This window comes from Schistocerca serialis, chromosome 4 (assembly GCF_023864345.2).
Source record: "Schistocerca serialis cubense isolate TAMUIC-IGC-003099 chromosome 4, iqSchSeri2.2, whole genome shotgun sequence".
Lineage (NCBI taxonomy): Eukaryota > Metazoa > Arthropoda > Insecta > Orthoptera > Acrididae > Schistocerca > Schistocerca serialis.
The window spans coordinates 25,116,472-25,188,560 of record NC_064641.1 but is presented as its reverse complement, the minus strand read 5'-3'; the positions used below and the strand labels follow the sequence as shown (position 1 = coordinate 25,188,560).

Here is a 72,089-nt window from a genome sequence, read left to right as displayed (position 1 = left end):
GCTGTGTAGTGCTAGCATGGGAACAAGGAGGGGGCTGGATGGGTGAGGACAGTGACTAATGAAGGTTGAGGCCAGGATAGTTATGGGAACGTCACATTTATTGAAGGTAAAGTTCCCACCTGTGCAGCTCAGAAAAGCTGGTGTTGGTGGGAAGGATCCATATGGCACAGCACATGAAGCAGTCATTGAGATGAGGGGTATCATGTTTGGCAGCATGTTCAGCAACAGGATGGTCCACTTGTTTCTTGGACACAGTTTATCTGTGGCCATTCATGCGGACAGACAGCTTTTGGTTATCATGCCCACATAGAATGCAGCACAATGGTTGCAGCCTAGCTTGTAAATCACATGACCGGTTTCACAGGTAGCCCTGCCTTTGATGGGATAGGTGATGCTAGTGACCGGACTGGGGTAGGCGGTGGTAGGAGGATGTATGGGACAGGTCTTGCATCTAGGTCTATTACAGGGGTACGAGTCATGAGGTAAGAGATTGGGAGCAGTGGTTGTATAAGAATGGATGAGTATATTGTGTAGGTTCAGTGGACAAAGGAATACCACTGTAAGAGGGGTGGGAAGAATAGTGGGCAGGACAAACTGTGGCCAAGAAACAAGTGGACCATCCTGTTGCTGAACATGCTACCAAACATAATACCCTTCACTTCAATGACTGCTTCACATGCTGTGCCTTATGGATCCTTCCCACCAACACCAGCTTTTCTGAATTGTGCAGGTGGGAACTTTCCCTGCAGTACATCCTACATTCCTGTAACCCTCCTGGCCTCAACCTTCATTAGTCACTGTCCTCAACCATCCAGCCCCTTCCCTGTTCCCATTCTAGCACTACACAGCCGTCATTTCACCACCACACCCAGTCTTTTTATTTCTGTCCTTTTATGCTACTCCCCCACCCCTTCCTCCCCACCTCTCCCCTGCCCACCATCTAAACTGCAGCACCTCACTGTCCGCCACACCCACCATACTATCCCTCCCCCTCCCTGCCCCAGCCTGCTCCTTACCCCCACCCAGTCATCACTCCCATCATGCACTGTTGCTGCTGCTCGCAATGTGGTTTCAGTTGCCTGAGACTGCAGTCGTGTGTGTGTGTGTGTGAGTTGCATTTTGTGTGTGTGTGTGTGTGGGGAGGGGGGGGGGGGGGGGTACAACTTTCCTTCTCTAATATTGTTACAATTATTCCTGGATTTTCCATTGTTTAATTTCATCATTATGGATAACATTCATAAAAGTCTTCATAATAATCCACCAACACAACATTGAATCAACACTTCATAGTACAATCATAACAAAGCAATTGTAAAGGCAAAAAACCCACCTCTAGTGTTCTTTTAAATGATGACTGTCATCCAAACTGTTTACAGGAAGTAGGAAAAGAAATGACTTCAAACTGTGTTCTGGCACGCTTTTTGCTACTATTTATAACATACGCTCACTAAACAAAAAATCACTCACCCCTGGAGAAATCGTTACAAGCATCATTTAATACCACGAGCTTCCACCCCTGGACTTAATAACTTCCTGGATTCAGTAAGGAAGTGGATCCACAGGTTTGTTCAGGAATATCACATCCAGGTTAAGCCACTCACTGGGGATTTGATAATCCAATTCTACCAAATTACAGGAATGCTGATGTTGGTGTTTCACCCACTGTTCCAACATGTCCCACTGATTTTCTATGGGATTCAAGTCAGGTAATTTTGCAGGTCAATCTTGATGTAATATGGTGGGGGAATGTTCAGAAAACCAGTCACATATTCTTCCAGTTCAATGAACTTTGCTGTTGTCGTCTTTATGTGCCTGTGTTGCAGTTGCTGTCACATACATACTGGTATATTACACATGGTAGATGAATGATTCAAAACTGGTACAATACAATAATATAATAGAGATAATAAACAATACAAACCAAAATACAATAGTGATAAAAAACAATACAGATACAATGACAAAGGAAATAACCTGAATTACTCCTCAAATTATTTATCTCTGCTAAAGAATTCATCTAAAGTGCAGAAACATTTTTCCAGCAGGAATTGCTTAAGCTTTGTTTTTCTTTCTTTTTTAACAGCATTTTCTTTTCTTTTAGACACTTTATATTACTCAGGAGTGCGTTAAAGATTTTTGTGCTTGTGTACTTTACACCTTTTTGTACCAGAGACAGATTTTTCTGTTCACAGTGCATATCATCTTTCTGTCTTGTGTTATAATGATGGTTGTTTCATATTCAGAGGAATTGAAAAGTGTAAAAGCCATGAGTGAGAGGAGATATTGTGAGGTAGTGGTTAATATACCTAACTGTTTAAAAAGATTGCAACATGAGCTTCTTGGAGGAACGCTACATATAATTTGGACTACTTTTTCTGGCTTGCAATTTTTTTTTTTTTTGGAAAGTGGTGAGTTGCCCCAGAAGATTATTCCATAGCACATCACTGAATGAAAGTAGCCAAAATATGCAGACTTTGACATGTTGTTTTGGAGATTATTTGGATGGCAAATGTTGCTGACCTACGCTTTTTTAGTGTTTGCTGTTTGTGGAATTCCCAGTCGAGCCGGTTATCTATGTGAACGCCTAGGAACTTTGTGCACTGAACTGGCTCTCATGTGCATTGTTAATCTCTTCTGGGCTTACGTAACTGGATTGGAACTGCATGCAATTTGTTTTACTGAGGTTTATTGCTAGAGAATTTGCTGTGAACCAGTTCAGAGCATTTGCAAGTGCTTGGTTGGCATTTAACTCTACGTCAGTGGAGGTTTTGCTGCCTGTCACTATACTTGTGCAATATGTGATATTGCTAGGACTGTTTGAGGACAGGGGTAGGTCATTAACATATATAAAAAGAAAAACAGGAGGGGACCAAGGACTGACTCTTGTGGAACTTCATGATGTACCCGTCCCCAGTCAGACTCTACCTCTCCTACCTGTAGATTGTTAACACCTAATATTATTTTTTGTTGTCTGTCTTCTAGATATGATCTGAACCAGTTACCCATTTGTCCACAGATTCCATATTGGGCTGCTTTTCCTAAAAGTATTCTGTGATGGACGCAGTCGAAAGCCTTAGTCAGATCACAGAATATTAGACCATTCCTTAAATACTATACATATTTTCTGAACTTTTACACTCATAATTTTAGTAAGTAGAAGTATTACAAAATATATTATCAATAGGTATACTTTACAGATACTGTATTAATTCATGCATCAGTTTTCTTTTTCTTTTATGGATATTCTGTTACTCTATAGAAGCAGTGATAATCAACAAATTATCTGAGGTGACACATTAATTTATCAAATTACGTGCTTGCATAAAAAAGGCAGTAGAGTTATATTAGCTGATTTAGGTATCAGCAAATTTGTGACTGCACACTTTCAACATTTTTTAAATAATCTAACACAGAAAATTATACTAACCAGTCTTCATTGATACTATGTTTATCTCCTGTTTCATTACTAGCTGGGACTGATGACCTTCGCTGTTTAGTCCCCCTTAAACATCCCAATAACCACCACCATTACTAGCTGATGAACAAAATGCAAATATCTCTAACAGACAATATTAGAAAATCTCAGTCAGATATTCCTAAAGCAGTTACTACAGTAGTAATGAACTCACATGTGGTCATCACTGCAGGATTGGATTAAATGAGACTTGTCTAAAAATGCTAAATTTTGCTATACTGTTCACTAGTATCCATTGTAGTCAGAAGCATTCTTTTCTGCTTGAAAACAGCATCCATGTCGTTTGTCAAATCATGAATACACACTCCTGCAGCGTTCCCGTACTGAACCAACACTGCAATGTAATATGCCATTGTGGTCCATTTTGGCCATGTTGGCAAGATGACAGCCATACCTTGCTGTGATTACATTCTGCTCATTCATTGCTGTGTATTACTTTCTTCTATCCACTGGCTCCACATACACATCACATACCAGCATGCCCTTCATGAGCCACAGTGTCATGGTAGGAGAAATCCAGTTTTTGGGAACCGATCATTCTACCCCACTTTAACACATTCACATGCTGACATTAATGGGAGTTATGGGTTTTCACTTTGTGTGATGGCTCTCCATTGACTGAACTTGATATAATACTGACCTCCAAGATTACAAAATAAGGCGTTGCAGGCCCTATGTTATGCCACTTGCCCACGATATTAATCACTAATTGGCGAGACACTGTTTCACACATCCTCTGAGCTTGTCTTCAAAAGGGGTCATTCTTTATGAGTGTTGCAACATTCACCAACATCACTGTAGCAGTAATACTCACATAATTGAAAAAAATCTAGACTATCTATTTCAAGGTGGATACAATACTTAGTTCTTGTTATGAAATTATATAAAGCAATCTTTTATTTTATTTTATTTATTTATTTTTTGAGAGGAAAAAGAAAAGCTGGGAGCACTGGTTTGGGAACAAGCTTGTTCCATATGTCAGGAAATTACTTTCTTTTTGTAGATAAAATTAAGACTTTAGAAGAAAAAATTATATCATGAACAATAAAATGTGTAATTTTATAAAACTGTTACTGGGAGCTTTCACAATCCATTTTTAGTTTTCAATAAAAGCTGTAGTTTTTGTGTTGAACCTTCTTAGTTAGTTTCATGCCTCTCTTGGAAAAGTTGACAAACTTTTTCATTTTTGTTTGTTTCTGATTTTGTCTTAATTATTTCCATAAATGACTTCCTACTGATTAGTTGAAGAGTCTAGTCTATGGGTTACTGCTTTGCAGTTTGTGCTGTCTGCGAGATTTCCACAGATAGTTGCTATAAAATAAAATTATGTTAGATGTTTGTTTTACTTCCTTGCACAGAATGTAGAAGTTTATCAGCACCCAGTGAATTATGAGGAAAGCTTGCTTCCTGCACTATTTTACTGTGTCAAAATTCTCCATGTGCCAGGCTCTGTTTCACTGAATAAGATGTCTTGAGTCACGTTTATTTTTTTTTTTATTTTTTTTTTGTGTGTTGTCACAAGAAAGATAGGACTGCTGTAAAGCACATCTGTGAAGAGAAAACAACTCTCTCCCAAGAATGCCCAAATAAATGTCTATGCCAGAGTCACTTTGTTAGACTTCTCACATGAAAAACTTGCAGATACAGTCTATGTTCAGTTCTAAAAAATATATCTTATCCTATATAATATTACTTGGCTTTTGTAGCACTGACTGCGGTAAAGATATACAACAAATTAAGTCAAGACATTAACTTTTTGGAAGGGTCTCAAACAAACAAACATATATAAAATATTTTGTGTTACCTTTATGATATGTATAGTTTGTGTTATTTGATTGAAAACCTCTTTCTTAATACTCTTCTGATGATGGGAAACTGCTGCATACACATCTACTTCCATTTCTTTTATTTGCATTTATTTTTGCACACGGTAATCACATGATGACTTTTGCAAATATCAGATTATGTCCAACATTAATACTGTAATGTGTGAGGCTGTTCTGTAGCGTAGGATGGTGGGTTGTGATGAATCTACAGCAGCTGGTTGTCAGTAGTAGCCCTTATGTATTTCCCAGTATGTTTACTGGAGGTTCATACCCACATCTCACAGAGCTGGGCCATGGGCATCCTGCTTTCAGACATTGGTGCAAGTGTGCACAGCAGTGTGGGAACCTTCAACATCTGCATACTCAGGCTGTCTGTGGTGCTGTCTCTGCTGTGGTGTGAGGTGCACAGATGGCTCCACCATAGGTGACCCTGGCTGGCTGGCAGATGGCCTGGAGTGAAGAAGCAGCAGCATCTGGCATGATATCCAGACATGCATCTGGGTGGCAGCATCCGGCACTGGTGGATACACAATGGCTCATTGGCTTGGGGGCTGGCGCATCACTGCAGCAGCTGGAACCCTGCTCAAGGTGGCGGCTCAGAACAGAAGAGAAGAGCCCTCAGTCTCACAAGTCAAGTGATTCTGTGGCGTGATTTGACAGATGCTTTGATTGTGTTACTAGTGGGGACAGGGTGGATAGTGGGGGGAACAGGGTGGGTGTGAAGACAGTAATGAAAATTATGAACAGGATATCACAGTTTTGTATTTGAAGGAAGAAAAATATGTGCAAGGTGCCCACAGGCCACAATACAAGCTGCCTTTTCATCTGTAGCCATGCAGCTGATGTGACGACAACTGACCAGTTGACACCGGAAAATAAAAAATCATCATCAACATAGCTGGCCCTGCCAATCAAATCACACTGTGGGATTGCCTGGCTTGTGAGGTTGAGAGCTCTCATAACTGTGACCAAAAAATCTCCCCCCCCCCCCCCCCTTTTCATGTTCCAAGCCACTGCCTAGAGTAGACAATAAATAGCTTAGGTTCATTACCATGGCATTTTCCATTCTCCTCTGAGATGGGTCTGGGGTTATTGTGCTTATCTTCTCTCCTCCCTCTGGCAGTCCTTTAGATTTAGATTAGATTAGATTAGTACTTGTTCCATAGATCATGAATACGACATTTCGTAATGATGTGGAACGTGTCAGGTTAATAAAAGGTGTCTATACAAGATATTACATTACACAAAATATTACATGACACTTAATAATTTTTTTTTGTTTATTTGTCGGGGTTGGGGAAATTACCCACTTATTATATCCAAAAACTCATCTAATGAGTAGAAGGAGTTGCCATTAAGAAATTCTTTTAATTTCCTTTTAAATGCTATTAGGTAAGTGACCAAAGACTTCCATGGCAGCATAATTTACCCCCTTCTGAGCCAAAGTTAGATTTAAACTTGAGTAGTGAAGATCATCCTTTCTTCTAGTGTTGTAGCCATTACACTGCTATTACTTTTGAATTCGTTCGGATTGTTAATAACAAACTTCATAAGTGAATATATATATTGTGAGGCTACAGTGAAGATCTCTAGCTCTTTAAATAAGTGTCTGCAGGATGATCTTGGATGAGCTCCAGCAATTATTCTGATTACACGCTTTTGTGCAATGAACACTCTTTTACTCAATGATGAGTTACCCCAGAATATGATGCCATAGGAAAGCAGAGAATGAAAATAGGCATGCTAAGCTAATTTACTCAGATGTATATTGCCAAAATTTGCAATGACCCTAACAGCATAAGTAGCTGAACTCAAACGTTTCAGCAGATCCTCAGTGTGTTTTTCCAGTTCAACCCCTCATCACCTTATAGTCCCCCCCCCCCCCCCCCCCCAATGATCAAATAAACTGATACAATTTCTCGCTTAGTGTCTGGACTGCAGTCTACCATTATTAGAGTGCACAGGGCAAAATTCATTTTGCTATACTGATGATTTGATTCTGTAGAAATGAAAATCATCATCAGGAAAAAAGTGAGTGAAAAAGAGAAAAACTTGAATGATTAATTCCTGAAAGCAAATTGAATGCACACAATACTACTACATACGAGGGCAGTTCAATAAGTAATGCAACACATTTTTTTTCTCGGTAAATTTTGGTTGAAAAAACCGGAAATTTCTTGTGGAATATTTTCAAACATTCCCGCTTCGTCTCGTATAGTTTCATTGACTTCCGACAGGTGGCAGCGCTGTACGCAGCTGCTAAAATGGCGTCTGTAACGGATGTGCGTTGCAAACAACGGGCAGTGATCGAGTTTCTTTTGGCGGAAAACCAGGGCATCTCAGATATTCATAGGCGCTTGCAGAATTTCTACGGTGATCTGGCAGCGGACAAAAGCACGGTGAGTCGTTGGGCAAAGTGTGTGTCATCATCGCCGCAAGGTCAAGCAAGACTGTCTGATCTCCCGCGTGCGGGCCGGCCGTGCACAGCTGTGACTCCTGCAATGGCGGAGCGTGCGAACACACTCGTTCGAGATGATCGACGGATCACCATCAAACAACTCAGTGCTCAACTTGACATCTCTGTTGGTAGTGCTGTCACTATTGTTCACCAGTTGGGATATTCAAAGGTTTGTTCCCGCTGGGTCTCTCGTTGTCTAACCGAACACCATAAAGAGCAAAGGAGAACCATCTGTGCGGAATTGCTTGCTCGTCATGTGGCTGAGGGTGACAATTTCTTGTCAAAGATTGTTACAGGCGATGAAACATGGGTTCATCACTACGAACCTGAAACAAAACGGCAATCAATGGAGTGGCGCCACACCCACTCCCCTACCAAGAAAAAGTTTAAAGCCATACCCTCAGCCGGTAAAGTCATGGTTACAGTCTTCTGGGACGCTGAAGGGGTTATTCTGTTCGATGTCCTTCCCCATGGTCAAACGATCAACTCTGAAGTGTATTGTGCTACTCTTCAGAAATAGAAGAAACGACTTCAGCGTGTTCGTAGGCACAAAAATCTGAACGAACTTCTCCTTCTTCATGACAACGCAAGACCTCACACAAGTCTTCGTACCCACGAGGAGCTCACAAAACTTCAGTGGATTGTTCTTCCTCATGCACCCTACAGCCCCGATCTCGCACCGTCGGATTTCCATATGTTTGGCCCAATGAAGGACGCAATCCGTGGGAGGCACTACGCGGATGATGAAGAAGTTATTGATGCAGTACGACGTTGGCTCCGACATCGACCAGTGGAATGGTACCGTGCAGGCATACAGGCCCTCATTTCAAGGTGGCGTAAGGCCGTAGCATTGAATGGAGATTACGTTGAAAAATAGTGTTGTGTAGCTAAAAGATTGGGGAATAACCTGGTGTATTTCAATGCTGAATAAAACAACCCCTGTTTCAGAAAAAAAATGTGTTGCATTACTTATTGAACTGCCCTCGTACAATGTGTTTCAAGTGTAATTTTGTAAACAGGTTGTCAATTTGCAGCAAGTAATGCACCAGACTTTAAGTTTCATAAATACAGTCAATAGCAGTTTCCCATGAAAACATGTATTTTGATTATCCATACTTATCAGTTACCTATGCAGTGTCTGATCTGCCTTAACCTGTACAATATGGAGCTTACTGTATATTCTATCGACATCTGTAACTATACTCTGTAAACTGCTGTGAAGTGCAGTACAAGAGGGTACCTGCAATTGTATCATGTGTTAGGGTTTCTTCCTATTCCATTTCCATATGGGGTGCACGAAGGATGACTGCTTAATGTCTGTGTGTGCCCTTTAATTACATTAATCATTTATTCACAGTCCCAATGAGAGCACAGATGGTTTTTCGTGCTTTTATTCTTAGATTCCTCAAAATTGGCTTTCTAAGTAGGGTAATGATTTATTTTGTTGATAATGTGTGTTGCATTTTTTTTTTTCAAGCATTTTCGGATGGCAGAGGTTTAATCAACGTTAAAGTGTTATCGGTGTAAAGGTAGATATTATGAACAGTAGAAAATTCATAAACAAAGTGGTTAAAACTTGGTGTGGACTGCTAACTTGAGAGTCCTGACATCTTGTCTGCCTCCCATAATGCTGGAGCATGCTTTGAATGATAGATAAACTTGGCATCAGTAATGAAAGGGACTGCACAAACATTAATTATTACATACAAACATATGAATTAAATCTTGCTGCTCCTTTCTAGATGGTGAATGTGCACTCCATTTGCGTTTTATAAAGTGTGACTCCTAAAATCAATCAATACGGTTAGGTGGTGGTACAAGCCATATCTGTTGAACTGGCTGGTAGCTTCACAACATATGAAGGACTTATTTCAATAGTGGACTTGTACAACTATTGCAATAAGACCTTCATATCTGGTCACAACTTACAGAATGATTTTTCCTAACAAAAAATCCACAAGGGTTATGCCACAAATACTTTACTAGCCACATTGTTGCTTCCTATGTGTAATACGCACCTAACTTAGAGAAAGCAGCTAAACAGTTTTGAACTGATAGAGTAAGTCAAAAAATTAACTTCTAGGATTGTTTCAGAAACCTCTTGATGCAATAATTTACCAACAGCGGTATGTATTGTAGAAATTTATTTTATGAATTTCTTAAGTGCTACCGGTTTCGGCGTAACATTGATGCCATCTTCAGGCCCCACATCATAGTCGTAAAATCGCTATACACGAAAGGAGCCATATAACTTGATCTGTGGATCAAATCGTTATGCAACAGCTCTTGGTGGCCAGGCAACACAGACTGAGACAACTATGACGTGTGGGGCCTGAAGATGGCATCAATGTAATGCCGTAACTGGTAGCACTTAAGAAATTCATAAAATAAATTTCTACAATACATATTGCTGTTGGTAAATTATTACATCAAGAAATACATGCCAGCCGTTGTCCCACGGTCCATAATGGATCAACGAAGATGTTTCAGAAAAAGTGACCCCTTTGATTTAATCTCCCTGCTCAGTTCTGGACAACATCAAAAACCTTTTCAAACAGAAGACTGCAAATCAGTAGGTGTGCTTCTACCACACAAGCAAAGCTAACATTTCCCACTTGAGTTAGTTATGGCATCTGAACCCAGACAATAGGCACCATTTGTTTCTGACATCCATGATTTGCTAACAGATGAGCTTATACCACATATAAGTCAACACTAGCAGCAAACATACTGAGTGCATGTTGAAGGCTCTTTCTTAACTGACAACTGTTTCCCTGGAGATCCCCACTATGTGTGTACGTGGATCTATCATAAAGATGTGACTCGTCCTAGTTGACTTTTTGGCAGCAGACAGAGCCTTCTATTTATTCTACATGTGCAAGAAAGCCATCAGTTTTTTCCCCATTAAATACAATCAGTTAAGTAAGTATAAGATTAATATATTTAAAACTAGCTAGTTTTAAGTGAAAAGTACAACTGCTACATCGTAGCAGCAGAGGCAGACAAATTGAAAGCCTTGTTTATTTACTTGGCACTCTGTATTGATGTTAACTGTGGTGAGCAATTATAGCTAATTTTATATATTTATTTATGGAGTGGATGCTTCTTTTGGTGGCTGCTACATTTTGAAACCATGATCCTGCCCCGCCTTTCTCTAATGTCAATGTTACATTGAACTCTAAACTTCCATTATTCCTTCCCTTTACCCTCATGAACTATTATTCAGTTAAAAAAGGTAATAGAAATGTATAAAATCACCCAGAAGTAATTTGCTATAATAACCCTGTGAAGGAAAATCTAACTAAACCAAGTTGTCTACGAAAGTATATTGGAAGCCACACAAACTTCGGTAAATAGGAATATGTTAAAGTAATACAGAAAAAAGGAATTTACCATGGTTCATTTCAACCACAAAAGTATATAAATAAATAGGTTATCTGCTCTGCACAAAAACAGAAGCTGTACAGAATCTGCTTGAATTCAACAAGGGGTGGTTAATGGCTGCAGTTCTTTCGAACTGAGTGACAGTAGAAACTACGGCTGCATGTATATAGATTATTAAGTTTCTTGTAACTCAACCTTACCACTAATAAAACATTTCATAAGCTGATGTAAAAATAGCGCAAAATGTTAAAAAAAATCAGCCTACAGCTATCTGGGTAAAAAGGCTAGAAAATTAAGCACAGTAAATGCAAGTAATAAACGCTAGCCCGAACGAAACTAATGTATTGTTCTTTTCAACTACACAAGTATGTGAGAAACAAACAATTAATTTCTCTGACAAAAACAAGTTCTGTACTGCATATTGTTAATATTGTCAAAAGGAAGAAGTTGGTTTAAAGATCACTCATGATAAAGTGATGAATAATAGAACAAAATTATCAGCTTGGACTTTTTGTGGTGGTGGTGGTGGGGAGAGGGAGTAGACAGCTGTGACATTGTCAGTGTAACTATGCTAGTATTTGCCTTTAGTAATTTAGGAGCACCATGGAAAACCTAAATCTGGATGTGTCGTATCCCTACAAATGCAATTTCATTAGCTTAACAAATTTATGGGCACTATGCTCTGATATAATGTGTATTTCTGTGCCTCACATTCCATCCTCTCCTGCAGGAGACAACCTCTGAGGCTACTGAGGCACAGTTGGTTAATTTTCACAAATAAACTTGTTTAGCTACATGAAACTCCTGAACTGTGTATTAGTAACTGCACAATTGGCACCTCAGCATGTGTTATGGAGTTTTTATGGATGAAAATTAGAACCTTAAAACAGTGTTTGAAGAAATTTCCCATGTCCTTTGCAAATTCACAGACCAGGCTTTCCATTAAGACTTATTGTTAGCTCTATTGATTGCCTAACCTACTGAAATTTTTATTTATTTATTTAACCTGACCTGATAAGGGCAATCGGGCCATTTCTTGTATTGGACCAGGGTTCCACACATACAGTATATATGACAGTGTAGTTGTTGAAGAAAATAACAGTTTTATTATGACAGCTAGTGTTAAAATGATTTGAGTGTCTCAGTGGCAGTGTGAGTAAATTATACTAACTATGAACTAGCAAAGCTAATACACGAATTACTTGTACTACTGCAACTGGAGCCACTAATAGTGACGATAGTGATAGTAGTAGTAGTAGTAGTAGTAGTAGTAGTAGTAGTAATAATAATAATAATAATAACTGTGACATTAATAACAATGACAGAGGCAAATAAAAGAAGAATATAAAAGTCTAGAAAATAGGTCTTTTCTGATATAAAGCGAGTTCTGGGAAAAGGAAATTTAAGGAGACTACATCAGCTAAGACTACTGAGAAATGAAGATCAGGTTGGAAAGAGGGATATACAAGGATAACGAGTGTGTATAGGGACAATGGTAATCTTACTGTTGCTTTAGCAGATATGTCATTATCTGTCTTCTGAAGCTGGAGATGTTATTTAGTTCTCCAATGTAACATGATAGGTTGTTCAAGAGTTGAGTTCCTGCTACTGAGAAGGATTTTGAGAAGATAACTGAATGATGGAAGGAGACAAAGGATTTTGCTCTGATGTGAATAGCTGTTCCTGTTGTGTTGTTCAGACAAGTGTGATAAGGTCAAGGAGAGATCTGACAGGCAGTATTCACTGAAAAGACAGTAGAGAAGACAGAGGGTATGGAAATCTCTCACTTCTCCGGATGCAGCCAGAATAGCTGTACATATGATTGTGAAATGTGATCAAAGAGTTGAAGATCATATATATATATATATATATATATATATATAATGAACTCAGGCATTCACACACATTTCCAGGTGCCGTGAGCTTTCCTGAGAATGATCTTGTACAATAACATTGCTGTAATCGACAACTGGAATTGTAAATGTGTGAAGAAGGGTTTTTTTTCCATTTCAAGAGTGAAGAGCTTTTTATATTTTTGTAGAGAATGGACAGACGCTGGTGCCTTCCTGCACATTACAGTTACATGTTTAGTCCACTTTAGATTTTCACCTATTATTGCTACTAGACTCTTTGTTGAAGGAGAGAAGTTGATATTTGTCCCACTTACCGTTAAAGTTGGTAGGGATTCCTGATATTTCAGGCTAATAAGCCTAGAATGACCAACCAGTATGATTTGCATTTTGGATGGGTTGAGCTTTAACCCCATATTCTGTACCCATTTCGATAGTACACACAGGACAGCATAGAGATTCTCGATAGCTGTCTTATGGTTTAATAGTTTTGCACTTAGATGTAACCAGAGGTCATCAGCTTACATTTGATACGTACTAACAATTAGACAAAACTGATGATAAATCATTTTCATACAATGAAAAAAGAGTATAGGACCTAATACCAAACTCTGGGGAACACTGCACTCCTGCCCTTTATCTACTCCCCAAAGCCAATGCCACAGATCCCTGTACTGTTCGCCCCATTGCAGCTGAGTACAACAATCCCAGTGAACGAACCTCTGCCTTTGTTGATCAATAACTCCAAACCATTGTCCATAATCTCACAGCCTACATTCATGACATACAGTTCCTGTCCTGTTACTATCAGACTCTTTGTTGGTCACTGTGGATACAACATTCCTTTACACCAACATCCCCCACGACATCTTTACCAACATCGTCCTGATCCAAACCCACACCTCTTTCCTAATCCTCCTGGCTAACTATATCTTCATCCACAATTATTTCGCTTTCCAATGCCAAATCTATAAACAAATCCATAGCACTGCCCTGGGTACTGATATGGCACCATCCTATGGCAACTTATTTATGAGTCATCTGGAGAAATCCTTCCTATCCAGTCAACACCTAAAACCGGTTGTCTACTTCAGGTTCACTGATGATCTGAGCTATAGCAACATCAATGTCTGTTCCTTCCTCCATAACCTAAACACTTATTCCAAACATCTCCTTCACCTGGTCTTCTCAACTCAATGTGCCACCTTCCCAGATATTAATCTCCACCTCTCAGATGACTATAAATCCATCCATTCACATCAACCGATATTCAGTAATAAATCTGGCAGCAATCGCGGGCACGTATGTTTGGGTGTCTCTGTGTGAATATGTGAACTCTTACTAGAAAAAGATCAAGATCTCAAAACCCAGACATATATATTTTCTAATGTGTGTTTCTGTGCACTATGCACCAATCCTTATTGTTCTAAAAATACAGAAAGTATTTGCTTGATTACAAGGAAGACACAGAAGTCCCTGGGGTCAGAGTTGCTGAAAGTCATTATTTTTACTGTTATCCAACATGAACAATATACAATATCACATGTTTAATGTTTTCTTACAACTGCATTAATACAAAGATTTTATTTTATATTTAATAACAAATAATTATTTAATCTAATTGAGGAAAGTATATGAGGAACATCACAATGGATAAAATCACATTTTACGGACAGAAGATGAGCAGTAAATATCTATTCTTTGGCACAGCTAGCTTCTTTGGCCATGTGAATTCCTTGAAACACTAGGAAATTAAAAGGAAGGGAACAGAACTGTCACTTGTGTTGGTGCTCAACCACCATATATATATATATATATATATAACTTCAAAAACCCTTCAAGCATGCTTCATTTGTTGCTAATGATTTCATGTATAAGATGGACTTTGTACAAAAATGAAAAAGGGAGATGTTCAGAAAACCTTTATTTGTAAAGAAAAAACTTTCTGCCAAATAAAAGATTAAACACACCAAAGCTCTCTACAGACAAGCATTTAAGAACTGCATACAAATAAATAAATAAATAAAATTAAATCATTTTACCTTAAAAAAAAATCATCATACAACATGTTTAATACTGATGATCAGATACATACACGTGTCACATTGGTGTAAGCTAATCATATGGAAGTAGTTACATTTTCCAGTATGATGTACTGACACAAATGTAAAGGTACTGTCATATCTACCACAGTGTATCGTACAAAAAAACAAGAGTGCAAAATATATTAAACCATAAATGCTACGAAAACCTCCAGCAATAGGCACAGTAATGGTAACTAACACTCAAACAAAGACATATGGAGCATCTGTCAAAGGGTATTTATACAATTTTATTTTGAGCATTAATCCTCATTTTACTTATGAATACTGTGTTTGCATTCTTATCTCAACTTCATTAATTACCAAAGATTATGTACGTCTGAACAAAACATACATAACAGAATTTATCCTTTAGAAACTGGATTTTCAGTTACTTAAATCCATACTGTAACTACAGTTTTCAATTTCATACAAATGTGTATGCTTTATTCACTTTCTTGCCTATTTTCCTATATACTAATCCATTATTCCTCTATCCCTGCAGAACACAATGTTACAAGGTCTGAACGATTTTTTTTTAAACTCTCAGTTCATATTACTGCAAACACAGAAATAACATTGTATCATTCTTTTTTCTGGCTTTGGATAGCAGGTTTCATAAAGTGGAGAGAGACTGATATGCTCATGTAAGAAGATTTTATCCAACACTTATTCAGTTACATCCAACAATACAATTGACACCGGTATCCACATTGGAATATAGACTAAAACAAAAGTAAGAAGAAAAAAGTGAAAGCAACAGCCTGTGATCTGGAAGATTAATGATCAAAAATAAAGAACAATTAGGAAAGGAATTCCTCAATACAGAAGTCACATGCATACATTAGTGGCATTTAACAGTGAAGATTTGTGTTCCATACCTGAGGCACAAAATGTGATCACAAAGGAAAGGAGAAAGTGGGTGAAAAAATGGATCATGACAACGGAACAGGGTAGCGACAGAAAAAAAAACTCTGTGGAATTAGCAGAAATAGAAGAATGTAAAAATGGTTCTTAAAGAAATGCATGAGGTAGAAAAATGAGAGGACCACAAAGAAATACGAGGTACATATTTTGACAAACTGCTGAATCGAGATGAAGTATTGGAGGAAGTTCTAGAGGAGATAAGAGGATCAACCAGAAAAAGCTCTAATGTGAACAGAAATTGAGAAGGCACTGATAATCATGAAAAGTGGAAATGCATTGGCTTTAGATGAAATAAGTGTGGAAATGATTTGAGCAGCAGAAGAAGTGGAGACAAACTGGCTGTATACAGCTACGAGAACATTTGAAGACTGGAAGAAGGGATTAACTATATCTGCCTTCATGAATGAAAGCTAAAAGGAATTAAAAAACTATAGGAGAATTACTCTTATGTGCCATTGTATAAAAATTTTTGAGAAGGTTGTGAAGAGACATTGGCAAACAGTGGATAGGGAAGAAAAGTAAGGTTTGAGGCCAGGCCATGATTTCAGACCACAAATGTCCACATATTTGAAGTGTGACAACTGCTGGAACACCACTATGCTTACAGGAGAGATCCCCCGACAGCTTTACTGAATTTGGAGAAAACATACAACAATGTATCCAGAAGTAAAGTTTGGGAGGCACTTGGGAGCAAAGGAATAGAGAAGAAGAGTGAAGTGAGGATAAAAAAATTGTCCCTGGGAAGTGTAACTTGTGCAAGAGTGGAAGGAGAAAAAACAGAGCAGTAGAAGCAAAGAAATAATCTCATAGTTGTGATGGATTACATAATCACAAGGGTGGCAAAAGAGATAGGAATCAGAATTACAGTAATATTGTTTGTTGGCAGTTTGATGATGTGAGGAAACAATTGGGAAGAAATACAGAAGCAATTAGAGGTTTGAAAAAGTTACACAATAGTGCAGCCTAAATTTAATGCAAAGCAGCACGAGATGGTGGTCACTACAAGGGGAAAGGATAGACCCATAACATGAGACTGGGTTGGGGAACAGTTGAAAATGATGGAACATGTCAAGTACCTAGGGAATGTAAGAGAGGAAATGGAATAAATGACAACAAGATTTGTCAATGTGCAAAGAAAGCTGATAATTTTATAAGAATTGTGGCAAAAATGATATGAAACAAACTAGTGTTCCCCGCCCCCTCTCCAGAAACTAAGAAGATGATATACCAAATAAATTATACACCAATTACATTTTATGCTACAGAAATAGACCATGAAGGTAAAGGAAAAAAACTGTGGTGCAAACAAGTGAAACAACTTTTTTTAGAAGTAACAGCTTTAACGAAAATGCAAAAGATGATAAATGAAGGAAGATAATACCTAAGGAGCCTCTGCAAGATAAAAATGAAAAAATGTCAAAATTATATGGGCATGTGAAGAGTGTAGATGAGAGGAGTTTCTAAAAAGATGAACATGTTGAAAATGGAAGGTAAAAGGCCAAGGTGTGAGTGGCTAAAATTAGTGGAAGGAAGTATTTTGAGAAGACGACTTGGCCAGACTAATGACAGGAGTATGGAAAGGCTTGAGAAAATGGAGAGGCTTATGTTCAAAGAAAACTATGCCCGTGGTGAAAAAAAAAAAAAAAAATGATGATGGTTATTTATACAATTTAGAATCGGACAGCTGAGTACTGAAATGTGTAAAATTTTCCTTGTGGTAATCACAAGCTAAGCTAAATACGAGAGAAAAAAAAAATAATTTCAAGGTTAAAATTTGGAGTTGTATTAATGAACTAGCTGTCAGAATCTCACCGATGATGCAATCTTCTTATTTCTCAATGAAGAAAGCCTGACAGCTATTAATTAAAACATTGTAGAATTTAATATGATTTAAGAAGATTTCTACATGTCAATTCATACAGCAATTCCTCATTGGTGCAATCAATAAATTAAATTTCCATGGCAACTAAATTCATTTGTAATTTACTATTCTATATACCACAGTTTACCAACACCCTTACAATGTTTCCTGTCCTATATATCATAAGACTAATGTAACAGTCCATTCAAGTTTGTACTGCATATCACACCATTTGTCTGCCTGTTAATACAGTGCACCAATGCAATGTAAATTTACAAGCAATGAAATAGAAAATAAGATTAATGTACGAGTCAGTGGTGAAACAGTTGCAACAAATCCTCAATAAGAGAAATTATTTTTTAATTACATTGCAGAACTTTATACACTTCACTTCAATATTTTTATAATACACATCAAGCAAGATTTACGCTTCCACACTAAATCAATGTTACTGAGAATTTGTGATTTCAAAGAACCTGGATAATGAAGGGTAGTATACAGTACACACAGAGCTTCCCCAGGCTCATAGTCAGAAAAATTACAATTTAACTTTGGAATGTACAGGGATTTCTTGACAACAGGAAACAGCATTTCTCTGGTCCAATAGATACAACCATTAACTGATGGTTGGGTGATGTATCACTGCTTCTGAGATTTATACCAATACTTCAATGGCCAATACCTACATTAAATTTTAATTTACAGTTTTCTTATAGTGCTAAAAAAGGTATGGAATTAATTGGTCTGTATTAAGCTGAATTAAATTTATTAGACTGTGTAACACTCCAAGATGTATGGAGACAAATATTAACAGTTTAACTGAATACAGAAAAACTGGTAACTTTAGATGACAACACCTAAACATACACAATCACGTAATAAACAGAAACATAGTGCTTAACTGGAATACATGCTGCCAGTACAAAACTGTAGCTCATTCCCAGAATTTGTATTTCAGTAAGCACAACAACCAAAACCTAATTAGAAGCAATTCAATAGCAAGGTTCAAACTTGACTCTCAGTTACTAGGCAAATATACTGCCATGAGTGTTTACCTATCTTATGTCATAAGCTTTTACTTTAAACGGAAGAGTAAAGTAGAACTCTCTTGGATATTAACCAGAACTATCAAACAATGGAAAATCCAGGAAGGAATAATAACAATATTATGAAAAGGACATATTGCTACTCACCACATAGGGGAGGCACTGAATTGCAGAAACTCATAAGGAAAAGATTGCTAAAATTTAGCTTTTAAAGAAAGAAAAGTTCTCCTTCAAAAGCAGAAACACACACACACACACACACACACACACACACACACACACACACACACAGAGTCTATGGCCGTTTGGGCCAGCCTGCAGTCAGGCCCAGAGTGCTCGTGGACAGGACCCACCACGGTGCATGTGTGTTCTGCTTCTGAAGGACTTTTTTATCCATACACTAAACTTTTAGCAATCTTTTCCTTGTGTCTGTTTGTGATTCAGCATAAAATATCACACAGATCAACTTCTTTACTTTTGACCAAATGCAACAAACTTATTAAAGTTGAAACTATTGCTCTGCTGTGACTAAATACACTGACTATGCACTAATACATGTTGGTAAGAGATGCTGTGCCCTGATTCACAAGAACGACACTTGTGGTATGTGACAAATGATGCATATGTTGTCTAATGTTGTCTAATGTTTCTTTCAATAGCCACAACTGACTGCTTCTGAGTATCACTTCATAATGGGCTCCAAGGCGAAAACTGGCTAGACAATGTTTACAATAAAATTTTAATTTTTGACAAAACCTTGCAGTTCTGGTGGTAGCAAACATGAAAAAGGGAACAAAACATATCTTAAGACAGTTGCAACAAACTGGTTTAAGCTTAATGCTGTAGTATATATATATATAAAAAAATCCCTTGTCATTCACAATGTTTCACTCAGAGGTAACAATGTTTTGTTTCAGCTTATACAAGTTTGAGTATTTATCATAAAACATACAACTTGTGTACAAAACTGTTCAACGTACATTTTGTCTTCTTACTGTTATGATAGTTCCTCATGAAATTCTGAATAGTAACACAAAATTATCATGTGGGTTTGCTCAGCCTGTTACGAATTTCTTTAGCAATCAAATCTCTTGGTATCTCTGATTCTTGCCTAGTCTTCACATCTCTCAGTTTTACAACACCTCGCTGAAGTTCACTTTCACCAAGGATTGCTGCTAAAGGTATCCCAGAGTCTTCACAGTATTGAAGCTGTTGTAATAACTTTGGATTTCGTTTGTAGGACTGCTCAGCCTGAAATAATATACAATTCTCTACAATATTTATTTAAAAATCATCAAAGCATGCTTTGTCCATCACCATTAAAGTTAAATTTACGTAGTGACAGTTGTTATATTACGATTATTGTCGCGGAACCAGAAAATGGCTTAGGAGAGTGTTTCATTTAAAGTTTCAGCATATTTTCAGAGATCTCCACAAGAATGCAAAAACAGACAGAAATTTAGTAATGGTAATGTCAAAACTGAAAATGGCCAATCCCCTTAGGCAAATAATGAGAATTTTATTGAGAAAGTACTCCCAGAATCAGTATAAACATTTAATCACATGTAATAATCAATTCAGATATGACTTCATATCATACCAACTTCAGAAATGTAATTCAAAGAAGCCGAATCTTATAGAAGAGATTACTGTTAAATATCTGTATGTTTGTATAAGAAAGAAATGATGACCGTACTGCCATAGCCAACAGAGGCAAGAGTGATGGATAAGCCATAATCAGAATCATTTCAGTTTTCTGGTGCTGTGTGCCACTGTGGTTACTTTGCTTTGCCTTTTAAAGGAATATTTACAAGTAAATCTATGCCATAAGAATGGCATTAATATGGCATCGTCCCATATAAACTTGTTTATAAACCACCTACAATAATTCTGTGTGTCCACACACTTCATGTAGTCTTCTTGGTCATTGTTCTTGGCTTGCATCTGCAAGCAATTCGTAGTACACCAAACTGTTGCTGTTTCATGGTGTGTAACATTATCTTTTGTGGATGCATGCAGGTCTTTGTGTGGGGAGTTTCTGCTTTCTTTGGGCTCAACCATTCCTTTCTTTTCCTTATGTCCACATAAAGACACCATTTCTCATCACCAGTAATGATATTGGATACAAATGGTTGAGGTTGTTCACGAGCCAACTGATAACGAGCAAGCAGAGATGCACATATGGCCACCAGCTGATTTTTTTTATTTTGGCTTACAGTATCCAGTACTCACAAAACCGATTTTTGAACCTTCTCCATTGTGTGCAAATGCTCTTCATTAAATCCCACAGGTCTTCTTGAACATGGAGTCACAAAGTCAAAACAATCCTCCTGTGCTCTGTCCAATAACATTATCCCCACACATGATGCAAATGTTTCTGGCTGCTTCCACTGCTGTCATCCCTCTACTGAACTCAAACAGAAGAATAGGTTGAAAATGTTCTGATTTTTTTTAACTTGGCACTCCATTTTCTAGTATCCACACATCCACTATCTATCTCCAGATGACAAAATGTAAACTCCCAATAGGAACAGTGAACTACAAATAAAAAAATGCCAATCGATAAATAAACCCATGGCAACCAGACTACCAACACAGAAAACAAAAATTCTATGAACTTATGCGGCAATATAACAATGATATTCCTAAGAAATACATATCTTGTTGATTGAACAATGTACTCCTCTGGGGACAAAGCCTTGTTGAAGTACTGACCGTGCAGATGGAGAGTCTTACACGTTCGCGTGAAGCTGAGAGCTATGACAGCTGTACCAGAGCTACTGCCAGGTTCGCTCATGCTGGACAGGCCTCAGAAAATGACACACATGAAGTGTGTCACACAATGCCCCATCTCTCTCACATCCATTTTCATAAACCTTACCCAATTCACCAGGTACCCAACCCATATGAGCTGAGGGGTGTCAGGGTACTGGATGAGAAGATGTGTCATGAATGGATGAATGGAGTTTCAGGGACACCAGGCAACCCCTCTGGGTAATTAGTCTTGCACAGCATGGCTCTGTTGTGTCTCCCTAATACATAACTAGTCATCATCAAACTGAATCAGATAACACAGAATAAAACAAAAACTGAAGTGCTTGATGAAACATAAAATACCCAAGCATATGTACTGCAACCAATGGAAGCAGTTTCTGCTACCTGATCAGATGACACCATCTCAGAATGAAGATCAGGGTAATCAAATGAATGAATGAATGAATGAATGAATAAAATGAGGCAAGAAATACGGAAACACACCTACAGAACTGCAGTCTCAGTTTTTACGAGGGTGTTGTGAAAAGGAAAGTTGATACCATATAGCGGAGATGCTGAATCACATATAGGTATAACAGAAAGACTGTCACAAACAAAGCTTTCAGTCACTAAGACCTTTGTCAATGATAGACGTGTACACACACACACACACACTGCAGTCTCGGGCAACTGAAACCACACTGCGAGCAGCAGCACCAGCACTAAGGGAGGCACCAACTTGGACACGGAAAGTAAGAAGCGACTGGAAGTTTTGGAGAAAAATCAGGAGCAGGCCCCAGAGACCCCACTCATACCATGTGCAAGGAAATGATGTTGCCACGTTGTGTCGTATGCTTTATGCAAGTCAAAAAAGACGGCAACCAGGTGTTGGCTCCTGGAAAAGGCTGTTCGGATGGCAGACTCGAGGGACACAAGGTTATCAGTGATAGAGAGACCCTGACAGCAGCTGCCCTGACATGGAGCCAGTAGGCCACGTGACTCCAGGACCCAACCCAACCACCGACACACCATACGTTCCAGCAACTTACAGAAAGCATTGGCGAGTCTGATGGGCCGATAGCTATCCACAGCAAGCAGATTTTTACTGGGTTTTAGCACCGGACTGATGGTGCTCTCCCACCACAGTGATGGAAAGATGCTTTCGCACCAGATCCGGTTGACGGTGACAAGGAGATATCACTTGTAGTCAGATGAGAGATGTTTAATCATCTGACTGTTGATCCGATCTGGCCCAGGAGCTGTGTCGAGCAATGTGCAAGGGCACTGAGGAGCTCCCACTCTGTAAAAGGGGTGTTATAGGGTTCACTGTGGTGTGTAGTGAATGAGAGGACTTTCCTCTCCATCCGCCGTTTGAGGGTGCAAAAGGCTGGGGGAGGGGGGGGGGGGGGCAGTTCTCCAAGGCAGAGGCTCGAGCACAGTGCTCAGCAAAGTGCTCTTCAATTTGTGTTTGCGTCAGTAGATAACACACCACTGATGTTAATGCCAGGGCACCTTTTGGGGTCTGGTAGCCAAAAAGACGTCTGATCTTGGAAAGGTGACATGGGGGCACCAAATGATTGACACATACCTCTCCCAACACTCCTGTTTCCATCATTTCATAAGGGGCGAACACGGGTACAGCGCTGCTTAAAAGCTATTAAATGCCCTACGGAAGGGTGTCGCTTATGTCGCTGTAGAGCTCGCTGAAGTTCTTTAATGGGCTCAGCGACTTCCGGCTACCACCAACTGACTGTCTTTCACCGAGGGCACCCTAGAGAACGAGGGATTGCATTTTATGCCGAAGACTGTGGCTGTTATTAGGGAGAGGGGACTGAAGTGGGAAGGACACATCATGCGTTGTGAAGCCCATATGGGGTTGGGTTGGGTTGTTTGGGGAAAGGAGACCAGACAGTGAGGTCATCGGTCTCATCGGATTAGGGAAGGATGGGGAAGGAAGTCGGCCGTGCCCTTTCAAAGGAACCATCCCGGCATTTGCCTGGAGCGATTTAGGGAAATCACAGAAAACCTAAATCGGGATGGCCGGACGCGGGATTGAACCGTCGTCCTCCCGAATGCGAGTCCTGTGTCTAACCACTGCGCCACCTCGCTCGGTATGCTGAAGAAATTCTTGTTGTATTGACTTGTGCTATCACAGCATTGATGGCACCACATGGGGGAGATTCAACGGCGACAGCAGATGTGAAGGCTACCCAGTCTGCGTTGTTTAAAGCCCATTTGCACAGGCATCCGTGTGCCTGATGCTGGGGCAGTGACAGGAAGATGTGGAAGTGGTCACTGCCACACAGGTTGTCATGTGCTCTCAAGTGGATAGATGGATCAAGTCCTGGGCTGCAAATTGATAAATCAATGGCCGAGTAACTACCATGAACCACACTGAAATGTGTAGTGGCCCCAGTATTTAAGAGGCAGAGGTCGAATTGTGACAGGAAAGTTTCAACATCTCTGCCTCGCCCAGTAAGCATGGTACCACCCCACAAGCAGTTACAGGTGTTAAAATCTCCCAGAAGTAGGAAAGATTTAGGGAGTTGATCAATCAGTGCAGCTAATACATTCAGAGGTACTGCACCATCTGGAGGAAGATATACATTGCAGACAGTTATTTCCTGTGTCGTTCTTATTTTGACAGCCACAGCTTCAAGAGGGGTTTGAAGGGGCACATGTTCACTACAGACCGAGTTCAGGACATAACTCAAACTCCACCTGACACACTATTATATTCACTATGGTTCTTGTAATATCCCCTGTAGATGCGAAGGGCAGGGGTCCACATTGCCGAGAACCAGGTTCCCTGGAGGGCAATGCAGAAAGCAGGTATAAAGCTTAACAGTTGCCGTAGCTCGGCCAAGTGGTGGAAAACACTGCTGCAATTCTGCTGGAGGATGACATGATCGTGAGACTGGGACGGTGTGAAACACTCAATGAGGTAGTCTATGCCTCAGGGTCACCTGCTGCCACCGACTTATTTCCTGAACAGGCTACATCCATTGTGTCTGAGGGTCTGGTGAGATCTAGGTCTTCAGCAGACACCAGAATCTTCACCTCATCCTCAGATGCAGAGGTTGTAGGCAGCAGTAGTGTTGGTGCCACTGCAATTCCCTTGGTCTTGGGAGTCTTCTTTCTGGATTGCTCTCACTGATCCTTTGATTTCTCTGGCTGAGTGGGCTTCACTGATTCAGTCTCCAGGACTGAAGAAGATCGTGAAGCCTTATGATATGCTGCTTTTGGGCACTTCAGACACTAGCGGGTGTCATCTTTCCCACTAGCAGAAACCTGGGAAGGGAATGACCCAAGGCACCCCTTCCTAGTGAAAGGAGCTGAAGAAGACTTACGCTTCTCCAGCTGAGAAGTGGGGACTGGTGTCCCTGATGGTTGGGAGGACAGTGCTCCCGAGGTAGATGGTGCGGGAGCAACAGGGAGGGAAGTGCCCCCTACCATCAAGGGGGCAGGTGTAGTCTTCCAGCTCTGAGAGCCGAGAGGAACTCGCAGAACTGATGTGGCTACAACTGTTCTCATGGTGGTGGCATAAGAGGTGGTCATAGCCACAGGATGTAGGCGCTCAAATTTCCTCTTGGCCTCAGTGTAGGTCACTCGTCCAGGGTCTTGTATTCCATAACTTTCCTTTCTTGCTGTAAAATCCCGCAGGCTGGTGAGAAAGGGGAATGATGCTCTCCACAGTTGACACAGATATGAGGCAGGGCACATGGAATATTAGGATGGGACAGATGTCCACAATCTCGACATGTGATGCAGGAAGTACAGCGGGGAGACATACAGCCAAAATTCCAGCACTTAAAGCACTGCATTCGGGGAGGGATATATGGCTTGAATGGTAGACCATCACCTTGAGCTTCTCGGGACATGTGCCACCCTCGAAAGCCAAGATGAAGGCACCGATGGCAACCTGATTATCGGTCGGACCCTGATAGCCACACCAGATGAAATGAACTCCTTGTTGCTCTAAGCACGTGCACAGCTCGTTGTCAGATTGTAAAAGAAGGTCCCTGTGGAATGTAATACGCTGGACCATATTTAAGCTCTTGTGATGGTAACAGAAACATCCCCAACTTGTCACAAGTGAGTAATGCCCATGACTGGGCAGAGGATGCCATTTTTATCAAGACTGACCCTGACCGCATTTTGGACAAGCCCTCCACCTCCCCAAACCTGTCCTCTAAATGCTCTCTAAAAAACTGAGGCTTCATCAAGACAAAGGAGTCCCCATCAGCTCTCACACATACAAGGTACTGGGGTGAATAAGGTTCAATGCCATCCTTAACCTGGTGTTCCTCCCATGGTGTGGACAGGGATCGGAACAATTTAGGATCGTACTTCCTTGCATTGTACTGAGACTTGGAAAGCTTAGACACTGCTGGCGTTTGAACACCAGCAAGTGATGACGTGGCACACTTCATCGTGCGTCACCTGCCCTGATGCCACCCACTCTGACCAGGAGCCCGCCCCATGGGCACCACCTAGCAGCAGCAAAGGCTACCTGGCAGAATGGCCATTGCCACGAATCCTGATGCCCCAGGGGGATGGGCATCTACCCCTTGGCATATGTGGGGAGCTAACGGCACAGGCATCAGCATAGTGATCCCTGTGTAGTCAGGGGGCTACAACCACCGCAACGGACTGGCTACCGTGCTGGATATGAGGTGCAAAGAATTCCATGGTCTTCATCGGCGCAGAAAACGACACTGCATAGTGGGTGGAGGAAAACGCACCCAGGAAGGTGTTCTCACTCAAGGTACAGAGGATGAGTGGGACTGCAATGCCACAATGATAAAGTGGGTCGAAGATCTCAATGCACAATGGACTTTATGCACCATGTAAGGTGCCCTTCCCCAATTGCCCCATCTTTGGGAAAATTTTTGAAAATTGGAAATCAAGCCCCACAGGGGACCATCACATAAAGGCCAAAAAGTGAGAGACTCATCTTACTTACATCTTAATGACAGGCAGGAATACCTTGGGCCTATTCTAACCCTCAGGCCCACAGGGGGGCAACAGGGAAGGGGATGGATGGGTGAGGACATTGACTAACAAAGATTGAAGCCAGGAGGGCTACGGGAACATAAGATGTATCACAGAGAGAGTTCCCACCTGTGCAATTCAGAAAAGCTGGTGTTGGTGGGAAGGATGCATATGGCACAGGCTGTGAAGCAGTCACTGAAATGAAGGATGTCATGTTTGGCAGCGTGTTCAGCAGGGTGGTCCACTTGTTTCTTGGCCACAGTTTGTTGGTGGCCATTCATGAGGACAGACAGCTTGTTGGCTGTCATGCCCATATAGAATGCTGCACAGTGGTTGCAGCTTAGCTTGTAGATCACATGGCTGGTTTCACAGGTAGCTCTTCCTTTGATGGGATAGGTGATGTTCATCCCTGGACTGGAGTAGGTGGTGGTGGAAGGATGTATGGAACAGGTCTTGCATCTAGGTCTATTACAGGGGTATGAGTCATGAGGTAAGGGTGGGAGCAGGGGTTGTGTAAGGATGGACGAGTATATTGTATAGGTTTGGTGGACGGCAGAATACCACTGTGGGAGGATTGGGAAGAATAGTGGGCAGGATATTTCTCATTTCAGGGCACAACAACAGGTAGTCGAAACCCTGGGAGAGAATATAATTCAGTTGTTCCCGTCCTGGGTCTTACTGAATTACTGAAGCAGACGAAAAAACTTGTGATTGAAATTTCATGAGAAGATCCCGTCGCAATGAAACACATCCCTGTTTTAATGATTGCCACTCCATTTCACGTACCACGTCTGTGGCACTATCTCCCCTATTTCATGATAGTACATAACGGGCTGCCCTTCTCTGAACTTTTTCGATGTCATCCATCAGTCACCTGTGATGTGGATCCTACACCGCACAGCAATATTTCAGAATAGGGCGGACAAGTGTGGTGTAAGCAGTCTCTTTAGTAGACCTGTTGCACCTTCTAAATGTTCTGCCAATGGATTGCTGCCTTTGGTTTGCTCTACCCACAACATTATCTATGAGATCATTCCAATTTAGGTTATTTGTAATTGTAATCCCTAAATATTTAGTTGAATTTACAGCCTTCAGATTTTTGTGACCTATCACTTATTCGAAATTTAATGGATTTCTTTTAGTACTCATGTGAATAACTTCACACTTTTCTTTATTCATAGTCAATTGCCATTTTTTGCACCATACAGATATCTTAGCAAATCATTTTGCAATTCATTTAGGTAATCTGATGACTTTGCAAGAAGGTAAATGACAGCATCACCTGCAAACAATCTAACAGGACTACTCAGATTGTCTCCTACGTCATTAATATAGATCAGGAACAATGGAGGGAATATCCTGCAAGGCATTCTGTGAGGAGGTGAAAAATACAGCTACATGCGCCAGACTTCATTAAATCGTCACTAGAATATCAAACAATCCAGCAGGCACACTCAGGAAGAAGGATGGTGAGTATACAAGAACAGCATGTGAGATGCTGGATGTGCTCCTCAAGACTCACTTCCCTCAACGCCAGTTGGCAGACACCACAGACCAAGATTCAGCTGCAGTGAGGTACTGGTTTACGGGTAGCTAATGGGAAAGCTGGAAATCTGCCAGAGAATGTGCTGACTTCAAGAAAACTAGGGACATTTCAGCTGTTCAGCAACAAGCAGGGGTCATTCCTAATTCTTGGAGGAAATTTTCATTCTGAAGTCAGGGAGAATCGATCATACCAAGACTACGGATATGAGACCAAACAGTTTGTTCTCCTGTCTCTAAAAAAACACTATAAAAACCAATTGCTGTGCTTATTATGAAAAAGAGGTTAAGTGAGGTCCTCTACATGAAAACCAAGACATACACCAACCAGCAAACCTTGTCTAACATCACTTAATCACCTTCTTGGCAAGGTGGAAAAAGCTCTACACTCTCTCTGGCTATTTAGGGGCTTTTAGCAACAGAACCTTTGAATCTAGATTAGAACTGTAGAAGAGCATGGCATTATGACCAACATATATAGGTTGATTAAGAATGGAAGATAGAAGCCACCATGTTGAATGAGAAAACTGTAAATCCGTAAGAAGGTGTTCTGCACTTACTACTGTGGAACCTACTGGTGAATGAACTTGTTGAAGAATTAAATCCTAGAGATTACTTTTGCCTAGGGCATGCGGATAATTTACTTGTAGTAAAAATTTGCAAATTTGCTAGTACTAATAGAACAATGGCATAACACACACTGAGCATTGTGCAAATCTGGTGCAAAATTGGGACCTAAGGGTCGGTCCCAAGAAAAAGTACCATCCACAAGGAAGCATTTCCAGGACACATACTTCTGCAACAAACCTCTACCAGTAAAGGGGTTAATGAAATATGCATAACTACCATGGGCACTGATTGTGAAAGTATCATGGACACCTCACATTATGTGATCAAAAGTATATGGACATCCCCAAACATACGTTTCTCATATTAGGTGCATTGTGCTGCCACCTACTGCCAGGTACTCCATATCAGCGACCTCAGTAGCCATTGGACATCATGAGAGAGCAGAATGGGGCACTCTGTGGAACTTACAGACTTCGAACGTGATCAGGTGACTGAGTGTCACTTGTGTCATACGTCTGTACGCAAGATTTCCACACTCCTAAACATCCCTAGGTCCACTGTTTCCAATGCGACAGTGAAGTGGAAATGTGAAGGGATACATACAGCACAAAAGCGTACAGGCTGACCTCGTCTGTTGACTGGCAAGAGACTGCCAACAGTTGAAGAGGATTGTAATGTGTAATAGGCAGACCATCGCACAGGAATCTCAAACTGCATCAGGATCCACTGCAAATACTATGACAGTTAAGTGGGAATTGCGAAACCGAAGATTTCATGGTCGAGCAGCTGCTCATAAGCCACACATCATGCCGGTAAATGCCAAACGACACCTCGCTTGGGGTAAGGAGCATAAACATTGGATGATTGAACAGTGGAAAAACGTCGTGTGGAAAGGCGAATCACGGTACACAATGTGTTGATCCGATGGCAGGGTGTGTGTATGGCGAATGTCCGGTTAACATCATCTGCCAGCGTGTGTAGCGCCATCAGTAAAATTCAGAGGCGGTGGTGTTATGATGTGGTCGTGTTTTTCATGGAGAGGGCTAGCACCCCTTGTTTTGCATGGCACTATCACAGCACAGGCCTACATTGATGTTTTAACCACCTTCTTGCTTCCCACTGTTTAAGAGCAATTCGAGGATGGTGACTGCATCTTTCAACACGATCAGGCACCTGTTCATAATGCACAATCTGTGGTGAAGTAGTTACACGACAATAACATCCCTGTAATGGACTGGCCTTCACAGAGTACTGATCTGAATCCTATAGAACACCTTTGGGATGTTTTGTAATGCCGACTTAGTGCCAGGCCTTACCTACTGACATCGATACCTCTCCTTAGTGCAGCACTCCGTGAAGAATGGGCTCCCATTCCCTAAGAAACCTTCCAGCACCAGATTGAATGTATGACCATGAGAGTGGAAGCTGTCATCAAGGCTAAGGGTGGGCCAACACCATATTGAATTCCAGCATTACCATCGGAGGGTGCCACAAACTTTTAAGTCATTTTCGGTCTGGTGTCCGGATACTTTTGATCTCATGGTGTAAAAATATTTTCCAAAGCGAATGGTACACTTATGAATACTACAAGATCATTTGGAAAAAAGTGGGGTCTAAACCCCACGAGTATGTACTGGATATACGACACTGTGGTAAGAGCCATGATAATTTACAGGACTACAGTGTGGTGGAACCAAGAAGAATAGAAGGTGGTTGCTTAAGAGCTTGGCAAGTTGCAGAGACTGGCCTGCTTAATCATAACAGGCAGAATTAGCAGTACATCCACCGCTGGGATAGAAACCAAGCCGGACCTGCCCCAATTACACTTGTGGATTAAAACAGATGCAGTGCCATGGGCACGCAGGCTGAAAACTGGAAACAACTGGGTACCTTTAGGACATGCTAAACCCCACAGCAATGTAGGGAATGTGCTAAATTAACTTCCACCTGCTTCTTTAAGCCTTTCCATGTAACAACTGGAGTAGGGAGCAGTGGAACAATGAAGCACAACAACATGCAGGACGCAGTCTGGTTTACTGGCAGGTCGAAAACAGATGAAAATGCTGGGGCCAGAGTATACAGGTACAGCCAGGACTAGAGAACACATCGTCTCTAGGGAAGCTGGCCACTGTATTGCAGTTGGAAATATCTGCTGTCAGACTACTTGTGGAGAAGAATCTGCATACGTGCTACAAGGATCGTGACACGCCCATTCATTCAGACAGCCGTGCGTGTCTGAAATCTCTAGCAGCCCCTACAAGCAGTACAAAGATCGTTGTCGAATGCCATGAAGTCCTTGTGAGGCTAGGAGAAAGCAACATGGTAAATCGGCTGTGGGTCCCTGGTCACTCAGGAATTAGTGGTAATGAACAAGCTGACAGGCTGCCCAGGACATTTGCAACGACTCCATTTATTGTATCAGAGCCTGTCCTCATCATCACTAAGGGGATGGTTATATCAAGACTACAAAACTGGACTAGAAGGCAGCATGTAGAATACTGGACTATGATTCAAAAACAAAAACATGGCAAGCAAATGATGCCAAAGCCATGTTTTAAGAGAAGTTATGCAAACCTGGGCTTGAAGAGGAGACAGACTAAACTCATGGCTACAGAGAAAGAAACCCCCAAGTGTAGGCTGTGTGGTAAGGGTGATGCAACCTCACCACACCTAATCTCCCAATGGGAAGTGTTGGAGGTCGAAACATGCAGAGCATTTGGCTCATCAAGTTCTGAAAAAATTGGGTGTGACGAAGAATTAGTAAAGGGCCTCATCAAACCCTATTTTGGTGCAAGCAATACTGGTCTAGGACCAATGTTGTTTTTACCTCTCTGTTCATATCAAATAAAACTACACTCACTTCACCAATACTAGAAACAGAAATGTGAAAACTTCAGGAGTAAAGAAGACCATTCACTGAAAAGCAAAAGCACTGAATCATCGACAGGTGCATGCATGCATTAATTCAAAATCTGGGAAAAGTATGATCAATTGTTCTAGATAATTCATCTTGCCATTCAGTTGTTATTCACAAGGCACCCACCTTGACAAAGTGAAAGGGGAAAATTATTGGTTTGGTTAAGCTTTGAAACATTAATGTAAGTGATAACTTTAGAAACATGGAGCTTATGGAACTAATATCTCTCCATAAACCGTAGTTCCAAAAATACAAAGTCTATGAACTGGAAAAAACGTATAGGACTACAATTGCTACCTTACCACTGCCATTTCAATCTGGTAGAGTTAACACGGTTCAAATTAATGGTTACATTCCCAGTAATAGTAATAATAATAATAATAATAATAATAATAAATTTACACATTTGACTGGAGTACCATTATCACAACAGAAACTTGAGTATACAGAGGCATGTTTGAAATGGACAGTTTACAATGCTAAGTGCCAACATAACAAAATTATATTTTCTTAAGTTTTGAGATTTTGATAACAAGGAATTATCAGTATCTAAGTCCAAATTAAGTTCATATCAGGTATTCAGCAAATATCACTGTTTACAATACAATAGCAATACTGAAGTACTGTTCTGTATTACTTTGGTATTTCCCTCAATACCAGTTGCCCCATTTAAGATACATTTTGTCATTGTGTTAAACATGCATAAATCTTATTTTTTGCTCTATAATTTAACCCTAGATAAAAAAAAAAATCTTGTCACAAAGCAGCAGCAGGACACACACACAACTACACAGGATGAGAGGAAAGACTCATGCGGTAAGTCTCCCCGACACGCGATTCTGGCTGACATTCCCGAAATCTACCCCTTTTCCTAGACCTCTCCAGGCCTTTTCCTTCACCTCTCTTCCTTTCCTTTCAAACCTCCCGCCTAATGGAGCCACTGGGTTCAAAAGCTTGCCTAATTACAACCTCATTTTATGTGCATGTTTGCCACCACTTGGTGAGTAGTTTTTTTATCTATCTAATTACATTATCTTCTGCTCTGTTAGAAATAAGAACATGGATCAGGAAACTTAATAACAGGCTAATTACAGACCTACAGGCAAGTGTTTAGTACTTGACACACAAGCGGATCATTGAGCATAATATTTAACTAACAGTATCTCCTGTTAGGAAACTCTGACAGATTCAGTTTGCAGCAGATGGAAATGTGAAGTATTCTTAAGATTTCTTTCACTTAATGTGTTCACCCAACTTCAATAATGAAAAAGTTACCCTACATGTCAAAAATTTGGCAACATCATCAGAAAGTGCATTTTTGTAACGTGTACATATCATCTTAATAACTTGTTGCCACAAATAAATTTAAATGGAAACAAAGTGAAGGTCCTCCACAAGACATTGATGTCAGTTCCATACTTACACAGTGTCAGTAGCTGTGAGTTTGAGTCAGTTGAATGAAATGTAAAATTGCGCGTAAGTCCCTACTAGATGTGGCAACTCTGCTCTACACCTCCATCTGCTCCTGCTGAACTGTCAATCCTAAAGCAATTCTGAACAGACTATAGCTTCCACAGTAATTTGGGAGGGATTAACAAGACGGATGCAGCGGCGACTGCTTGGTGTGGGGACAGAGGATTATCAGAGATTGAGGTCAGGATGATTACAGGAGTGGAAGATGTATTGTTAAGGACAACTCCCAGAGGAGTAGTTCAGAAAAGCTGTTGGGGGAGGGAAGGATCCAGGCAGTTCTGGTTATGAAGCAACCATTAAAATTGAGCATGTTATGCTCAGACGTATTTTGTATTACCAGCTGGTCAACTTTGTTCTTGGCAACAGTCTGGCAGTAGCCATTCATCTTGCTGGACAGCTGGTTGGTAGGAACTGCTGGATCGGGGGACTGGGTAGGTTCTTCAAAGGGTTGCGATCCCTGTGACGATGGGTTGGAAGTGTGAGTAGTATAGAAACTGAGTAGGATGCTGTATAGCTTGAGTAGGAAACAGAACACCAGGAAAGGACCTGGGAAAGGATGGTGGGGTCAAGTTGGAGCTAAGGAATTCCTGGAAGGTGACCACAGGTTGGTTAAATGGGAGGAATCAGGAGGGCGGGAGGGGTGGGGGTGGGGGGTCAGGCTGGATGTCAGATTTTTACATAAAACACAGTACATCTCTGTTATTAAAATTATGCAACCAGAAAACAGTAGATTATCATAATGATTAAGTCAAGTTCCACTTCCTTTAGTAGAAATGAATGTTCTGACCTTAATGTTTGCATCCCATAACTCCCTACAGAGACTCATCCGGGCCTCCAGCAGGTTCTTCTGTGCAGAAGCCACATAAACTTCCACTTCAGTTGTACGCATCTTTGAATTATTTGCTGCCAATTGTGCTTCCATGACAGAAAATATCCGCTCTACTCCTATGCTGACACCAACACATGGCACATTTTTGTGCCTAGAATCAAACATTGCCACAAGGTTGTCATATCTACCACCACCTGCAATACTGCCAACTCCACTACTTTCATTTGCATTGGCTTTGTTTTCACCTACAACAAGACAAGATCACTATGAGCACTTAATTAATAATTACTTTAAAAACATATTTTAAAGTATACTTGTGCATTATATCTAACTTCAACAATGGTTCATTTGTATATCAATTACTGAACTAAATTAACTTGCTTTCTATTTTTTTACATGATTCGTTGGGATCAAAACAACAAAAGCAGCTTTTCTCTTGAGAAACAGTCCCTAAGAATAAAATCGAAAGGCTTGTCATCCCCACCCACTAATACAAACTTCTAAGAAGGACATTTTTGAATCTTGTGAAACACATATTTATGTTCACACTACTACACCCTATGGATATGTAATTCATTGTTTTGGGATGTTCTTTGTCATTTCATCCAATCTCCCAATGAAGCATGCTAAATAAAATAATTACAGTGGTATGATAATATGTTGAGCACATCATTATTATTAATGTTGTTTAAAGGGACGTCCTACTCAACCATTATATGTCATTACAGTAAACAAGTAGTGGTGACTGGAAAACCCGTCACACTGTCAATGCTTTTAAGTCAGTTGCACATATACTATTGTTATATCCTGCAACTAGGCTGTGTGCACCAAGTGTTGTGTCAGTGCATGTGCGTGTTTGCAGCAGCCGCCAACTGTAACAGCGTAGGCCGGCTGCTGGAGGCACGTGCATGGCGAGGTTTCCACTGCACTGTCTTCTGGCAACTCACACACGTGTATGCGTGGAGCAGTGATAACTTGCCCTTCTTGCGTGTCTTTCCATATGCCCTTCACATCAGTGTACAGTGCCTTGTTCAATGGGGATTCACGGGAATCTGTTTTTCAGTTGTAGTTGATTGCTTCATGAACAGTGCCATATTCAGGTTACTTTAGCCTGGTCTCATATTAAATAGTTACAACAACCAACAACTCCGATTAGGCACTGACTCTCGGTGAGTCAATAGTAATACCATCACGTCCAGCTGCAATGTCATCGTAGTCATTAATAACTAAGAGGTTACCATTTCCTCCATTCTCACAACGTCTGACAAAGGGAATTAATGCAATGTAGTGGATGGTGTTGAGCTTCCATATTTGGTGGAATTACCATACTGCAGACAGAAAAAAAAGCACATCAAGACCACAATGCACTTTCTGCACAAAGGAATGACGACGGCATATGTTTACGGAAGGGATAGTAAAATAATAACAGGTGCAAGACTGGAAGAGGTTTAAATGCAAAAGGACACCAACTGCTACACATTTTCAATTTTTTTTTCTTTCTATGTAGTTTCTTAACAGTACAATGTGTTATAAATGAATATTAGGGTTTTAATGCTGTATATTAAACTTACAGTTATAAATGATATGTCAAGTGAAAGAGCAACTCAAACAGTTTTACCAAGAACCTCATAAATGTTCAATGTGAGCACCATTTGTCACACGGCACACATCAAGTCTATAGCAGAGTTCTTCCTAAATGTTGATAAGTGTGTCTTCAGTGACTGTAGCAACAACTGCTTCAATTCGGTTTCTTAATTCAGGGAGGTCTGCTGGTAGCGAAGGCACATACACACGATCCTTGATGAAGCCCCTAAGGAAAACAATCGCATGGCGTTAGGTCGGGTGAATGTGGAGGCCATGCAAAGCAAGCCTTGTCATTGGGCCCCTTGCAGCCTATCCAGCGCTTGGGTACAGTGAAGTTCAATCGCGTATTTGGCTATGCCAATGAGGTGGTACGCCATCTTGCTGGAAAATGAAGTTCCCTGGCTCATCTTCTTCCAACAGAGGGAAGAGCCATTGCTCTAGTGTATCAAACTAAGAAGTGTCAGTTACAGTAAGTTCACAAAAAAAGGTCCATAAACTTTCCGCCGGGATATGGCACAAAATACAGTCGCTTTAGGGAAATCTCATTGCATTTGAACCACCTCGTGAGGATTTTCTGAGCCCCAGATGCGCACACTGTGAGTGTTAACATGTCCACTAAGGTGAAAGGTCAATTCATCACTGAAGACAACATGATCCAGAAAATATCCATCATCATGAAACAAAATTTTGTTTGCGAAGTTGGCACGTAATCCATGGTCTGCCGGCTTTAGAGCCTGATGTAACTGTAAACGGTAGGGACGTAGTTGTATGCGTTTTCTTAAAACTTTCCAAACAGTCAACACGGGAACTTGTAATTCACAACTAGCCTTCCGGACTGATTTCTTTGGCCTACGAGTGATCGACTCTCACTCGCTCAACTGTATCTTCACTAACTGTTGGTCATCCTGTGCTCTTCCCTTTACAAAGGCAGCCGGTATCTTCAAACTGATGATACCATCTACGAATGTTATCACTTGGAGGATCAAAACCTAACTTCAGCCAGAATTGACATATCATTTATAACTAAGTTTAATTCAGTAAATATTATAAAGTGTTAAAACCCTGATTTTCATTTACAAACACCCTGTATTTTGTTCAAATCTTAAGACTTCTGAATTACATTTAAATTTACAGCTGGTAACCTGGAATATGAAACCAGCATTGCTGAATCCTCGGATCTACATCTCATTTCTTTTATCTCGAGTTCATTTATAATTCTTCTCTGGATCCTTTCTTTTTCTAAGTCTTCCTTGTTTGACAAACCACAGGTTCCAATATTTTTATATTTGCAGTTTGCAACCCTGTTATTCCAATGTCAAACAGTTAAATGTTGGTATTAATCTGTCAGTGCCCACTTTCATTCTTTGTATCTCATGTATCTGCAATGCTTTAAGAAAACTACAGGAAATTCAAGGCCAGAATTGTGCATTTGATCCAAATAATGGTCCTTCCACAGACCAATGCATTGATCTAGATTGTAGCTAACAAAAGTCTGAAACATGAATGACATACTTGTGAACACAAAAAGCATTTATTCTGTGGTGACCTTGCATGGATTTTAAATTTGAGTTTAAATAAAAGACAGGGAAAATGTGACTAAAGAAGATGACCAGCAGCACTGAAATTCCTAGGAAGAGCTGAAACAGCATCTGCCATTGTTTGCTAAAATAAAATAAAAAAGATGGTTTCAAGCACAGGACTATGGCAGAGTTAATTTCCAGCAACCCTTATTTGTACTAGGTAAATGTGATTGTTTTCATATAAATGAGACTTGAAATTATATTATTATTGTAAGAGTTAAAAATTTAAGGCATTGTACATTCCTTTTACTGGACAGGCCACATTGGAGAACCAGGTGATCAAGCCATTTATTCAAGTGGGGACAGGGAGCTGGCGGGGGACCTACAAAATAATGTACAAGCATCAAACAAAGGTAAGAAAATGGATAAAACAGCAAACAGTAAACCCTCTTTTGGAGAGAAGAATCTGTTTGCACAGGATATGCTGCTAAAAATTCCTGGGTGGAACACACATAATGAAAGGAGTAAAAGTAACTACTCATTGTTTAGATATTGAGCAGTCAGCAGATGTATAATACGACTGAAAATATTTCTCAACTTTCAAACAATGTTTCATTTCGAAGCAAGATGGAGGAATGACCATTATATTGGGAAAACATCTTTAATAATTGTTCAATAAAGTGTGCAGCTCTCTGTAACACACAATTAGAAGAAGCTCCAAACGAGTTGCTGTAGACTGTTAACAAGAAACTACTGTTTTTTAAGCACAAGTTGAACTTTTTCCCACGGTGAACTCCTAATCTTCTCTGTAATATTTTACGGCCATCTTATTGTGCTAGAAGTTTGTAATATTTTTCTTGCAACTGCAAGAAACCAAAATGCAATGCGAAGTAAGAAATCTGTTCATATGAAGAGGATACAGGCAGTAAAACTGATCCAGCTATCCCAATACGGTTTCCAAGGTTTTCACAAATGATTCACGTGGTTCCTACTAACAGGCCATTGCTTAAACCTTCGTCTTCCCTCACACCTTATTAAGACTTGCAAATGAAGTAAGTTCTTATACTGTAGGTTAAATTATGATCCTTTTAATTTTTATTTTTATTTATGTCTTCTGCAGTTTCATGTTTTATTAACCTGTTTTGACTTCTTTCAATAAGTTAAATATATGTTATGCCCTAAATAAAAGTAGAATTATCCCAAGAGATGGAACACAGATTGCATACAAAATAATGGGAACACTTACATCCCAAAACACAGCAGCTTTCTGAGGCAAGAACACTCAGATTTCTGTACTATTCCAGTCATTTGTTTTTGGAATTCTTGGCCAATTAAGACTGTTTGCTGTACCAGAAATATAATCTGGGATATTTCCTTTTACAGGCAACATTGTTACCGATTGACACATCCTGGCACAACTTCTGACCAGACCACACTGGCTCAATTCTGCCAGTATCCCCTCCTCCTCTCCATTCAGTCATCAGACTTCAATATTATCAAGCATATGTTTCCTGAGAACAGAGAATTTTCAATTCATTGTGTAATGAATGGCCAGCCAGTGTGGCCGAGCAGTTCTAGGCGCTTCAGTCTGGAACCGCGTGACCACAACGGTCGCAGGTTCGAATCCTTCCTCGGGCATGGATGTTTGTGATGTCCTTAGGTTGGTTAGTTCTAAGTTCTAGGGGACTGATGACCTCAGATGTTAAGTCCCATAGTGCTCAGAGCCATTTTTGCAATGAATGGCAGAAAATTCTTGGAAATAGCACACAGACTGTATTCATCCATACTGAATCATGCTTTTGTTGTTGTCTTCAGTCCAAAGACCTTTTTGATACAACTCTCCATGCTACTCTATCCTGTGCAAGCCTCTTCATCTCTGAGTAGCTACTGTGACCTAGTTCATTCTGTATCTGCTTACTGTATTCATCTCTTTGTCTCCCTCTATAATTTTTACCTCCGCCCCCCCCCCCCCCCCCAATGCTTCCTTCTAGCACTAAATTGATGGTCCCTTGATGTCTCAGAATGTGTCCTACCAACCTATCCCTTCGTCTAGTCTGGTTGTACCACAAATTTCTCTTCTTTCCAATTCTTTTCAGTACCTCCTCATTAGTTACTTGATCTACCCACCTTATCTTCAGCATTCTTCTGTAGCACTACATCTCAAAAGCTTCTATTCTCTTCTTGTCTAAACTGTTTATTGTCCATGTTCCACTTCCATACATGGCTACACTCCACACAAATACTTTCCGAAAGAACTTCCTGACACACAAATCTATACTCAATGTGAACAAATTTCTCTTCTTCAGAAAAGCTTTTCTTGATATTGCCAGTCTACATTTTATATCCTCCGTACTTCGACCAACATGTTATTTTGCTCCCAACTAGCAAATCCCATCTACTACTTTAAGTGTCTCATTTACTAATCTAATTCCCTCAGAATTACCCGATTTCATTTGACTGCATTCTATTATCCTCATTTTGCTTATGTTGATGTTCATCTTGTATCCTGCTTTCTCGACACTGTCCATTCTGTTGAGCTGCTCTTCCAATTTCTTTGCTGTCTCAGACAGAATTACAATGTCATCAGCAAACCTCAAGGTTTTTATTTCTTCTCCACGAATTTCAATTCCTACTCCAAATTTTTCTTTTGTTTCCTTTACTGCTTGCTCAATATACAGGCTGAATAACATTTGGGATAGGCTACAAACCTGTCTCACTCCCTTCTCAACCACTGCTTCCCTTTGAGCCCCTCAAATCTTACAAATGCCATCTGGTTTCTGTACTAGTTGTAAATAGCCTTTCGCTCCCTGTATTTTATTCCTGCCACCTTTAGAATTTGAAAGAAAGTATTCCAGCTTTTTCTAGGTCTACAAAGGCTATAAACGTAGGTTAGCCTTTCCTCAACCTATCTTCTATGAGTAGTCATAGGGTCAGTTTCGCCTCGCGTGTTCCTACATTTCTAAGGAATCCAAACTGATCTTCCGTGAGGTCGGCTTCTACCAGTTTTTCCATTTTTCTGTAAAGGATTTGAGTTAGTATTTTGCAACTGAAACTTATTAAGCCGATAGTTCAGAAATTTTTACACCTGTCAGCACCTGCTTTCTTTGGAATTGGAATTATTATATTCTTCTTGAAGTCTGTGGGTATTTCGACTGTCTCATACATCTTGCTCATCAGATGGACGAGTTTTGTCATGGCTGGTTCTCTCAAGGCTACCAGTATCTCTAACGGAATGTTGTCTACTCCTGGGGCCTTGCCAGCCGCGGTGGTCTAGCGGTTCTAGCCGCGCAGTCCGGAACCGCGCGACTGCTACGGTCGCAGGTTCGAATCCTGCCTCGGGCATGGATGTGTGTGATGTCCTTAGGTTAGTTAGGTTTAAGTAGTTCTAAGTTCTAGGGTACTGATGACCAAAGTAGTTAAGTCCCATAGTGCTCAGAGCCATTTGAACCTGGGGCCTTGTTTCAATTCAAGTCTTTCAGTGCTTTGATAACACTGCCCCTCAAGTACATCTCCTTTGTAAGGGCCCTCTATATTATCCTTCCATGTTTCTGTTTTCCCTTCTTTGCTTAGGACTTGTTTTCCATCTGACCTCTTGGTATTCATACAGGCAGTTCTCTTTCCTCCAACGGTCTCTCTAATTTTCCTGTAAGTAGTATCTATCTTACTATTAGTGATATATGCTTCTACATCCTTACGTTTTGTCCTCTAGTCATTCCTACTTAGCCATTTTGCATTTCCTGTCTATCTTATTTTTTAGACATTTGCATTCCATTTTGCCAGCATCATTTATAGCATTTTTATATTTTCTCCTTTCATTGATTAAGTTCAATATCTCATGTGCTTACCAAGAATTTCTACTAGCTCTCGACTTTTTACCTACTTGATCCCCTGTTGCCTTCACTACTTCATCTCACAAAGCCACCCATTCTTCTTCTGCTGTATACCTTTACCCTGTTTTATTCAATCGTTCCCTAATGCTCTCTCTGAAACTCTCTACAACCTCTGGTTCTTTCAGTTTATCCAGGTCCCATCCCCTTAAATTCCTACCTTTTTGCAGCTTCTTCAGTTTTAATCTGCAGTTCATAACCAATAAATAGTGGTCAGAGTCTGCATCTGCCCCTGGAAATGTCTAATAATTTAAAATCAGGTTCTGAAATCTCTGTCTTACCATAATACAATCAATCTGAAATCTTCTCGTGTCTCCAGGTCTCTTCCATGTATAAAGCTTTCTTTCACGATTCTTAAACCAAGTGTTAGCTGTGATCAAATTATGCTCCGTGCAAAATTCTATCACATGACTTCCCCTTTCATTGCTTCCCCCAGTCCATATTCACCTACTACTTTTCCTTCTCTTCCAACTATCGAATTCCAGTTTCCCCATGGCTATTAAATTTTTGTCTCCCTTCGCTAGCTTGAATAATTTCATTCATTCTTATGTTCCCATTATGTTTTGGTAAGCAGGTTAATACTTATCACCACTTCTTTTGTTACTACCACCAGAGAACTCTTCTGAAAACATGTAAATAACAATACACTGCATAAATGTGAGGACACACTTACCTAATAAGATAGCCTCGTAGATAATTCCAGTGTAATAATCAAGACCACGAGCTAAGCTAAGATCAAACTTAATTTTATCAGAAACCCCATACAAGTCTGAATAGTGCAAAAATAGCTTGATAGCTTCAAGGCCTTCACAGGCATCTTTCGATTTCTTTAATGATATATCTGACAGTAGTTTCTCAGCCAATTCCTGTCCACCACTGAGGCGCACATATTCTCCAATTCGATCTGCCACATCCTCTGGAAGACCTTTTTCTGAAACCATCTCATGACGCACTTCTTCCCAGGATAGCTAAATTTTAAAAGAGAAAAAACATATGAAACACAATGAATAATTTAACTAAATGGCACACGCCATGAAAAAAATGAAGGTCAATACCTACTTTGTCAAGCTTATCTACAGCAGAACATATAGACCGAAATTTATCTGCAGGCACCCCACAAACTTCAAAGATGCCATCAAGAAGTTGTCGGTGATTAACTTTCATAACAAAATCTCCAATGTTCAAACTGTTCAGTATCTCATATACAACACGAACACATTCAACATCAGGAATCATATGGTCATATTGGCCTGCGATGTCAAAATCCTTTAAAAAATATTATTAAATGTAACAAATTTTTGTTTGAAAAAGCAAGTAAAATTAAATATTATAAAACTATCAAATAATGAAATGAGACGAAGGAGACCAAAGTCAATCTAATGATCCTTTACAATATGACAAAAATGATTTATTATTTCATGATTTATTATTTTTGTAGTAATAATAATTATAATTATAATAACAATACATATCATATGAGGAAACACTGAAAACAAGCAAGTGCAGATTGGTGATAATTTTACTGACAATACAGACAATGTACTACACTGAACATCAATAACCAAACTTACACACTGATAGAATTCCCTGTATCGACCTCTTGTCATAGCTGGGTTATCTCTGCGATAAACTTTGGCAATGTGGTAACGTTTTATGTTGCTTATTTTGTTCATTGCCAGATAACGAGCAAATGGGACAGTGAGATCATATCTCAAAGAAAGTATTTCCCCTCCTTGATCAGCTAAATCATATATCAATTTTGAATCTTCACCATATTTCCCAGTAAGCACTTCCTGCAATAAATATTAATAAAATAGCAAGTGCAAAACAGAAAAATTTACATTAAAAATACAAGTGACACATGCCACAAAGGACTAGCCATTACTATAAATATGAATTAATACATGTTAAGTACTAGCTTGTAGAGATTGTCTCAACGTACATAGATCTATGTTAAAATCAGTAATGATAGCATAAAGAAGAATAGTAAAGCATCACACAACCTGTACAACATAGTACTAAGAAAATGTGTATAACCATTTGTATTTCAAAGTGAGAAACAGAAAGGAGAAAGAGAAAAAAGGAGCAAGAGATTTTGCTTTGATGTGATGTCTTTAACAAGGCACACTCAGCTTTGTGAAACCAACTAAGGAGCTACTTGAGTGAGAAGTATTGGCTCTAAGGTCCAAACAGTTGACCACATACCCCTCCATGTTGAATCAGAACAGTCACAAGAAAGATTCAGATTTTAACAGCCCTAAAGATTTAGCTAGATCTAGGTGGAACAGTTATTGAAAGAAGGTTTATGAAGCAGCACAAATCTTGAAAAATCTGATTAAAATAGTTCTCGCAGTTACAGGCTTCCACCTCCATGGCTTCTAATCATCAATGAACTAGCTAGCTGCTGCAATGTGCAAGAAATCCCTTATGAGAAACTATCTTGGCAGCAGAATAAACATATTTATTTTGTTTTTGATTTGTTTGGATTTATTTATTTGGCTGAACTTACACACATTGGAAAAAATAAATTAAAAATTTCAATAACTACTAAAAACTTAAGCCAAATGAACATATCTATTTTGTCCACTGCATTTTTTAAATCACAAACACAGGTCACTGTAGGCCAGGCATCCCAATGGTTCAGTGGTGAGAGATTGGACATCTTGTAGCAGACCCCTGAGATGATGTATCAGGGGAAACCCGGGCTAGGTGGGTGATTGACTGCCCTTCAGCTCCACATTGGGGGCATTCTGAAGCTCTCCACTGAGTCAGTTCCTTGTTGCAGGTACAATGGTTTGTGCAAATCCTGTCACTGCACCTCTGTCTTCTGGAAAGAGACTTTCTGGTACCTCCATAGGTGGATTTGTCACAAGGAGCAAGTTCGTGACAGTCTGGTCCTGTTAAGTGATGTCCAGTGATCACTGCTGTTGAAGTCATTGAGCTGGTTGGTGACTGCTACATGTGGATGTCTTTATTTCACTCTCAGTTGCTACAGTTTAAGGAAATCTGAATCGACATGAATGGGAAAGGATGGGCTGCATATTACATTTTTGCAAGTGATTTGTTTGGATAAATTCCCATTACTTATACAATCTGCTACTAGAATATAACCAATAATGGTAGTCAGCCATGAGTGCACGGAAGATAACAAAACAGCACTACCCTATCAATAGAAAACTCACTGACGAACATCCCTCAATAAGGGACTGTTCCGTCACTGGAGAAGCTCCTGATGTAGACCTCCAAACAACAGGGTTCAAACATGGAGTTTGTGAAGGCAAAGAAAGAAGTCTAACAACTTAGTAGCATTTATTTGAATTGACAATGTCCACAAAGATTTGCAGGCAACATTACAGCCTTGTTGCTACCTGATTATTTTCTTTTCTTTTTCTTTTGCAACTCTGTGGACTAGGCAGTGGTAAGAAACTTTGTTTTTTTTTCCCTACTTGAGACTACAATGGGGTTTAAATACCACAAAAAGATCCCACTTTCCATCAATAATTGCCTCTCCTTCAGCTACAGAGTGTGTGTGTGTGTGTTGCTCAATAGAGTGAAGGAGTCCTCTGAAGAATACATAGTAAACCAGACAAGAAACAATGCCCTTATGTCATTTGTTTTTGGAGCAGTAAGAAACTTAACTTTTAATAGAATTACTTCCCTATATACATGCTTCTGGGAAAATCAGCTGAAAAAGCAGAGGAATCCCTACTTAGGCCAATCTTTGTATACCTCTTGGAAGCTGTCACTATAACCATTGAAAATACCATATAATATGCACTAGAAGGTAAAATTTTAAACATTTTGGTGCACCTGTAATAAGCAAAAATAGAACAATATGACGTAATCACCCGAAGAGTACTCCACATCTTATGAAAGTACTGCATCTATTGCATACAGATGGGTAACAAGTATTTCATTCCAATACCAGATGGCCTAACTGTTTATGGGCCTTGTGAATTACCACCCACTACAGTTTTATAATAGCAGTAAGTTACAAGACAGTGGGACTGACTACAATCATGAACTTCTCATAAAAAGACAACATGTTGCTAGAACAAACATGACACAGTAACTTCTTGATATTATCTAGGATGGCCTTTGATGCCAGTTGCGAACGATATTGTTATGGTGTTGTGTGGCTAAATTTCTGTTATTACAAGATTAAGACAATCTACAGGCAGTTCAGTTACAATTTGTGGTCTCTGAAAACCTATCTTTAAGACTGTGTACGTAAAGAATCCGTTACAGAAACCAAATGGCAACAACATAATTTTTCTTACAAAAAGTACCACAATGCATCTGGGGAGCAATGAACTTGGATTAGCAAGCTGCACCCTCTTGGCATATTTCACTTACTTAGCTTTTCAACATAATAATAATAATAATAATAATGACAATAGTAATAAATTGTTGCATGTACATTTGGTTTTCATGATGCACCAACAGTTTTTAACATCACATTAAAATGAAGGAATACTAATGCTTCTAGAGTGAGGGAATGTTACATAACATGTTAAATGGCCCAAAAACTGAAGGAAGGTCTGTAATGAGTACTCCAGGAAGAGCTAATCAAAATTCACCTTGAGTTCAAAAACAGGTGTATCAATAGTTTCTGCTCCATGTCTTTTGAACACAGCAATGATTTTCTCAAGAACACTTGTGCGAAGTGCCATGTGCTCAGGTCCATAATCTCGTGTCCCTTTTGGTGTCTTCAATGTGAACTTAGTATTTGCATGTAAATCCTCAGGTCCCTGAGCAGTTCCCTTTGGCATTTTATTTACTGCAAGTGATCCCTGAAATCAGCAGAGAAATCAAATGTTATATTTCTCTCTCTCTCTCTCTCTCTCTCTCTCTCTCTCTCTCTCTCTCTCTCTCTCTCACACACACACACACACACACACACACACACGCGCAAAATATGTATATATATGTATATATTATACAATATGGACTACAAGTTGGAGAACTGGCATAATATTAACCAAGCACTGTTTGTAGAACAAGAAGCACATAATAATAATAATAATAATAATAATAATAATTTTATTGTAGTTCAGCTGATTACAGCAATAGACAAAGTCAAGAGCATATATTTCTACATAAACTACTATATCAATGTAAATTGCTTTACATAAAATAGGTACACGTTAGAATACAGTATTTTCATCTTCAAAGAATTCATCAATGGTGTAAAACGGATTGTTCACTAGTAGCTTGTATAATTTAGCTTTAAAGATATTTACAGGCAGTTCGTTAAAGTCAGCACTTAGTCTATTAAACATCCTTAGTCCAAGAACTAGGTAAGAGTTACGCGATTTTGATAACCTATGATATAGTACATCTACAGATGTTCTGTTTCTAGTATTATGGCTATGAATATCACTTCTCAACACAAAATTAGACACATTGTTTCTAATGTACATTAAAACATTGTAGATGAATAAGTTCTCTACTGTAAGACACTGCAATTTAATAAACAGAGGTTTACAATGTTCTGTTTTATCAGAATCCGTTATTATTCTTATTACTTTCTTCTGTAAAAGTAAAATGTCATTTACATGGCAGCTACTACCCCACAGTAAAATTCCATAAGAGATGATGCTTTGGAAGAAGGCAAAATATGCTGATCTCACATAGTCATTGGGAACATGTCTTTTTAAATTTCTAATTAGATAAATAACTCTTGAAAGCCTAGCCAATATATTTTTAATGTGTGGTTCCCACACCATTTTTTTGTCAATAGTAACACCTAAAAATTTAACAGTTTCTAATTCCTGGTAGTTAGGAATCTCTTTGAGGCTAAAGTAAAGTGTCTGGGTTTTGTTTTCATTTAGCAAGAAGCCATTAGCTTTGAACCATGATGAGGACTGAGCAAGGGTATTTTCGGTCAGTGTTTTCAGTGTATCTAGATCAGAGCTCTTATGTAGAAAAGTTGTGTCATCAGCATATAATATTGTATGAAAATTTATGAGTAAGGGCAGGTCATTAATCATTAGTATAAACAGTAAAGGTCCAAGCACCGACCCTTGAGGTACTCCGTACCTAACATTAACCAAATTTGATTTCTCCCTACCAATGCACACAACATATTTATACTGTTGTCATCAAAACCATAGTAAACTAGCTTATTCAGCACAGTGTCATGCTCTACACAGTCAAAGGCTCTGCTCAGGTCACAAAATGTAGCCTGGGCATAGTCCCTAGCCTCGAACACATCTAGGACTAATTTTACGAGGGAGTCCATTGCATCTGTTGTGGATTTACCTTTCCTAAATCCAAACTGTTTATCACTAATTATAATTAGTTTACCCAAGTAGGCACTAACTTGCTCATACATAATCATTTCTAAAATTTTTGAAAAAACTGGGGTTATGGATATAGGTCTGTAACTAGCGGGACAGTTCTTTTCCCCTTTTTTGTATATGGGCACAACTCTAGAAATTTTTAGTATGTCGGGGAACTTACTTTCAACTAGGCATTTGTTAACACAAAAGGTTAAAGGATAAATCACACAATCAATAACATCTTTCAACAAATTACATGACATATCATAGTAATCAACACTAACTGAAGGTTTGAAATTTTTCACTATTTTTAGGATATTATTTGGGCTCACTTCTGTGAAAGTGAAGGTGCTTGGGGAAAGCTTTTCAAAGCAGCTGTCCATAATACATTTTCAGGTGGTTTGATTATTGAACAACTAATTTCTTCAATGGACTGAATGCAACATTTATTAAATTCTTCTGGGGTAATGGCAATTTCCTCCTTGTGTTTAGTGTGTGCAATGGAGTTTATTACACTCCAGGCCTTCTTGCATTTATTGTTAGATTTTTCAATGTTTACTATGTTATGCAGTTTCTTTGTTTCATTTATTGCCTTCCTATACTTGCATTTAGCTTTAGCATACAGGTCTTTATACAGTTCTGATTTACTGGTTTTGTACAGACTAGAATACAGCATAACAGTACTTTTCAGTTGCCCTAACTGTGGAGTATACCATTCCTTCGTTTTCCTTTTCTTGTAATTACTACAAATATTCACTGTACATTTTTTCAGAGGGATGTTATTTTCAAATACATTTAAAAAGACGGAGAAAAGCTTTGTGAATACAATATCAGCTGAACAGTGTTGAAGCCTAATAAAACATGTGCCCCAACTGAAATAAGTGAGGGCATGTCTAAACCCATCCATCCTCTCTCTGCTCACTGGTCTAGTAATCACAGTTTTAGATTCTGGTTTGGTGCAGTCTGAAGTTACATTATTAAGACTAAGATGTACTGCATCATGGTCTGAGAAAGGGGAACTAATTACATCAGTGGACATAAAAGTTCTCTTAATATTTGTAAATATATTGTCTAGACAGGATGGGCCTCTGGTAGGTTTGCAGTTAACATAGTACAGGTTAAATTGTCGAAGCACATTTTTGAGCTCTGTCACAGTTTTTCTGTCCTGCAAGACATCAAAACTTGAATTGATTCCCCTCCAATGACAACATTGTATTTTTTCCATTTTGGTATACATATGTACATTAAGAGTTCCTCAAGTTTCTCCGGAAAGATATGGGGGTCACCACTAGGTGGCCTGTACACTACTACCACCATTAGCTTAAGGCTCTCAATTACTAGACCTGACATTTCAAAATGCATTTCATCACAAAGGGTATTGAGATCTATCCTGCCACAGTTTGGTGCAAGAGGTGTTTTTACATATATTGCTACCCCACCACGTAAGTGCTGTTTTCTGCAATAGCAACTAACAAGGGAACCTCCCCATTGCACCCCCCTCAGATTTAGTTATAAGTTGGCACAGCGGATAGGCCTTGAAAAACTGAACACAGATCAATCGAGAAAACAGGAAAAAGTTGTGTGGAACTATGGAAAAAAATAAACAAAATATACAAACTGAGTAGCCCATGCGCAAGATAGGCAACATCAAGGAGATTGTGAGCTCAAGAGCGCCGTGGTTCTGTGGTTTGCGTGAGTAGCTGCGGAATGGGAGGTCCTTGGTTCAAGTCTCCCCTCGGCTGAAAATTTTACTTTCTTTATTTTCGCAAAGTTATGATCTATCCGTTCGTTCATTGACGTCTCCGTTCACTGTAATAAGTTTAGTGTCTGTGTTTTGCGACTGCACCGTAAAACCGTGCGATTAGTAGACGAAAGGACGTGCCTCTCCAATGGGAACCGAAAACATTTGATCGCAAGGTCATAGGTCAACCGATTCCTCCACAGGAAAACATGTCTGATATATTCTATACGACACTGGTGACAGCATGTGCGTCACATGACAGGAATATGTTGTCGACCCACCTAATTTGTACACTTAGCGAATGGGTAAAAAGATTCTTCTACCTTGCCCGACTTAGGTTTTCTTGTGGACGTGATAATCACTCCCGAAAGAGTGATGAAAACATAAGACTGTCACATAACCTGAAAATAAAAAATTAAACTTTTCACTCGAGGGAAGACTTGAACCTAGGACCTCCCGTTCCGTAGCACGGGACCACGGCGCTCTTTACCTCCCATTGTCCTTGATGTTGCCTATCGTGGCATGGACTACTCAGTTTGTATGTTTTACTTACTTTTTTCATAGTTCCACACAACTTCTTCCTGTTTTCTCGATTGATCTGTGTTCAGTTTTTCAAGGCCTATCCACTGTGCCAACTTATAACTAAATCTGAGGGGGGTGTGATGGGGAGGTTTCCTTGTAAGTAGTGTGTAATCACCCAATACTTTGTACCCAAGATCATCCTCTAAAGACACCAATGTTCACTTAAACATAGAATATCTATCACGTTTTCATTTGAAAATTCGTTGACAATTAAGTTTTTATCTGCCATGCCCTGAATATTGAGGTAGCATATTTTAAACTCTACTTTAGGCATTTCTTTTTTTGCATATTCTCTTAGTTGACATGACCTACTGTTACTGCATGAAAGTTGACCAGGTTGTGTGCTTATGTTACTAGAACACCCAACCTGGTCTATATATACAAGTTTTTTGTCATCTCAGTTGAAACATAATCCAAACACATTACTGGTCTTTTTTCCTTCTCTAGCTTATCCAATAATACTATTCCGATAATTGTATCACTTAGAACACGTTTACCTAGATAACTGAAATGTTGACCATGCTTGGTATGCCATCCTCTGCTACAACTACTGGCATTAATTAAGGAAACATTCTTAAAGTGCTTACAGATAGCTTTGTACTCCATGTTTGTCTGCTCCACTTCCTTATTCACACATGACCACTGGGGCAAATCATGTCGATGTGGCACATTAACAACAATCACGTTGGTGTGGGTTAACATTCCGAGAGTCTTCTTCAGTGTCGAAGTAGCTGTCTTCCTTTCGTTTCTGCTGACGTCGTTTGCTCCGGCCATTAACACTACAAAGTCTCTGTCCGCGAGGACTGTGCTTTCTTTCTTGATCGATGTTGAAACATCTCATAAACCAGCTCCTGATTTAACGGTACTTTCTATTTCAAACTCGTTAATCACATGAGGTCCGCTTTCCGTTAACATAGCTGCTAATCCTCTGGCGTAACTGTCTGAATAAATCTTGATTTTGCGTTTTTTCTTATACCTTACTTGGCTGTTTGCTAAGTTTTGAGAGTCCTGTGCCACCTTATCAGATGAGTGTGCTGATACAGTTTCTATGTCATCTGTGTTTTGAAGCGAATTATATTTGTTATTTAATGGTAACCCAAAGTCCTGCCTATGTTTATTGTTAATATGTTTGTAAGCGCTCCCCTTCGATTTTACAGTTACCCATCTACTGCTAGGCCTGTTGTGAGCCGTTTTAGTCGTAGCTTCACTTTCGGGCAATCCTTCCATAGGTTTGGGGATATTAAGACATACCTGATGAACACTCTCTTCCAATTTAAGCCTGAGTCTTCTGTTTTCATCACTCAGAATTTTTGTGTCCTCTCGTAGCTCAGCAATAATTAACAACAGATCATTTTCAGAGGATGAAGCACCTATTTTCACATCTTTGGTTTTTGTTTTACCACGCCATTGCTCCGACTTGTGTGGATTTAATTCATATTTCTCGTACAGTTTTTTTTTTAATTTGTCCTGTAAGAGTCCAATAATTGTAATATATGATAGGTTTTCCTTTTTGATACTGTCGGTCTTCCTTGCTGCATCACACGTACACGTTTCTTGATCATTAAGGGATGCAGCCTTTTGTTTACAATCCGCACAGTTCCACATAGTAGAACAATTATCGTCGCTTCTCAGGGAAGGATCAACCTTTCCGCAACGAAAATGAAATTTATGGTTACACTGGACACAGACGAAGCCACTTTTAACAGGTTTCATGCACTTTTTGCAAGATTGACACTGTATAACACTATTTTCACAAACTTCTATATTCAATACTTCCACAACTGATGCCATCTTCAACACACAGTGATGCAATAATGTCAGTTACAACAACTTTAGTTGTCACTTGTTGCCCTCCATTCCCTCCTGCAAAATTTACACAAGTTCATGACAAACATTACAATGCCAAATTAAATAACAGTTCTGTCTCCAAACTTATTTCCCACATCATAGTGTCCTCTATCATCTTGTCCGAGTACTTAACGACTATGCTAACATGCATTTTCTCTGATTACACAGATGATAGGACCTTTACAAATGTGCTGAAAGGCACAAAATAGCAAAGAAATTAACCAAGACCACTAAGAAAAACTTCACATCGCGAAATTCAATATGTAGTATACACATTCTAAGGCCTATTTGGCAATATTAAGTATGTACACAGCAACTTTAAAAATCAATAACGCCCTCTCACAAATCTTTTCTAGGAATACCAGCAGGAGAAAGTTTCGTTCTCTCTGCACCAATGTTCAATGCATACAATAAGAACATTGTGAAGGAAGTTCTTGAAGACTGGTAGGATAACATCATTATAGGTGGCAGAAAATATAATTCAGGTGTGTAGATGACACTGATAATTGCAACAAACATCAACTGGAAATCATTATATGAAGGTTGGCCGAGCGAAGTATTGAGTATGGTCTTCAAATCGACAACACAAAAACCAAAGTGATGCTTGTAGATCACCCTAATGACAACAGACCTGACATCACAAGAATTCCTGGCTATGAGGTCATCACTCATTTTGAATATTTAGGATTTGTTTGTCACCGATACTAGGATTAAAAGCTTGAGATCAATAGGCAGTTTTCAATTACAAGAAATTTTTCAGTTAAACTTGCTCTCATCTGGAAGGACACCTCCACCATTGTCAAGACAAGATCATTCTCATCCAAACTCTAATCTTGTATACTTGGACGATGAGAACAGAGGATCATAACAAGACTGACACTCTCAAAATGTAGTGTTATAGAAGATTACTTGGAACACCATGGACAACACATTGAACTAATGAATCTATTCTGAGGCAGCTTGGCATCAGACTAATACTGATGATTCTTGTCAACCATAATCATTTGAACGATTTTGGTCACACTGCCAGAAGGCTAGTGGTAATGCAAAGAACAATCATAAAGGGACCAGTTGACAGCCGAAGATCTAGAGGACGCACATCGTTGCAGTGGATACAACAAATTAAGAGACTGACCAGAATGGGCTGATAGCAAGCAAGTCACCATGCCAAAGGCAGAGCTTTATAGAGGTCATCAAGGAGCTTACCATGTGATGCCACAAAAAACCTTGTAGGGTTAGCCCAAAGAGAGAGATTTTTTCAGTGTGTGTGACTTTTAGCACAAACCAATTAATATTATTAAGAGCCAAAATTAAAGGCACATTACATAGCTCATGAGCAAATAATGTTATTAATCTTCATTAAATGATACATTTCATTAAGTACTAATCTGTAAGTATCGTTTTAGATTTAAGACTAGAAAATATCTACTACTTAATTCTACACCATTCAGAAGGCAACATTACGATGTATGGGAGAGAGTACATTAGGTGCCACTTTCATTTCCACCGTTCCCTGCTCCATGTTCAAATGGTGTCCAGGAAAAATGTCAGTAAGGCTCCATATGAGTTTGGTATTTTGTGATACATGGGAAGTAGTGCATGCAGCTTAACTTGTCTTGAATTGTACACTTCCATAATTTTAACAGTAACTTGGCCATGGTACACAGTATCTTTTTTAGTGTCTTGCCAAGGACGTTTGGTGCTTATCTCAGAGATGCTCTTGTGCATACTAAATGGACCAACAATCAGACATGCTGCTCTCCTTTGGATCTTGTCTACATCCCGTGCTGGCCCTACTTGGTAAGCATCCCAGAGAACAAGCAGTCGTGCAGCAGATTCTCAGGTTTCAAAAGTTACCAGCACTGCCATTTTCATAATGCAGAGTATAAAGTTCATTCAAAGTGTTTAATTTCTTATATTTTTCTGTTTGGAAGTAAGGAGCAACTAATTTTTGACAGTATTTTCAATTTCTTTATTTGTTTTACATTTGCAAGTGCTAGGTTCAAGAACAGCTTTCATGAGTAGCTACAGCCAGATGAAGTGGCTGTTGGACACTGGAGCAGGAGTTTATGAGTGAGGCACGACAAAAGTGTGCTTTATGGATATATCTGCAGTATTGTCCACAAGATGGAAGAGAGAATTCCATGAGCAACTGGGAGCACATGCTGCAGGCAGCCACAGGTCACCACTCATGTCGACATCAATGACAGCTGTGATTATTTCCAGTGACTGGTGGAACTGATGTACTCACTCATGTGTTCTAAGCACAGATGTCAATTTGCAGCATCATTCTGGCATCTGATTAGGGTCTTCTGGTCTAAGGTTGAGTGGAGCGTCTAGTTATGTGATGAGCTCGCACAACTGGGTGAAGATTGTGAAGTCATCACCGATATGTCGTGTGCACTAAGCATCAGAAATGGCTTCTGAGAGGATACAGTAAGGTTCAGGCAGTAACCTCAAAATGTAGGGGAAAGGTCACCAGTGACAGTAATATCCACTGCAGCTACATTTATACTGTCTTTGAGGGTGTCCTGATTACATATGAAAGGGCCACGGCAACAGTTCACACCACAGTTATTTTTATGTTCCATGGATCATTTTGCATGATAAATCATCATGATGGGGAACGAGTCATTTTACATTCATATTGGAAAGTAATTTGTACATCTGTTTGTACTATAAACATCACCATGTTATTATTCTTATTTTTTTCCCACAATGAAAACAAGATATACAGATTGAGTTAGCAATTCCTACCCACCACTTTTTACACATTACGAACATAGAAATTCTTCTACGAAATAGAAGGAGTTGTCTAGGACAAACTTTTTCAATTTATTTTCAAATTTTACCTTGCTGTCTGTTAGACACTTTATATCACAGGGGAAGTGGTCGAAAATTTTTGTCGCAACAATGTGCACCCCTTTCTGTGCTAAAGACAACCCTAACGTTGAGTAGTGAATGTCATTTTTTCTTCTAGTATTGTAATTATGTACCTCATTGTTCTTCGTGAACTGTAGTGGATTATTTACAACAAACTTCATGAAGGAATAAATCTAGTGTGAAGCAGTAGTCATAATGCCCAACTCCGTAAACAGATGTCTAAAAGATGATCGCAGATGAGCACCACATATTATTCTTACAATGGGCAATGAAGATCTTCTTTCTTAAAGATGAGTTACCCCAGAACATTATTCCATATGACATTACTGAATGAAAATAAGCAAAATATGCCAACTTACTGATTTTTCTCTCCCCAAGATTTGCTATGATTCTAAGTGCAAATGTGGCTGAACTAAGTTGTTTTAGGAGTTCCAAAATGTGTTTTTTTTTTTTCAATTTAAATTCTCATCAATATGGACATCTAAGAATTTTGAAGTTTCCACACTTTGTATTATTTCATCACCACATGTTACACTTATTACTGGTGCAGTACTGCTAGAGGTGCAGAACTGAATATGATGTGTCTTGGTGAAATTCGGGGTGAGACCATTTGCAGAAAACCAGTCAATGATACTTTTGAGAACTTTGTTCACCATTTCTTCCATTTCTGTATGTATATGGGAGTGATTACAATACCAGTGTCATCTGCAAAAAGAACTAATTCTGCTTGTTGTATGTTAGATGGTAGATCATTTACATACATTAGAAACAGCAATGGACTTAAGATTGAGCCTTAGGAAACCCCATACGTGACTTCTCCCCAGTCAGAATTGTGTCCCTGGATTCTGTTGGTTGAATTACTACTGAATACAACTTTCTGCCTTCTTTTGGTTAGATATGACATGATCCATTGGTTGGCTATACCATCAAACCCATAAAACTTCAATTTATCTAGGAGTATACTACAATTCACACAATCAAATGTGTTGAATAGGTCACAGAAAATACCTACTGGTGCTATTCTGTTATCTAATGCTTGTAATATCTGGTGTGTGAACATGTAAATGGCATTCTCAGTAGAGCAACCCTTCTGAAACCCAAACTGCGATTTGCTGAGGATATTATCGTTGACAAGGTGAGATAGTATTCTAGAATACATCACCTGCTCAAAAATTTTGGAAAAGATGTCAGCAGTGAAACAACTTAGCAGTTACTGACATCTCTATTATCACCTTTCTTAAAGAGGGGTTTAAGAATGGCACATTTTAGTCTCTCTGGAAAAATGCCTGGAGTTTGTGATGCAGTACATATTTAGGAAAATACCAGACTTATTGTATGGGAACAAATCTTTAGTACTCTATTGGAAACACCATCAAAGCAAGAAGAGCTTTTATTCTTGAAAGAATGTATGACCCTCTTATTTTCAGAAGTAGAAGTTGGTGGTACATTCATATGATGTGATTTTATGAGTGTTACTTCAACGTATTTCTGTGGTCTTTCTCTCGAACTGTTCGTCCCTATGCTTTCTACTATGTTTAAGAAATGATTATTAAATACATTTGCTGCCTGTGACTTATTTATAACCCTTCCATTCAATTCAATAGTAATGTTATCTTCTTCTGTGGTTGGTTGTCCTGTCTCTTCCTTCACTATATTCCATATTGTCTTAACTCTCTTGTCAGATGTACTGGTTTCTGACATAATGTGCATGTTTCTTGATTTTTTGATAACCTTTCTTAATAATTTTCAGTAGTTTTTCTAGTGTGCAATGATTTTTTTTTTTTTTTCATGGCTGTTTAATGTCCCTTCTGATTAGCTTACGTGGAAAGCTGTTTTCAAATACTGATATGAATTTATCAAGGAATAGATTAAATTTTATATTGGCATTTGGTCTTTATAAATTTCATCCCAGATTGTTTCTTGTAAACTACTCTTAAAAACATTTGCCCTGTAGTCATTAATGACTCTGACTGACTTCCACTGAGGTGTATCCACACTGTAAGGCACCATGTCATTTTTCCTGACTAACTGTGCATCATAACCAGAGGGGGCATTTGTTACTGGGTAAACAGTTATTTTCTTGGTTTGTGCCTCATCAAAGAAAACATCATCAATTAGGGACCTACTGTCTTTATCCACCCGTGTTGGATAGTTAGCAACTGAGAGCAAACTGTAGAATCCAAATAAGGTTTAAAGATCATTTTTCCTAACAGAATCCTTTAGAAAATCTATGCTGAAGTCACCACAGATGATTAACTGCTTGCTGATGTCTGACAGACAGTACAGTAAAATAAATGATTCAAAATTTCCCATTGGGGATCTCTATACTGTTACAATTAAAAGTGAACTGTTTTTCAGCAATAAATCACAAGCACACACTTCTATGTGCTGATCACTACAAAATCTACTTGTGGCAATGTTATTGAACTTATGTTATGTCTTAATTTATGCAACAACAACTCCTTTTCGCATAATCTTTTCCTCTAAATTTGGCAAGCAGGCAAGAAGCTCTTTCTACCTTATTACTCAATCCTCTAATATTTTGGTGGAATAAGCTAACCTTACTTTTCTGTGCATTCTTGCGAGGCTTTTCTGTTATAGTGACTTCTTTCAAAACAGGCTGCCAGAAACTTTATTCTAACCTAAAAATGGTGGCCCTCTGACACCAGTAACCACAGGGATCCTGCATTGTGTGATGGTGGCCCACCCGTACATTTCTCAGGCAACTGAAACCAGCACTGCGAGCAGCAGGTGGCGATTGGGTGGGGTTAAGGTGGAGGGTGAGGTGGGGAGGAAGAGGGATAGTATGATGGGGGTGGTGGACAGTGAACTGCTGCATGTTAGATGGAGGGCAGGGGACAGTTAGGGAGGGGGGGGGGGGGGGGAAGTAGTGCAAAAGGAGAGAAGTAAAAAGACTGAGTGTGATGGTGGAATGATGGTTGTGTGGTGCTGGAATGAGAACAGGGAAGGTTGGCTGGTTGGTTTAAAGGAGGGAGGGGGGGGGGGGGGGGGGGGGGAGAGACCAAACTGTGAGGTCATCGGTCCCTTGCTCCCAGTAGAAAAACTACCCAAGGGAAACAAGAAAACAAAGATGACGTACGACACAATAACAGGAGAAAGGAAGAACTAGAAGAAGATAGAAGGACAACAAACACTTCAATGGACAAAACAGGACAAGAAAACCACAGAGAGGTGCAAGAAACAGGGAAAGGAGATTAAAAACAAGAAAGCAGATTACCATGGCTGGCTGACCACGAGAATAAAAAATGAGAAGCCAGCCACTCTGCAACACATTAAAACCTCCACCCTTTTAGCCCTAGGATGGAGGACACAGAGGGACAAAGGACATGCGCTAAAACTCAGATCAAATGATAAAACTTAATCTCAAGAATGAAACACAAAAGTAAAGTGACTGTTGAGGTATTGTTGCCAAACACCGAAGGTAGGGTGTTGGGAGAGTTAAAAGTCCACCGCAGAGCAGCTAAAAGTGGGTAGTCCAGCAAGAGGTGGACAACTGTCATTTGGGAGCCACAGCGACACTGAGGTGGGTCCTCGCAACAGAGGAGGTAACCATGTGTGAGCCACGTATGGCCAAAGTGGAGCCAACAAAGGACAACTGACGCCCTGCGAGAAGCCCACAGGGAAGAATTCCACACATTCACAGTCTCCTTAATGATATGCAATTTGTTGTGCATACTGTTATGCCACTCTGTCTCCCAAAGCCAAAAAACCTTGCGGCGTGAGACAGAACGCAGGTCATTTTCAGAGATGCCCATCTCCAGGAGTGGTTTCCGCATAGCCTATTTGACCAGCCTGTCAAAGTTCCTGGGGTCCACACAGCACCACTGAACGAATGGACCGTTCCAGGGCAGAGATGGATTCCTGGATGTTCGCTACCAAAGGATGGCACGGGTAGCACTGGTCGATAGCTTGTAAGCTGCTCAGGGAGTCAGAACAGAGAAGAAGTGACTCACCAGAACAGGAACGGATGTACTGAAGTGCATGAGATACGGCCACAAGCTCTGTAGTGAGTACACTGCAGCCAATGGGCAAGGAATGCTGTTCAATATGGCCTCTGCGGACATAGGTGAAGCCAACATTACCATCAGCCATCGAGCCGTCGGTGTAAACAACTTCAGGGGAGTGTCGTAGGACCGTTGCTATTCACAATATACATAAATGACCTTGTGGATGACATCGGAAGTTCACCGAGGCATTTTGCGGATGATGCTGTGGTATATCGAGAGGTTGTAACAATGGAAAATTGTACTGAAATGCAGGAGGATCTGCAGCGAATTGACGCATGGTTCAGGGAATGGCTATTGAATCTCAATGTAGACAAGTGTAATGTGCTGTGAATACATAGAAAGAAAGACCCTTGTCATTTAGCTACAATATAGCAGGTCAGCAACTGGAAGCAGTTAATTCCATACATTATCTGGGAGTACGCATTAGGAGTGATTTAAAATGGAATGATCATATAAAGTTGATTGTCAGTAAAGCAGATGCCAGACTGAGATTCATTGGAAGAATCCTAAGGAAATGCAATCCGAAAACAAAGGAAGTAGGTTACAGTACGCTTGTTCGCCCACTGCTTGAATACTGCTCAGCAGTGTGGGATCCGTACCAGATAGGGTTGATAGAAGAGATAGATCCAACGGAGAGCAGCGCGCTTCGTTTAGAAATCGCAAAAGCGTTATGGAGATGATAGATAAACTCCAGTGGAAGACGCTGCAGGAGAGACGCTCAGTAGCTCTGTACAGGCTTTTGTTGAAGTTTCGAGAACATACCTACATCGAGGAGGCAAGCAGTATATTGCTCCCTCCTACGTACATCTCGCGAAGAGACCATGATGATAAAATCAGAGAGATTAGAGCCCACACAGAGGCATATCGACAATCCTTCTTTCCACGAACAATACGAGACTGGAATAGAAGGGAGAACCGATAGAGGTACTCAAGGTACCTTCCACCACACACCGTCAGGTGGCTTGCGGAGTATGGATGTAGATGTAGAGCAACAGAACACATCAAGAATTGAGAGGAAGTAACAGCAGAGAGCGGTGGGGTTAACAGAGTCCTTAGGGCCATGCAAAAGGTCCAGACAAAGCTTCGACCGAGAGGTACACCATGGAGGTGTATGTGAATGGACCTCAAATAAAGGTGGTAAAGGGAAGCACTCCAGTTTGGAGAGAGGAGATCGCATGCATACCGCAATCGTGAGCCCTGACCTGGCCGCCGATGCGGGAGATGAACTGCTGTGGATGGGAAAATGAGACGATAATTCGGATGCTCAAGAGAACTACAAATGTGTGCATTTAACTGGCGAGTAGTTGTGCACGTCGGATCTGCAATGGAAGGACTCCAGCCTCCTCCAGGACACTGGTCACCGGACTCGTTCTAAATGCTCCTGTCGCTAGGCAAACGCCACAGTGGTGCACTGGGTAGAGGAAACGCAACACTGAGGGGGCCGCCGAGCCGTAAACCAGACTCTCACAGTCAAGGTAGGATTGAACAAGGGCTCTGTAGAGCTGCAGTAGCATAGAGCGGTTTGCACCCAACTTGGTGTTGTTCAGGCAGCAGAGAGCATTGAGGTGCTACCAGCACTCCCGCTTAAGTTTATGAAAGTGAGGTAGCGAAGTCAATCAGGCGTCGGAAACAAAGTCCTAAGGATCGACAGGTCTCCACTATAGTGAGTGGAACGTCAAAGATAAATTTCAGGTTCTGGATGAATGGTAAAACACCGACAGAAGTGCATGACACACGACTTCGCTGCTGAAAACTGGAAGTCATGGGGTAGAGCCCATGACTGCGCCTTGTGAATGGCTCCCTGTAGGTGCTGCTAAGCAGCACCAGTACTGGAGGAGCAATACGAAATGCAGTAGTCATCCGCATACAGAGAATGGGAGACCGATGGCCCTACAGCTACTGCTAGGCCATTAATGGGCACTAAAAATAGATACACACTTAATACGGAGCTCTGCGGAACATCATTCTCCTGAATACGAGGGGAACTACGGGAGGCACCAACTTTGACACGGAAAGTACAGAGTAACAGGAAGTTTTGGATAAAAATTGGGAGCAGGGCCCGGAAACCCCACTCATACAGTATGCAAGAATATGATGTCACCAGTTCGTGTCGTATGCTTTAGGTAAGCCAAAAAATATGGTAACTAGTTGTTGGCGTCTGCAAAAGGCTGTTCGGATGGCAGACTTGAGGGCCACAAGATAATCAGTGGTAGAGCGACTCTGGCGGAAGCCGCCCTGACATGGAGCCAGTAGGCCACGTGACTCCAGGACACAACCCAACCGTCGACACACCATACATACCAGCAGCTTACAGAAAACGTTGGTGAGGCTGATGGGTCACTAGCTATCCACATCAAGTGGATTTTTACTGGGTTTTAGCACCAAAATGATGGTGCACTCCTGCCATTGTGATGGAAAGACGCCATCACACTAGATCTGGTTGAAGATGTCAATAGTCAGACAAGAGGTGTTTACTCATCTGACTGCAAATCTGATTTGGCACAGGAGCTGTGTCGGGGCAATGGGCAAGGATGCTGAGGAGCTCCCACTCTGTAAATGGGTCCTTATGGGGTTCACTGTGGTGTGTAGTGAACAAGAGGACTTTCCTTTTCATCCACCGTTTGAGGGTGTGAAAGGCTGCGGGGTACTTCTCTGACACAGAGGCTCGAGCATAGTGCTCAGCAAAGTGCTCGGCAATTGGGTTTGCATCTGTAAAGAGCACACCATTGATGTTAACACCAGGGACACCTGTTGGGGTCTGGTACCCAAAAATATGTCTGATCTTCGTCCAGACTCGGAAAGGAGACGTATGGCACGCAATGGTTGACACGTACCTCCCCCCAAACGCCTGTTTCCATCGTTTTATAAGCAGGTGAACAGAGCCGCTTAAAGGCTATTAGGTGCTCTAGGGAAGGGGGGGACTTATGTCGTTGTAGAGCTCACTGACTATCTTTAACTGCCTCAGCGACTTCCGGAGATGACCAAGGGATGGTCTTTTCCGGGGGCACCCTAGAGAATGAAGGATCGCATTTTCCACCACAAAAATTATCATTGTAGTGACCTGCTCAATCACAACAACAGTGGCACCACGTGGAGGAGATTCAACGATGACAGCAGTGGTGAAGACTACCCAGTCTGCCTTGTTTAAAGCCCATCTGGGTAGGCATATATGGGCATGATGCTGGGGGAGTGACAGGGAGATGGGGAAGTGGTCACTATCACACAGGTCATCATGTGCTCTACAGTGGATAGATGGAAGAAGTTCTGGGCTGCAAATTGATAAATCAATGGCCAAGTAACTCCCATTAGCCACACTGAAATGTGTGGCAGCTCCAGTATTTAAGAGGCAGAGGTCGAGTTGGGGCAGTAAATTTTCTAAATCTCTGCCACGGCCAGTAAGCAAGGTGGTACCCCACAATGGGTTACAGGTGTTAAAATCTCGCAAAAGTAGTAAAGGTTTATGGAGTTGATCAATCAGTGCAGTGAATACGTTCAGGGGTACCGCACCATCTGCAGGCAGATACATGTTGCAGACACTTATTTCCTGTGTCGTCCACATCCTGACAGCCACAGCTTCAAGAGGGGTTTGAAGGGGTGTAGGTTCACTACATACCAAGTTCAGGACGTAAATGCAAACCCACCTGACACACTATTATATTCGCTACAGTTCTTGCAATATCGCATGTAGCTGCGGAGGGCAATGCAGAAAGCAGGTGTAAAGCTTAACAGTTGCCATAGCTCAACCAGGTGGTGGAAAAAACTGGAGGATGACATGATCGTGAGACTGGGAAGGCAAACACTCAGTGAGGTAGTCTACGCCTCAGGGTCACCTGCTGCCACAGACTTATTTCCTGAAAAGGATTCATCCATTGTGTCTGAGGGTCTGGTGAGATCTAGGTCCTCAGCAGACACCAGAATCTTCACCTCATCCTCACAAGCAGAGCTCGTAGGTAGCAGGGGTGTGAGTGCCACCGTAATTGCTTTGGTCTTGGGGGTCTTCTTTCTGGATTTCTCTCGATGACCCTTGGATTTCTCTAGCTGGAAGGGCTTCACTGTTTCAGTCTCCGGGACTGAGGAAGATCGTGAAGCCCTACAACCAGCTGGGCACTTCAGCCACTGGCAGGTGTCATCCTTCCCAACCTGGAAAGGGAGTGACCCAAGGGACACATTCCTAGCGAGAGGAGCCGAAGAAGACTCACGCTTCTCTGGCTGAGAGGTGGGGACTGGTGTCCCCGATAGTTGGGAGGGCAATGCTCCCAAGGTAGATGGTGTGGGAGCAACAGGGAGGGAAGTGACCCCCCAGCATCAAGGGGGAGGTGTAGTCTTCTGGCTCTGAGAGCCAAATGGAATTCACGAAACTCGTGTGGCTACAACTGTTCTCATACTGGTGGCATAAGAGGAGGCCATAGCCAGAGGATGTAGGCACTCAAATTTCCTCTTGGCCTCAGTGTAGGTCACTCAATCCAGGGTCTTGTATTGCATGATTATCCTTTCTCGCTGTAAAATCCTGCAGTCTGGTGAGCAAGGGGAATGACGCTGTTTGTAGTTGACACTGATGGGAGGAGGGGAACATGGAGTACTGGGATGGGATGGACATCCACAATTTCGACATGTGATGCTGGAAGTACAGCGGGAAGACATATGGCTGGACTTCCAGCACTTAAAACACAGCATTGTGGGAGGGATATTTGGCTTGACATCACAGTGGTAGACCGTCACCTTGACCTTCTTAGGTTATGTGTCACCCTCGAAAACCAAGATGAAGGCACCTGTGGCAACCTGATTATCCCTTGGACCTCAATGGACACACCAGACAAAATGAACTCCTCGTCGCTCTAAGTTGGCACACAGCTCGTCGTCAGACTGCAAAAGAAGGTCCCTGTGGAATGTAATACGCTGGACCATATTTAAGCTCTTATGCGGCGTGATGGTAACGGAAACATGCTACAGCTTATCACAAGTGAGTAATGCCTGTGATCGAGAAGAGGATGCCGTTTTTATCAGGACCGACCCTGACTGCTCTATAAAAAACTGAGGCTTTATCAAGACAAAGGAGTCCCCATCAGCTCTCTCACATACGAGGTACTGGGGTGAATAAGGTTCACTGCCATCCTTAACCTGGTGTTCCTCCAATGGTGTGGACAGGGAGGGGAACGATTTAGGATCAGACTTCCTTGCATTGTACTGTGTCTTGGAACGTTTAGACACTGCTGGCGTTTGATCACCAGCAAGTGATGACGTGGTACTCATCGTGCGTCTCTGCCCTGATGCCACCCACTCTGACCAGGGGCCCTCCCCACGTGCACCACCCAGCTTCAGCAAAGGCCTCTTGGGAGTCCCGATGCCCCAGGGTGACGGGCATCTACTCCTTGGGATACATGGGGAGTTAACGGTGCAGGTATCAACAGAGCGGTCCCTGTGTAGTCAGGGGCCTACAACCAACAGAGTATATGGCGACCCCACAATGGACCGGCTACCGTGCTGGATATCAGGTGCAAGTAATTCCATGGTCTTCGTCGGCGCAGAAAACGACACTGCATAGTGGGTGGAGGAAAACGCACCCAGGAAGGTGTCCTCACTCAAGAGATGGAGGATGAGTGGGACTGCAATGCCACGATGAGAAAGAGGGCTGAAGATCTCAATGCACAATAAACTTGATGCACCACGTTAAGGCGCCCTTCCCCAATTGGCTCGCTCTTCGGGAAAATTTTGAAAAATGGAGGTCAAACCCCACAGGGGACCATCCCATAAAGGCCGAAAGGTGTGAGACTCCTCTTACTCGCCTCTTAATGACAGGCAGGAATACCTCGGGCCTATTCAAACCCCCGGGCCCTCCTGGGGGCCTGTTACTGGCTGAATAAGTAAGTTCAAAATGTTTACCGAAGAGATTGGCATACCACCTTCAACAGGACAATGCCTTGGAAACTACTGTCATGTTCCATCACAAACCTTTTGGGTTTATGAAAGTTTCGCCTTTTACCTTTAATGATATTACACAATAGTAAATCTGACACACCTATTGATGATTATCGGTACTATTTGGTACATAATTTTAAACATGTTATGTAATTTCTGACAGAAACATGTTACATGTGACACACACTACTCATAGTGATAATGAGTAATAAAATATAATTTTGAGCATGAATTCCATTGTTATGCAAGAATATTTTTACGTTCTTGCATTTTTCTTTAGGATGGCTAACACGATCCTATTACTCTTCTACAAAGCATTTTTAAGAAAGTTAATTCTTTAAAGTTTAAAAGCACTTACCTGTACAACAGTGCGGTTAAAAGTAGACCACAAAACGTTATTTAATGTTTTAAGGCATCCAGTCCGAACAGAGTACAGAAGTTCCAGAAATGGCGTCATATTAGAGATCATCACGGCAGCCACAGCAATAAGTTATGAAAGAGGAGCAAAAATTCTTCTTTCAGCAACGTGTATTCTTTTATGTTGCCCAAAAGAGATCAGAACCAGACAAAAGTAACAAAATCACATTTTCAAACCTTTACAGTTTTGTGTACTGAAAGAGGAAGCTTAAAACATAAGTTCCTACGTTAAACAGAGCTATATAGTTCTAATTTATGTACATCTTTGTAGGCACCACAATATTAATAACATGCTAAGACGCAACAGTGTGCTCTCGTAACTTATAATAGGCAGTCAAATAAAAATGAGACAGTTGGGAAAAAATTAAGTATACTATTTATTATTTCAAATGTAATCACTTCTAATACTTTTATCTCACTGAGACAAGACAGTCCATGCTTTCAAGGACAAATGTTTGCCCATGGAACCTGGTATGGTGGGCACTACTTCATCCAAAGCAAATTGAAGACCATGAATGTGTTTTTAGTTGGTAGTTAGGACCATCTGGAGGATGCGTAACAGGTAAGGGTTTGTTAGCGAATCTTCTGCAGCATGCTCAAAATAACCTTGGCAACATGTAGGCAGGTTTTAAGACATTAATAGTAAGAATATCTCCACCCAAAACTCTCAACTGCCGCAGAGGTCTCATTAGTTTGCAATTTTTTGTTTTGTTAATGTTTTCATGTTGTTGGTGACATCATCCACTAGTGGCTTTTTAAGCTCTTATCTACATCGTATTGATGACATTGTCTGTTTACTGGTGAGTATTGTGTTTTTTACTAACTGCTCCCCCCTCCTTGCCATGTGCACCTTGTCCAGCAACAGTTGCCACGTATTCCCCTCCACCTTCATCTCTACTGGCCTGAGCGACCATCTGTCACTGTCACTATGGTGGCGTGTGGGTGCATTTGGGAGACATGACAGAGTGTTCTTATACTAAATAAAGGGTGGTAGAGTGAAAGCCAGTAAAGTGCCTGTGCTGTTATATGTGTATAAGGGCCTCAAATCTTATCCGCTAAGGATGAGTGGTTTTCCTTTTCTCATTCTTGTTTATTAATAGTTACAGTGTGATTTTCTGACATTGATGAGAAGCAGACTGATTTTGATTTCACTCATTACAAGGGGTGCCACAAGTTTCCCCAAGTGAAATACCCTGATATTTCCCCAATTTCCAGACAAGTTTTAGCATTTTTCCCTGGCAAATTTTGAGATCTTAAGCATAAGTTAAGACGTAAGTTGACAATCTGTCTTTGCAGCTACGGTACAAGAAACAATATTGCAAATGAGGAAACATTTAAAAAACTTGCGCGCACATGGCATTTCCTGATGTGAGCAACAATCTTAAGTACTAACATTAACATCTTTTGTAATGAACTGTTTTTAGATGGAGAAAGCAAGCCAAAGGTATACGTGTTTCATTAAGACCACTGATATTTTATTTCAACAAAAGAAAACACATTTTGAGACAAAAATATGCATTTCCTAGGAGTCGCAAGACAGATTTAAAATACCTTGACTGATTTGAGAAATAATCTCAGAAAAAAGTAGGCCTCTTGAAAAAAGTGTATAAAGCGGGGAAGAATTGTGTAAACCAACACTGTACGTCATCGCCAATAAAACGTTGGTTCTAATATGTTCACTATTGTCAGTTATTACCCACTGATTTGTATCTATTATTTTAAACTTATTGTCTGATTTTTCTCTTGGGAAATATCTGAATACATAGCATACAAACCGTGACTGAATTTTCTTCTTCTTATCGTCCATACATATAAATTACTTTTGAAGTGCCAAAATGGACTATAACAAATAAAATGTCTTTAAATTGCCTCACTGTACAACATTTTTGCGATGAGACTGTCGCAATTCCTGAAATCCATCGCCCATTGCCTCTGGCCTGCTTAGGGGCATCACAGTCCTCGGTCCATGGATAAATCATGAAAATCCACTGCATTACGCCACACACAGACAGAGACAGCCTGCAGGCAGATCGGTAAGACTAGATCCGATGGGCAGTATCGGCACATTAGTGGTAACTGAATGGCTTTAGATCAGCAGGCCCCATCCGTTATGGATACCGCTGAAACGGCCTCCGATTTTGACCCGGCATGGAAATCCATTCATGTGGGCAGCTATTAATGAGCCACAGACAGCATGTTGTTGAAATGAGACCACAATGATCAATCCATGTAACAGATGACTTGTTCAAGCATTCTGAGAACCAATAATAATGATAGGTAGCAACTCACCGTAAGGATGATTTCTGAGCCACAGACAGGCACATAGAAATGACAAACACACACTCACAAGTAATTTTTCAGGCACAAACTCATTCACACAATCACTCTGACAAGTCAAGCACACATGACCGCTGTCTCCGGCTACTGCATCTACAGTTTCTGAGAATCAGTTCCAAACAGACCACTTCTCATGCCTCCCTACTTCTAGTCGGCAGCTACCAGGCTAGTGGCAAGAAGGCTTGCAGCACTGACTGCAAGCTGATGGGAGTGGTAGAAAGAGGAGAAGAAGTATGAATGAGGGAGTAGGGAAACAGTACATGTACTTGGCTGCATCCAGCTAGCAGCGATGCATGGCACCTCAATAAACAAACCATTTCATCTGCAGAGACAAAAACAAAATTTTTCCAGCTTCTTTTCTAAAATTTCCCTGATTTCCGGAATCTGTGGCAATCCTGATTATGTACCAAAATGTTTACTGCTGATGTCAAGAAAAATCCCATTACTCCACTAATCCATATTCATTCTTCTCATCAGAGGATTTTGAGGCAACAATTAGCATTAAGTCAAGAGATCAACCTATCACTAATCACTGTATCTGCATGAAAGCTCTTGTTTGACAGTGACAAGTATGTTTCCTGAGTGATCTGTACAATATAATACACCCTTTCACTTACTCCCTTGGATCTAATGGATAGATGCTTCTGCTTCAGTGTTTCCTAGACAGTCCAATCATGTTTCTTACAAGCTCATTATTTTCTTCATTGATTCCAACTAAGCAAAAACATTTCTGTTGAAGCATTCTGAAAGCACTCATGTTAGACATTCAGAGGGGTGTCCTGAGAGACCTTTGGCAATAAAAAGTTTGTTTACTGTAGATTGAAAACGTTACGAGATGTTGTACCAAATAAATCACCAGTGAAGATATTACATAAATGATAATGGAACCAATATGTGCAACACTGTTGTTGTTACAGAGTGAGTATATCAAACGATTTCAAGTACAGTGCCATTACAAGGTAGGCAATATAAACAAAGCACAAATTGACTATGGTCTGAATATATGTATGTTTTATTGGACACGACCTCATCTGAGGTAGAGTACTCTGTTCTTCCACTCACCTGTAAATGCACTTATCCAGTTAATTAAGAAATGGAATTATGGTAAACTGTTGCTTCACTAGAACTTCAAGGAAAGCTAGTTGCTCTTCAAATTACAACTTTCCTTTCTGTCAATCATATACAATATTCTTATTTTTACAATTGATTCTACATGGGAAACTTTTCTAAAAGTAGGTTTTAGGTTTTAGTTCATCTTTCTTTCCTCACTTTCTACATACTTTTTCAATCCTACAGGGCAAATCTCAAACTGGCAGCATGGTTTTATTTACACTACTGTCAGTTTACACAGATCTGTTAAGCATTTCCAGTGACTTCTAACAGAAAAGAAAACATTCAATAAAAATTTAAAAGAGCTAAATAAATGAGGAAAAAGAGATGACAAAGGAAACTGTAAAGCAAGTGTGTAAACTAGAAGCAAAAACAGTGCAGTTTTGTCCAGACCAAAAAGTGTGTACTGAAATTTTAAATTGACTTTACATACTGAGTTAATACTTTGTAATATACCATATGATTCTCAAAACTTAAGTATAATTTCAATGCTCTATTCGTTAGGGGAAACCAATCACTTTCTACCCAAGTGAAAGCTGGGCAACAGTGCATGAAATGCACTGATGCATGAAGCTCCCACAGACCCTACTGTATACTGTAGCCTTCCTCAACATGCATTAACAAAATGCACATAATAAACCTAACAAACCACACTAATTAACTATACGAAACAGGGGATTGGAAGCAAATGTGGTGACACAAAGTTCGCATCCCGTAAACTCAAGACTGATGCTAACTTAACATTTACGCTTTTGACTTTTGCTACGATTTTCGGTGCATCCACATCAGTTTCTGACGAACGAATACCTTTATCTCAAGCAAGATTTGCAGCGAACGCATATTACCGGTAATTAAAGGTCACCATCTCACCTTAGATTCGGATGCAGATTTGCTGTTCGAAGGAAACAACTTTGTGAACTGCGTTGGAATAGTATTTTTCTTAAAATCTTGACGCTCCTCGTATGTAAAACTTCTCATATGTCGATGCCATCTCTCGAGATGTGGAACTGTTACTGGCCATGGGGGATTGCTTATAGCTTCGAAAATTGCGTTGTCACTACTGTTGGGGGCGTAGCCACCGAAATAACTAGCGTCAGCAAGAAAGTCATTCAACATATGTAAGTCACTTAGCGATCCAACTTTTTTCGTCTTTGAATTAGAGCCTGCCACCTAAAAAGATGAAGTGTCTATTGTTAGATGTAAGAACAGGTTCTTTAGCTCTACACAATACTCATTATGACATGACTTAATCGTAAGGGGAGCGACACGTACATCGTAAACTGGTAACGTCAACAATAATCGACAGTGTAAACTCTACAGCACGCAATATAAAACGATTTAAAATTTATTAAAATACTAAACGTAAGGTTCGTTCGAACACTTACCTTACTTTTATGATCAATTCCATTCATTACATCTTTGGCTTTATTCGTCTTTTTCTCCACTACAGTAGCACTACTTACGGATCCACTCATTTTGGCACTTTCCATGTGGTGCATATTTTTTTCACTGCGCGGTCAAAGATAATGCAGCTGTATTGTGTTTGAAAGATGGAAAACTTGACAGAAGATAAGAATTCCCCATCGATACCGGCCAAGGGTCGGCTATCGCTTTGCATACGAGTCACAACTACGAGACTGTCATGATGCAGCCTCCTTCAAAAGTGTTAATTACAAATAAGCATCAATTGGGTGTCATCGAAATGTGCTCTCAAGATCACTGTCCTCTGTATGATCAGATGGAGATGGATTAGCATTCATCAAGTTCAGCTGTCTTGTCGCAGTTTCGGAAAAGCAACACCCAGCGACAAAAGGCAAGACACCGATGACCATCACCCCAACAGGCAGCAGCTCCTGACACACATGTACCGAAGAAGGCAAAGGCAAGTGAAAAGCACAGTAGTAATGTTGAAGGGGACGTAGATATGGTATATATTGATAACGTTCCACATGCTGTCGAATTTCTAAGAGTAGACAGTAGAGTGTAAATATAGGAGACAGGAATTGCAATGAGGAGCCTGCTTCCCAAAAGTCTGTAAGTCGTAAAAACTTGGACAATTCAGTAACCACAACGGTACATCCTACAGAAAATAACACGTTTCCTAGTAACAACAAATATGCTAGTAAAGATAATATATATCAATCAATGGTAGCACAGTCTAACATAACAGTCGCGACACTCACTGCTGTAAAAGTTGTTGCCGTTTGACAGATGGAGCGACACTAGCGCTCCAAGCGGCAGGTAAGGTGAACGTCAGACGCGTTGTAAGCATAATGTTTATTTACATCCATTTCCTACGTAATTTGCGAATTATTCGAGTTATTTTCTTGCCTTCAAGAGTTTGTTTAGTATCGGAACGCATATATGTTTCTATTAATGATTCTAAAATAAGCGCAAGTATGGACAAAAACCATGAATAGAGTGGCAAGCTACAACACATTCGTGAAGAAACACTTGTGACATTGGACAGAATTGCTGCTTACCACGTTGATATCAAAAGAATATAAACACACAGATTCACATGTAAGAAGCACAGACATGTACCTCTACATGCAAAAGCGATCGACAGCTCGTTTATCGTTCTGTAGGCCTACTGTGTGTGTCACTGTTGTCGCCTATTGCCACAAGTACGACCTTCATCTTTATATGCCAAATAGTGGCAGAAATATGCTGAAAACATTATAATGAGCTGATTACATTACATTTCACGAAAAACCAAATATTTGAATAATTTTCAAACAATCTGTCTGTTGGCACTTTCCTTGCCCCGTAATAGTTTCGCTCGATCTGCACATTCTGACACTTCACACGCTTTTGTAAGACATGACCAGCTGCACTTAATCTAACCTCTTTATCGTCAAAGCACGTCTGTGGTGACGATTCGCACGAATCTGGCACTGATACATGGAGAGCTGAACTGGCTGCTTCTGTCTCATACGACTGTTTTACAGCTTTAGATTGACTGTCGAATCTTTGTGGCAGTTTCCTCTTCATCGTCAGTTGAGGTGGCTTATTTAGGATGTCAAACAGTGTGGGTACTGCATTCCACACGAATTTGTTATTGTCTGCGTTTATGAACTGGTTTTCTTCGAAATGTAGCGGACAAAACCTAATATTATTATGCGGGTAAACTGGGTCTTTCTTCATAAGGTCTTCTCGTCTGCTATTAACAAGCCATTTTCTGCTCCTAAAACGATACCTTCATCATTTATACACATACAGTTTGCAAGTGAATCCTGACGATACAGTTTAGTAACATGATGGTATATACGTCTCAGGATCCTTAGGAAACGTAAAAAAGACAGCTGTGGTGTCTTCTTCCTGTTGTTGCTGCAATTTATTGCGCTACAAACGCTCCCGATGGAATAAACCATTGTATAAATCAAAATACTCAATCACTATTCGCTTTCACGATCGCGCCGAACTCACAGTTCAACCTACCAGCCGCTTGGGGCGCTGCTGGCGCTGTAGGCAACAAAATCGAGGCGAAGTGTCGTGACTGTTATGTTAGACTGTGATGGTAGTGCTAAACGGATATGGAGTAAGATATTCAATATTGAAATATCAAGATGGCACCGAGTGAGAATTTAGTTGTGTTAGCTCTGTGAATTAAGTTAAAATCAACGATACAAAGTATGAGCGTGCACGAAATTTAATAATGAGTGTGTCAGGAAGTGCTTTCTTTACTGTTATAAAGAACCAGAGGAAGAAATCTATGTAAGCAAGACAAATAATGCAAAAGAGACAATGTGTGTTGTGTCTGCATCTCCGATCAGTTACAGAGGAAACAGGAATCGAAAGATCTCCCAGGTGTTACTGTCTAAAACAATCTGCAAAAGGTGTTTGTGTGTGAAACTATAAATCATTATAGAAGAAGCCGCTGATACAAAATCCATAACTAAGGTACATCAATTGATAGAATAAATAAGAAAGTGAACACAACATGGCGACGAGAAATAATTTT

At 40.3% G+C, this 72,089-nt stretch overlaps 1 protein-coding gene across 3 annotated transcripts; it reads right to left on the bottom strand.

The window, feature by feature from the left end:
* Positions 1-14,422: 14,422 nt before the first annotated feature.
* On the bottom strand, positions 14,423-69,624 carry LOC126473660 (histidine--tRNA ligase, cytoplasmic). Of its 3 annotated transcripts, none has more exons than XM_050100893.1 (8): positions 69,511-69,624; positions 64,620-64,794; positions 45,560-45,772; positions 42,551-42,772; positions 42,039-42,245; positions 41,653-41,947; positions 33,947-34,233; positions 14,423-20,159 (listed from the first exon to the last, which is right to left on the bottom strand). In XM_050100893.1, the coding sequence occupies exons 2-8, from the start codon at positions 64,728-64,730 to the stop codon at positions 19,950-19,952; spliced, it is 1,545 nt and encodes a 514-aa protein (XP_049956850.1). In that variant the 5' UTR covers positions 64,731-64,794; positions 69,511-69,624; the 3' UTR covers positions 14,423-19,949. The 3 variants fall into 3 exon arrangements, with proteins under 3 accessions (XP_049956850.1, XP_049956848.1, XP_049956849.1); XM_050100891.1 differs by lacking the exon at positions 64,620-64,794 and adding an exon at positions 68,996-69,295 and having other exon boundaries at positions 69,511-69,617; XM_050100892.1 differs by lacking the exon at positions 64,620-64,794.
* Positions 69,625-72,089: the final 2,465 nt, after the last annotated feature.

What these genes read in the sequence shown, in the direction of transcription:
- LOC126473660 (XM_050100891.1), bottom strand. Translation starts at nt 69,615, where the DNA reads ATGGAAAGTGCCAAAATGAGTGGATCCGTAAGTAGTGCTACTGTAGTG. An exon ending in CACCTGTTTTTGAACTCAAG is followed by an intron (nt 42,773 to 45,559) that starts GTGAATTTTGAT and finishes TATTTATTGCAG; the next exon opens with GAAGTGCTTACTGGGAAATA. An exon ending in CTGTAGATAAGCTTGACAAA is followed by an intron (nt 41,948 to 42,038) that starts GTAGGTATTGAC and finishes TTTAAAATTTAG; the next exon opens with CTATCCTGGGAAGAAGTGCG.